Source organism: Biomphalaria glabrata, chromosome 14, assembly GCF_947242115.1.
Source record: "Biomphalaria glabrata chromosome 14, xgBioGlab47.1, whole genome shotgun sequence".
NCBI lineage: Eukaryota > Metazoa > Mollusca > Gastropoda > Planorbidae > Biomphalaria > Biomphalaria glabrata.
In genome coordinates, this window is record NC_074724.1 from 33,061,267 (window position 1) to 33,112,117 (window position 50,851).

At 36.6% G+C, this 50,851-nt stretch overlaps 3 protein-coding genes across 4 annotated transcripts in view; all 3 read left to right on the forward strand.

Annotated features, from left to right (window-relative positions):
- Positions 1-2,550, forward strand: part of LOC129922646 (uncharacterized) — a 17,722-nt gene extending 15,172 nt beyond the window's left edge. For both annotated transcript variants that reach the window (XM_056009315.1, XM_056009316.1), the window contains exon 4: positions 1-2,550. This exon is cut by the window's left edge and continues 732 nt beyond it. The gene's annotated coding sequence lies outside the window, so the exon portion shown is untranslated.
- An 8,049-nt stretch (positions 2,551-10,599) lies between these two features.
- LOC106050983 (uncharacterized) lies at positions 10,600-21,806 on the forward strand. Its single transcript, XM_056009334.1, has 4 exons — positions 10,600-11,240; positions 14,225-14,382; positions 20,089-20,240; positions 20,553-21,806. Exons 1-4 carry the CDS (start codon positions 10,654-10,656, stop codon positions 20,802-20,804), a joined length of 1,149 nt encoding a protein of 382 aa, XP_055865309.1. The 5' UTR covers positions 10,600-10,653; the 3' UTR covers positions 20,805-21,806.
- Positions 21,807-31,417: 9,611 nt separating this feature from the next.
- LOC129922731 (uncharacterized) lies at positions 31,418-39,760 on the forward strand. The gene is made up of 4 exons (XM_056009677.1): positions 31,418-31,980; positions 33,664-33,821; positions 37,491-37,642; positions 39,509-39,760. The coding sequence occupies exons 1-4, from the start codon at positions 31,445-31,447 to the stop codon at positions 39,758-39,760; spliced, it is 1,098 nt and encodes a 365-aa protein (XP_055865652.1). The 5' UTR covers positions 31,418-31,444.
- The last annotated feature ends 11,091 nt before the right edge of the window (positions 39,761-50,851 follow it).

Sequence of the window (50,851 nt, forward strand, 5' to 3'; positions counted from 1 at the left end):
AGTGCGAATGTGGAATGATGCGAATGCATGTTGAAAGAGAGAAGGAAGAATCTAAAGATGGAGTAATGTAAACGAAGAAGTATTTGACCTAATATTGTTTTACTCCAGATTAAAGTCTTCATGAGCTACTATAGATGAGTTTGTTGGTGAATAATTAAGAGTCTCATTTGCTCTTAACAACTCCATACCTGCTCCAGTTGCCTCTGGACTCTGCCACTGGATTTGGCACTTCAATAAATGTTCATTGCAAAAGCCACATTCCACGTTGTATAATTATGATTTTGTAAACATGCGATATTGTATTAATGTAATATTGCAACAATGTGTTGTAATATTCACGTGGTATCGCATACAATACTTGTTATATCGATTTAATGTGTTATCAATATGATGTTGCGAACCTGTTTCATTTTTTTTTTAACAGAAAAGGGTTAGAGTTAGCCTTATTTCAGATTCTCTATCTAGACTTTATCGAGAAATGAAATTGTAGTCTTTCTTTTAATATTTTAGAACAGAAATTGCAGTTTTTATGTATGTCTTTGGTAAAAACGTATATAATTTCACGGTTCCTTAAATGCTACAAAACGAGTTTTTGTGGTAAACAAACTAAGAAAGGGCCTCGGTAGTGTCCCACCCAGGCAGTTACAAAGGCAGGTTTAAATATTCTCATCACGGATATGAGCTACAAACTATACAGAATAGATTCTGAGTAGCCAATGTTTATTAAATTTATTAAATAGTAGAAATTTAACAAGTAGTGCTCCCACTGAAGTACAGCTGTAAAGATGGGCTTGTATTGAAATAAAATAGAAAAGTTAATCAGGAGTTGATGGCCGACCATGTACGCTTTATTTTAGGCTTGCAATCATTTGCTATATAGAGGGAGTGAAATATTCTTGTTGGCCTATTAGTCGTGACGATTTGTTTTCATGTGCACATAATTAGGCCTATAGTAATTATATTTAGTTAAGGCCTAGAATAGGATAAATGTTTTTTTGTTTGTTTTTTTTTCATTGGAGACGAAATCCGTGCCAGTTGTCTTTCGATGTGATAAGTTTTAAAATAACTTTGAACAAGAGTGAAGAGTGCAGTCATCTTATTGAGAGTTTTGACGTCTTGTTGATTGCGGTCGGAGTTAGCGCTCGATAGCAGGTTAAACAAGTGCACCAGGCAGAGGCGGACTGGCTATATGGGCATTCGGGCGAATGCCCGGTGGGCCGGTGCCCGAATGTGCCGGTAGGACGACCTAAGGGGTCTCATGAGAGCAACTATGGCACGTATTTAATTGTTAAAGGTTTTATGATATTCTCTTATAAAAGTGGCCCTCAGAGCGTCATGATTACAAAAAAGCGTTTACATTGTAGGTCCTAAAATACTAATTTAACACATTTTCCGAAATAGTGTCATAGCTTACATCCGTAGACAGTGCTACTGTAGACTTCATCCTTTTAGTGCCTACACACTTAGCGATTTCGTATGAAGCTATAGATCTAGAGCTTGCGTACAGTTATTGATACATTATTAAACTTAACATAATGATTTTGAGGAAAGGTAGGCCTATAATTGGAGGCCCGACGTGTGATATACAATATATGGGCCGGTGTGTATAGAAATGCCTGGGCCGATTTTGACACCCAGTCCGCCCCTGGCACCAGGTTACGATAATAGCGGACATAACAATGTACTTCACCGTCGTCTATAAGCTGACACACTGAAAGGGACTTACCTTTATTTAGATCAGTAAGATCTAGACCTAGTAAATATTTAAATCTTAAATAATAAAATCTTCGCGCGTTAGCGCGAAAAAGCGACACTAGATCTATCTCGTGGTAGATCTAATAGGAATAGTCCATTTCCATGCATATACGCACTGATCTACATATATGATTAGCAAAAACTACTTGTTTTTATTAATTTTTTTTTCTGCTTTAGAGGGGGAAATGCGTATTTTCAGATGATAAACCGTACTCGCGTATTTTCAAGTTCATTTGCGTACAAAATACGCAAGATGCGTACTTGTAGGCAACTCTGAATGGCCATATAAATACGAATCCATTCACTCTTTAAGTCATCACTTTGAAGGGATCTTTGACTGTTTGGCGATCTTAAAATGACGGCTGCGTAAAACCAGTCAAACTGCACACGTGTAATAAGTGCCTGCTCCTTACGTTTTTCGGATTTGTCTTTTCATTGTCGTCAATTATTTATCTGTTCTTTAACTCTTTGTCTCCTAACTGACAATACCAACGTTGATTCCACCAGAATGTGGTAAATATTTACGGCGAGAAAGAGTTAACCAGTTTCTTTGTTGTTGCAGTCTGTCCAACGAAACATTAAAGGCCGCTGAACAGCACATCAGCAAACTGCTGGCAGACAAACTTGTTACTGAGCTGGTGATGCCTAGAATTTGCAGTCGACAGACACACCCAGCAAAACCACATGTTCGGATTTTGGGAGTTATTTCAAAACACGGCTTTACATTCCGTATCTTGATTCGTTGGTTTCTTTATTGAAGTCTCACTTTTCTAGCAATAATAATGCTAATGCCTGTTTGGTCTGCTTCATAAAACAGTGTAAGATCTGGAATTCGAAAAAAAATGTCAGTACTGTGCATGATAAGAGTTCATCTCTACGAGAAGCATTAGTGAAATTTTTTTACAGTTTTAGCAGCTACAGTATATATATATATATATATATATATATATATATATATATATATATATATATATATATATATATATATATATATATATATATATATATATATTCCCAATCCGAGCATTCGCTTCAGTGTATAGATATTTCAATATTTTTTACTGTGCATTTAATATCGCATATAAATGCAGGGGGAGGGGCACCTGTTTTTTTTCCCTCAATATTTTCCGTAACAAAAAAGTTGATACTATTTCTTTGGCCATTCCTAAAAACTTGCACCCCTTTGCGAAAAATTCCTGTGTTCGCCCATGTCTACTTGTTACATTTTTATTTCGTATATTTTATTTGTTATATTTTACTAGTTACATTTTAATTGTTATATTTTACTTGTTACATTTAATTTGCTGTATATTAGCTGTTACATTTAATTTATTACATTTTATTTCTTTCATTTTATTTCTTATATTTTATTTGTTATAATTTTCTTGTCTGCTTGTAAATCATTGTGGTTAGAGCTGTTACTGGCTGTTACATTTTTTTTTTCGGTGACTGGTCATTTTATCCCTTGTCACTTCAGCCCCGGTCATTTCAGCCCCAATCAAATATTTTTTCTTATTTATTGTTTCATTTTGCTGCTAAAGTTTTTATTTTAAGCCCTCATTTCATCTAATATATAAATATGATTCTTTAGAATGCTTTTTGATATTTTTTGACATGTTACTAATGTGTTTATAGTGTTTCCCCTTCCATTTTAAATTCTAGATGCGAAATCTTATAATATATTGTAAATCTGGGTGTTGTTACGGTACGACTAGGAATTAGTAATTTGTTTCGGTAATAGGGGGGAAGTTTTTACTTGGTAACGATGACGTGATAGTTTTGTAAAAAAGCAAGAACGAAATAGGAGTCGACACAAATAAAAAGGTTTTCATAACAACGTAGAAATAAGAAGCATTTTATAAATGGCTAGAAGTAGGTGACATTCGATGGTTCCCTTCATGACTATTAAACGTGCTTGATTGTTCATCAGCTGAATCAACTACCTTTATTGATTGTTTAGTCTTTCGTCGGTGTTATTGGTTTCGTTCAGTGTTACCTCCATTTGGGTTTGTTTGTATATCAAGTACTTGACACCGCAGAGACGCTTAACAGTGTATTTAGCTGTAGAGCTTCTATTGGAAGTGGAGGATGTACTATTCTTATATTACACTGCACATGACATAATGATCTAAGGTCAAGGCGTGGTGCTAATAGTGGAAATCTTTTGAAAGATAAGAACGATTAGAATACATATGACTATGCCCCTGATAACTTATCATCAAAAACCAAGGTGTGGTGGAAGTAGTGGAAATCATTTATCTCTTTCTGTCCTAACTGACGATACCAGCGTTGATTCCACCAGAATGTGTTAAATAATTACAGAGAGAAAGAGTTAAGAGATGAGAACGATTAGAGTACTTATGTTCATCCCGCTGATAACTCCTGACGACCATCTTCATTTTTAGCCTTGAAGTAAGATTTTTTTTTTAAAATAAAGGCTGACTTCACCCATTCTCAGGATATCGTGTCGCCTATATAGTTTTGCGATATTTCCTTTTAAATATTCATGGCGTGAATTGTGTTATGGGACTTTATCGAAATTTCATTTTTTACATTTATATGTAAATTTGTTTATTGATATTCACTTTAGATACTGTTACGTTTCTCTCTCTCTCTCCTAATCAGGCGTTCTGTAAACACTGCTGAACACACAACACATCAAGAACTTGACAACAAGAGCTCTGGTTAATCTGGTACTATAATAATGACGGAATAAGTAGATAACAGCCAATACTAGACTATTGGCAACACATCAACAACTAAAATGTTACATTGTACATCACCGTACACAACTCTACTGTCTCTATCTCTTCCTGGACTCGTACATAACACTTGAGGGCTCAACCAGGACCGACTCCATGGCCGACTCAACAGTCCCGGTCTCCTGTCCTGTCTTGAACTGCACTGCCTTACACACTCTGTCTCTCGTCCACGCAGGCCTATGAACAGATGACCATAACGCGGGTCATATTCACTAGTACTGTCCCTTGCCTTTCCATATAACACGCTAAACTGTATTACTGGCCTGGGTCACATAGGTCAGCTGATAACACACAGTTAACCACCTATCGCGTCGCCAATAGAGTTATAACAATATCAACACTTTCATATTTATGAGGACATAATTACCTGTTTATACTATATTTCCTTCAAGATGAGGTTTCCATAGCCTTTATAATTGATTGAGTGCTCACTGGAAATAATCTTTCATGTATATATAGGTTATGACTCTCTCTCTGCCATTAGGCGTTGAACTGATCTAAATTTTGCCACCCCACTGTGTCTTATTGATGTAGATCAGGGGTTAGCAACCTTTTTCTACCGAGGGCCAGATTAAAAATTGGGGACTGGGGGGCCGCATATATATATATATTATATGTCTACCAAGGGGCTGAGGGCTTTGCACTGGGTTTTTTGAGCCTCCTCATATCCTCTTTGAATGCCCCTTCCCTAATCCACCTTAGGCAGACCCTACTTCCACTACAGCCCAACATAACCAACACCCTGTACGGCAGTCAATCTTTTTTTACAGACCTTCATCCACAGATGCCTGAGAAATATCCTAAAAATACACTGGTACGACAAAGTAATTAAAACACCAAACTGTGGGAGATGAGTGGACAGAAAAATATAGAAGTGCAGATCTTAGAGAGGAAGTGGAGATGGATTGGTCACATCTTTAGAATAGATACCAGCAACAGAGCTAGGCAGGCCTTAGAGTGGAACCCCCAGGGAACAAGACGCAGAGGAAGACCAAAAAGAACATGGCGACGCAGTGTACTTGAAGAAGCAAAGAAGACCGTGAAGAGCTGGGACACCATCAAAAAACTAGCAAGAGACCGTGGAGAGTGGAATGTTTTTGTCGAGGCCCTATGTTCCATGAGGAACTCAAAGGAGTGATGATGATGACGATGAAATGCAGTCAATCAACATCAACCTGTTCTAACACTTGATAATTTTCAAACAAACGAAAAAATAAGTTTGTTTCCAGATGAATGTCATACCGATTTATGTAAAAGTTCAAAGCGCGGATATACAGCTTCTGGCGCCCTTGAAACTTTCGCGAGAGAACTGACTGGAAGTTCTCTTTTAGGTCATAATTAGCTTGAATGTATATCATCTGGAGCTGAATCAGCTTCTGCACTAAATGAAGACCTGAGGGTGTTAAAAACTTGTTCCAAGTTCATGACATCTTAAATTTTTGTTTCTAATTCCAAAATGAAGGAATCCAAAATAAGTTTTGTAATTTTCAACCATTTCACTAGAAATAGTTTCACCTTTCAGCTAAGGAAAATGACAAAATCTGTTTTCACTTATACACATTATATCTAGACTGGACATACATATCTTTTAACACTATAAAAAAATGTCGTGAAAATATTTTCAAAAGTTGAAACAAGGCGTTGTTTTGTAAAGTAGTTATAAGATGTAAAGTTTATTTTTCAACCCTAACCTATGTAACATATAATGTACTCGTCTCATAATTATTTTTTTTTTTTTGAAATTTTTAGATACATAATCTAGAAAGATCTAGGTAATCAATATATTGAAATGTACATAAGATTATTAAAATCAACATTAATTATTTCGATCTAGGATTTTTGAAACATTATCTCAATGGAAACTAACTGGAAATGGCTTTGTTTCATATATTTGTGTGAATAGATAGTTCTATGATAAATAGCAAAGAAAATCCGAGAAATGATTTTGCAATATTTCTAAACTAAAGATCATTACTTTTCTAAGAGAGTTACGCACATAAAAAAAAAATATATTGTAATAACTTAAGGCAGGAGAGCCGCTGGTCGCCCACTTTTACGGTATTCAGTAATCGCGACATGAAGCTATTTAAAATCGACACTAGCAGCTGGGAAAAAGTGGCACCGGATAGATCCACATGGAGAGAGAGCATAAGAGAAGAATCTCGGATTGAAGATGTCATACACAACAGAAGCAGAAAGAAGGCTGAAAATGCAACTGCGCCTGGTGATTTCATATGCCCAACCTGCGATCGCAGCTGTGTATCAAGGATTGGCCTCTTTAGCCACACAATAAGTTGCAAAGGGAAAAGATCGTCACATATACAGAAGGGAGGCAACTCAACGAGGACACGATGTTAATTTAGAGGACATCACAAATACATGTAGAACAACATCAGCCTTGATCACAACATCTTTATTAGCTCTCTCACTTGGGGCGGGACTCGTTCTCCTTCCTTAAGTTGACATCCTTTCCAGTCTGTTCTATAACAGTGCGCACTTTCTGCACTAGGCTGGATGGCGGTGCGCATGGCGGAGTTATTACAATATATAGGTTTGTAAATCGATCAATTGCGGATAAGAATTTGTTTCCGATTTCCATTCTAGATATATTATGTATAAGTTCCCCTGTAAAATGTTTGTAGTAAAATGTTTTACATGTTTCGGATGTTCCTTCAGAGTTGAAGATAATTACTTCCTAGTCCAAGCCTCCCGCAGGACGACGGGGGATGGGAGCGGGCAGGGTTTGAACCCTGGACCATCGATAAATCTGAACGACAGTCCAGCGCGCAAACCGCACGACCAGGCAGCCATGCATGACTAGATACATTGCGTGTAGGATGTAAGTAACGTCTGTATCATGTAAGAATACGAATTCATTAGGGCTGGACTGCTAGCATGAGCACGTAACAGGACGACGGGGATGGGAGCGGGCAGGATTTGAACCCTCGACCATCGATAAATCCGAACGACAGTCCTGCGCGCAAACCGCACGATCAGGCAGCCATCCCGACCAGGCAGCCACCCTGTAATGAAATATGAAATTTTATTTCTGTTTACAATAGTTGTCAATAGAAAACAAAGAAATTAAGTCTTATTAAAATAATGTACATACTATGTCTATGGCACATACATTATCTGAAGTAGGATAGAAGAGCCATCTATGGACAAGGGAATCAACTCTCACTGTTCATTGTTACCTCCTCCTGTTTTGTGGATTCTATAAAAAAAAAAATCAGCATCAACAATATGTGTCCGTCATAAAATGTTCCCATGCTAAATTTAGTGTAGATTTGTTTTCAATATTAAACAGCTGTGAGCCGTATATCTGCCTGTCTGATTACAGTTGGTTATTGCACGTGCTGTAGAATGCTTCGTATATAAGTTGTTTAGCTTACTTTTGAATTCAAGCGTCCACACTTTGCTTGTCGTGGTATCGAGTGTTGATCTTTTTCTGGACTAAAGTTTTTGTAGTGATAAAAAAAATATTTTGGAAAGACTAATGTGCATCCTAGTACTGTTTTAAGGCATCAAGTGCAGGGCCAGCATTAGACATCCGCAAACTAGGCGGCCGCCTAGGGCCTCAAATTGGTGAGGAACTCGCACATGACTCTTAGAATTATTATTTTTTCTTAAATTAGTTAGTGGAACGTATCCTCAGTGTTTACTGATGGAGTACACTAGTTTTATAATAAGTTGCGTAATTTTTTTATTTTTTTTTGCTGTATATTTTGCATTTTTCTTTTTCATTTGGGGTCGACCATATTCACTTGGCCTAGGCCTAGGGCTTCCAGTTATCTAAGGCCGGCCCTGACGATTGACAGAATGTTGCCTATGCCCTAGAGTTATTGAAGTAAGTTAGTATTTTAAAAAAAGCTAAATGCTTTATGAAAGAAAAAAAAAAGCTATTATACGGAAAAGAACTGCACATTTACAGCCATGCAATTAAATACTATCAGATTTATTTCCCATTTTCTTTATCAAAGAAAATTATTTCATTTCAGCTAATGAATTAATTAATTTTTGTTTATTAATGGATCACTCGTCAATTGCCTTGAGAGCTATGAAACCTCACACTTTTTCCAAGAAACTATTGTCAGTTCATTGCTTAAGTTATGATTGGAACCGAATTCATTTATAAATTTAGTGCAACTTCCATATCTAATACGTATAGTTTATTAGTTATCTATTGTTTCTATAGTCTCGACCAAAAACTCTACAAAACTAATAGCGGTTATTCTCCTTTCGGGGAGGGGGGACCTAAGTGGAACGACCAGAATTCGAACTCATGAATCAAGCCTCCTCAAGCTGACATTCTAAGCACTCTGCAAGCGAGGTGCATGTGAAAATATAAGAATTAATTACCAATAGTTAATTAACGAATTGTTTTTTAAATTGATTCTTTTGTTGCCATGTTAAGGAAAAATTTCAGCTTGATCAGAGATTGGGTGTCGAAGAAATCTCATATAGAAATGTTTTACCAGGCAGACAGGAGGACAGACAGACAGATTGAGTTGATATATGCTTTGTAACAATAACACAGTCACACTAAAAAAAAACTTGGTAGTAACACAGCCAAGCACAATTTCTTAAACACATAAAGCAATTTCTTGAACACATAAAGCAATTTCTTGAACACATAAAGCAATGTTTAATTTGTACATATTTCAACGTGTTGAGAAATAAGAGAAAAGAACTAAACATTCATCAAATCTATTCAGATCCATGATTACCAAAAAAAAATATATAAAAAATGACAATATCAATAAATAATACACGACATTTAGTGCTGATTGCACGGAGCAGAGAATATTATTAAATAATACAGGACTTATTTGAATTCTTCGATTGTAGAATTTGAAAACTAATTTTAAGACGTCAAGAACCTTTTCAATACCCTCAGTTCACCATGTAATGCAGTTTACAATTCAGTCCTAGAGGACATACCTCCAAGCAAATTATGAACTAAAAGAAGAAGTTCCATTTAGTTCTTTCACGGGAGTTTTTTATGGGTGCCAGAAGCTATATTTCCACGCTTTAAAAAGACTTTACTGCTAAACTTTCACATTCATTTTGTGCACATTCATTTATGAACAAGCATTATTTTCTGTTTAAAAAAAACAACAAGTGTAGGAATAGGTCGATGCTGACTAAGTGTAATTTGAAAGCAGTCACAAGGATAACAACTAGTAAGCTAGTTTCACAATTCTGGAACATTATGCTCGAGTGTAAACAGTTAAACACTTCAAATGAAATATAACTGTTGATTTGTGGTGAAATGGTCTGATGTAAACAGACTACAACAATGTGTCATGTTTGTTATCGTAAAATTAGTTTCAGAAATCGCTAATATCCTAAACTGGGAGTGTAAAAAATTAAGTCCTGCTAAATCAGAATAAATGTCAATTAAAAGACATTATACACAGTTAACTATTGTATTTTTCTAAGTTGTAAGTACATTATATATATATGCGGCCCCCCATTCCCAAAATTTTTGTAATGCGGCTCTCAGTAGGAAAAGGTTGCCACCCCATGGATTACGGGATAGGTAAAGGTGAAAATATGAAAATCGATAACAAAACAAGCAAAATAAAAAAAAAATCCTTTAAAAAAAACAAAGCTTATGCAAAAGGGAAGAACTCCGTCCTTAAAAACCACATCTACCAATAATGTACTAGTTGTTTCCCGTATTCGATATCAAACAAAACAATTAATTGCCAATAATTAATTGGCTAATTGAGTATTTTTGCTTATTGATTCGTGTTTTGTTGGGTACAGTAAATAATTGTTTAAAGTATCAACTTGATCAGAGAATGTGTGAGGGAGAAATAGCGTTACCAATTATTCAAGGAGACTAAACCCAACAACTTTAGCCATATCTGTGAATACTGAAGTATTGGTTTCCCTTGTTAGTATAGTACAAAATAATGAATTAACAGTAATTAATTGTCTTATTAGTTAAATATTTACACCATTATGAGTAACATGGTGGGATATTGTAATTTTAATATTGTAATATCGGATTGTAATATTCAATTAATATTGCTTAATAAAAGTATTATTTTGACAGAGTTTCTCCAGAATAACTTTTATCGTTTGATTCCTGCTTTGGCTGCTGACACCAAAAGAGTCAAACATCATGCACAAGAGAATAACATTTTTGATCTTGATTGCTTTTAATTCGTTAATTGTGACACTACATTTGATTGTTACGCGCCAAGGTCGCTCATTTCTCTGGTCCAGTCCCTACAGCTATCTCCACGAAAGCAAAGTCAGCTTCGTACGATCCTTAAGAAAAGCCAAGTTTTGGAATCCTAGGAAGAATACAACAGAACACATCGTCACTGAGGTGCCTAAAGAGAGGAGAAATGTTTCATGCAATGTGTTTGACTTCTTGGCGGAGGTGGACGGCAGTTTAAACTCCATTGAGTCTGAACTTATGTGTGATAGCTTCGCGCAGGAATCTGATATTGTCTGCCGGATCTACTTACGTCAAATAGGATTGGAGAGTCTCGAAAAACAAGTCTGCAAGCTGGAGTCTACAACCAAAGTGCCTAAAATAGTTTACTTAATCACTTTTGGAGATTATGAGTTTCATCTGCGTCATTACGTGGCTATTGTTGCAGCACAGCGACATGTCGACCCGTTAGCCCTATATATCATAGGAGACCAGGAGCCTCTGGGTATTTACTGGTCACTAGTTCTGAGAGATGTACCAGGTGTCAGGTAAGTGTAGCTTTTTATTTAACTTTATTTTTACACGCAGAAATTGTTGGTGCATGGCGGCTGGGTGGTAAAGCGCTTGACTTCAATAATGGTAGTGGGTTCGAATCTCGATGAAGACTGATATTTTAAGTTTCGGGATTATTAGGGCACCCCCTGAGTTCACCCAAATCTCTAATGGGAACCTGGTGATAGTTGGAGAAAGTAATGGCTTGATTATGACACTCTATGAACCACCGGCCACAGACAGATGACCTTTACATCCTCTGCTCGGTAGAACACAGATGTCTGAAATGGGAGCTTTTACAGTAATAGCAGATAACTGTTTCGATTGAGTTACGTAGGGCGAAATAGGTAGAATCCTAAGTCATAGCAACATTAAATACTATATTCTTCTTAAAAAATCCCAAGATTAGCGTATTTCTGTTACATTATGACTAAAACTCTGGCATTGGTTTATGACAAGATCGGTTACATTAGTTTATGACTAAATCTTTTGCGTTATTTTATGACAAGATTTGTTGCAATGTTTTATGACAAGATCTGTTGCATTGGTTTATGACAAGATTTGTTACATTGGTTTATGACAGATCTGTTGCTCCGGTTTATGACAAGATTTGTTACATTGGTTTATGACAAGATCTGTTGCATTGGTTTATGACAAGATTTGTTACATTGGTTTATGACAAGATCTGTTGCATTGGTTTATGACAAGATTTGTTACATTGGTTTATGACAAGATCTGTTGCACCGGTTTATGACAAGATTTGTTGCAATGTTTTATGACAAGATCTGTTGCACCGGTTTATGACAAGATTTGTTACATTGGTTTATGACAAGATCTGTTGCATTGGTTTATGACAAGATTTGTTACATTTGTTTATGACAAGATCTGTTGCATTGGTTTATGACAAGATTTGTTACATTTGTTTATGACAAGATCTGTTGCATTGGTTTATGACAAGATTTGTTACATTTGTTTATGACAAGATCTGTTGCACCGGTTTATGACAAGATGTGTTGCATTGGTTTATGACAAGATTTGTTACATTTGTTTATGACAAGATCTGTTGCATTGGTTTATGACAAGATCTGTTACATTGGTTTATGACAAGATCTGTTGCATTGGTTTATGACAAGATCTGTTACATTGGTTTATTACAAGATCTGTTACATTGGTTTAAGACAAGATCTGTTACATTTGTTTATGACAAGATCTGTTGCAATGTTTTATGACAAAATTAGTTGCAATGTTTTATGACAAGATATGTTACATTTGTTTATGATAAGATCTGTTGCACTGGTTTATGACTAAATCCCTTTCATTGGTTTATGACCAGTGATTAAATCATTATGCCCATTACAGTAGTGTAGCAAAAGACATGACGGCTACTTTACGTATGACAAGAACATAGTCTTCATATAAGTATTAGTACATTTTTTTAAAGGCTTTTGTTTGAAGATGCTTCCTTTTAGAAGTTATATTGACACTGCACTCATCACTTATACATAGGCTTTCATATTAACAAAGAAATGTTTTAATATATATATAGTTCCTACAAAGATTTACATTTCAAGAACACTCTATATGTGAGAACTATGGACCAATGACAAAGTCTAGTACAATGGCCACCAATGGACCTCATTCACCAATCGTAAACCAAATAACATTTAGCCTCGTGATTCTCTATCTCTTCTATACAAATTACGTAATAAATGGCTATCACGTGACAGTTTTTTTTTTGTTGTTTTATGAATATTATCACGTGGCTAAATGTTGTTTGTTTACGATTGGTGAATGAGGTCCATTGTTAATCAGTGGAGATTAAAATTATATTTTAACAAAAGAAATAACAGGATAGGAGGGAAAACTTAAAGATGGGGGGGTCAACGCCACCCTTAGATAATTGGAGTCAATATGTGAAGTGTATTAGGTGTAACATTTCCTTACAAAACAATAAAAATTAAAAAAAAATAAAATAAAAATTGACACCATAGAAATGAAATAACCCAATTTCAACTGTTGAAACAACGCATTCTGACGAGTAACGAAATGTAATAAAAACATATCTTTGCATTCTCCGCGTTTAGTTTGTGTTTTGATGCACCAGACTTGAAATAAGCGTTTTTGACATATTCACCAATAGGAAGCAACAAGGTCCTTCTAACATAGCTAGTCTAACAGGTAGACCTAAACATTCGCGAATATAGCAAGAGTTAGGCGATAGAAGAGACATAGAGCTAGGCTTGTAGACACAGATTTCTGCTATATGGGAGAACTGTTCCTGGTTTCGCTTTTTTTTTCTCTTCTGATCCACCTAAGTCAGGGGGTTCTCAACCTGTGGGTCGCGACCCCTTTGGGGGTCGATTGACGATTCGCCAGGGGTCGCCTAAGACCATCAAAAATGTGGATTGTTATTGTCTACTCTTCTATTGCTGTATGTGTGTGTGTGGGGAGGGGGGTCGCGGCAGAGTGGGGGAGTGTAAAAAGGGTCGGCGAGCATAAAAGGTTGAGAACCGCTGACCGAAGTGAATCTAAAGGAACTTTCTTTTCTTCTTAATTTTAGCTCCCCACACCCATCTACCTACCCAGAAAAAAAAAGAACCTATTGCTAAAGCTGTTAAACTGGTAGCACTTAAAGCTGTTAAACTGGTAGCACTTAAAGCTGTTAAACTGGTAGCACTTAAAGCTGTTAAACTGGTAGCACTTAAAGCTGTTAAACTGGTAGCACTTGAAGCTGTTAAACTGGTAGCACTTAAAGCTGTTAAACTGGTAGCACTTGAAGCTGTTAAACTGGTAGCACTTGAAGCTGTTAAACTGGTAGCACTTAAAGCTGTTAAACTGGCAGCACTTAAAGCTGTTAAACTGGTAGCACTTAAAGCTGTTAAACTGGTAGCACTTAAACTGGTAATTGATCTTTTCTCTTCGACGTTTCAATAATTCTGATGAGTAAACTATTTGATGAAATTCTGCTTTTATAAAACAGGTTTGTTTATAGAGAAACTCCTCGACAAATATCTGGCCACCCAATAAATTTCGTACAGCACAAGTCAGATCTAGTTCGTCTGCAGACACTCTACTTCAACGGCGGTATTTATCTGGACACAGACATGGTCATTTTACGTAATATTGACCAATTATTAGGTGACTATTGACTACATAATTATTTTGTAACTTTTGAGATTTATAATCATAGTTTTATCTTTTACTTAATGTTGACAAATATAAATCCTTATCCAGTTACGAAACTTCCAATAGCAGGTAATTAATAAAAATATAATGTCTTAACATTATGTTTTTTTTAAAAAGATTCATTTAAACTGTTGAAGGGAAACAACTTCTACTTGTGAATGTTTTTATTAGCCTGATCAGAAAGAGAATGTAGTGTTAACTATATGACATTGGATTAGGGTTAGGTAATACGGTAAGAAATTAATTTTAAACATGAGCTAAAGAAAATAACATTGGTTGGAATGGTAATAGGGCAACGTACAGGACAAATTTAATCTTGATAGGTCTTGTTACCTTTTTTAGCTGAAAGGTCATCCAAACAAGGTCATGGTCGCTTCCGATGTCAGCTCTAGGGCTATTATTTTTGGAGGTATTGATACTTGAATTGAAACGCTACGCCACCATGATGAAGTCAATCTGGTTGTGGTGTTCTCCATTGGGAACTTGCAATGTGAAACTTTTTCTGGCGTACTAATGTGTTAGCCTGGGCGAGGTGGCGGAGTAGTTAGGAGCTTGGATTCTGAACCTGGGGTCTTGGGTTCGAATCTTGATGAAAACTAATATTTTTTAAATCCGGGATTTTTAGAGTGCTCTGAGTCCACCCTGCCTATAAGGGTACCTGACTTTCATAAGGAAAGGAGAGGCTGTTAGTCGTTGTGCTGGTCACATGACACCCTGCTCGTTAACTGTTGGCCAAAGAAACAGACGACATTAACTAACCCTAACCCTAACTTCATCTGCCCAATAGGTTTCAAGGTCTGAAAGGGGAACTTAAGTGTTAGCCAACCTAGCGAAGTCTAATACATGCAGACCTAGTTCGTTAGATGACATCTTACTGCATCTCACTGGAGATGCCCCTTACCAGGTTTGGTATGAGTCGTTTTCTAACTTGGCATTCTTGGATGTCCTTTTTCGGGACTGTATTGACCACTTCCTGCAATGGTTTATAAAACATTCTATTGGCCCGTCATATTGGACATGCAGGAGTATAAGTTTGTATGATGGTGATATTCAAGGGTGATACCTTTAACCTGATGGAAACTAGGTAACTTAATATCTGGTAATGTGTTGTATACTTGTAGACTGCTTTGTAGTTACTTACTTGTAGTAAGGTCATGGACTGAACTTCTTTACTTTTGGTATCAAGTCCTTAAGTCCTTTTGCTATGACGACTGTTTAAAACTTCTCCAGTTCTCTGCAACATTTCCTTGAAAACACAATGTAATAGTAGGCTAGTGTCGCAGTTATCTGAGTAACTGCATAGTTAATATATAGCGCCGCTTTCATCAACTCTTGATGACGTTATTCGCGCTATTTAGTTATTGTGCAATAGGTGATCTCCCCTTGTTGCTTCGTCATTATTTCTTGTGACGTAGAGTGAGTGCGTGTTATGACTTTCGTCATAGATCGTCTGTTTCCTTCTCTCCATCTTGTGTTTGAAGAGACAAGTCGAATTTGGAATTTCTCCTTGGATCTGATATTGAATAGTCTTATCGTTGTTCCTTGGATATATTTCTTATTGGATTATCTTGCTTGACCCCTGTTTATTGTTGTTTGTAATTGGCGTCGATCGTATTTGTATTTTTATAATTAGACTGGAAGATTAGAAAAATTTGTTCTTTTATCTTTCTATAGGGTCTCTGTGTTAGACTCAGTTTCAGTCAAGTCTCAGTGTTAGACTCAGTTTTAGAGTGAGTGTCAATCTCAGTGTCAGACTCAGTGTCAGTCTCAATGTCAGTCTCAGTGTCAAGTCTCAATGTTAGACTCAGTGTCAAGTCTCAATGTCAGTCTCAGTGTCAAGTCTCAATGTTAGACTCAGTGTCAAGTCTCAGTGTTAGACTCAGTGTCAAGTCTCAGTGTTAGACTCAGAGTCAAGTCTCAGTGTTAGACTCAGTGTCAAGTCTCAGTGTTAGATTCAGTGTCAAGTCTCAGTGTTAGACTCAGTGTCAAGTCTCAATGTTAGACTCAGTGTCAAGTCTCAATGTTAGACTCAGTGTCAAGTCTCAGTGTTAGACTCAGTGTCAAGTCTCAGTGTTAGACTCAGTTTCAAGTCTCAGTGTTAGACTCAGTGTCAAGTCTCAGTGTTAGACTCAGTGTCAAGTCTCAGTGTTAGACTCAGTGTCAAGTCTCAGTGTTAGACTCAGTGTCAAGTCTCAGTGTTAGACTCAGTGTCAAGTCTCAGTGTTAGACTCAGTGTCAAGTCTCAGTGTTAGACTCAGTGTCCAGTCTAAGTAGTTCGCTAAATTAAACAATGAAACCACTATATCAAACACAGAAACTTTTAATAATCTTTACTGCATATCACACAAACTGGACTCTGTCTGACAACTAACACACTTCCGGTCATTTGCGCATTGGTAAAAATAGATTATACATACTAACACACACTCATCCGTGACAATATGCTTTAAAAATGCGTTTTTTTTTTGCTATTTATATTTAATCTTTATAAATAGAATGGGGCCTTTTGTGAGAAGAATGAAAGTAAAATACATTTACTTATCCTATTGCATAGATTACAGACGTTACTTTCTTATAATTACGTATATGCATTTCAATTGACTTCAACTCATTACCTGGCTAATTCCATTCCATTCTCTAATGGCAACAGAAATCTTGCCTTTTTTTTCGTGAACTTGTCAAAACTGTGTCTTTGTGAGCACAAAAAAAGAGTAAAAGAAACCTGTGTACACCATTTGCAACCGAATCCGTACGGCAGTTTATGAGATTTCTTGATACATATATACATAAATCAATGAGTTCATGGTATTTCGCGATTGAATAATAAAGATTATTGTTATTATTATGTTAGAAATGAACGAGTAGTCATTCTCTGGCGCTGCCAGGTCGAGTTTCGCTAAAGAGAAACAAAATTCATCGTAGTCCCTTTAACAGTTTCCACTGAGGAATTTTCTGGTGATGTGGCAGGTCTGCAGCAGTACCGCCCTCTGACAGGCAACGAAGATGTTCCTAGGAATGTTAAGGGCCTTGAAGGTGTCTGTGAGGTCAGTTGTTATTATCCCCTCGGTTGATATAACAATTGGGTATATTGTTATTTTGGACAATTTCCATAGACGCTTAATCTCCAAGCCTAGGTTCCCATATTTTCTTTGTTTTTCTATCTCAGTTTTTCTTAAATTATGAGACAGTGGTACGGCGATATCGATAATGGTAGCGGTTTTTTCTTTTTTATCGATGAACAGCAGATCCGGGCGATTGAAATCTACCGTTTTGTCGGTCAGAATAGGCCTATCCCAGTACAGCAGATGTTCAGTAGACTCGAGAACCTCTTGCGGAGAGTATTTATAATAAGGGGGAGTGTCCTTACCGATCAATTTGTACGTCAAAGCCAAGTGTTGGTGTATTAACTTTGCAACTTGGTTATGGCGACCCAGGTAGGCTGATTCTGATAGGGCTGGACATCCTGCCATAATGTGTTCAATCGACTCGCCCACATTTCCACATTTTCGGCATTTGTCGACAACATTGAGTTTCAGGATATGCTTCTCGTAATTTTTTGTCCTGATTACTCTGTCCTGTATTGCTGTAACAAAGCCTTCTGTTTCAGGGTAGAGATGACCTGCTTTGAGCCATGTTAAGGAAGCAGCCTTGTCGATGTTGTCCCCATGTAATGAAGCCGGAAATTTTCCGTGGAGTGTTTTTTCTTCCCATTGGCGAATCTCATGCCCTACGTCGTCCAAACCGACATTGACATCAGCATTGTGTAGGTTCAGAGGGGTTGCATCGGAGTCGTATTTCCGTAGGAAGGAAACTAATTTGTTGCTGGAGGCGAGCAGTTTTGATCGTATTTTTAAAACTTGCATCTTACACAATTTGAAGATGTTCTGCAATCCACGACCCCCATCCTTCCTGGGCAGGTATAACCTTATGGTGGAGGACTTGGGGTGTAGGCATTGAAACTTGGTTAGTAATTTTCTAGTGAGTCTGTCAATGTCATGTAGGTCGGTGTCAGTCCATTTGATCACACCGAACGTGTAAAGGAGCACAGGGACGGCCCAGCTGTTTATTGCAGTGATGAGATTACTGCCAGACAGTTTGGTGTTGAGGATTTTATTAACTCTTTGCCTATATTTGCCAAGAAAGTCCTCTTTTAATTTCTTATGGTTTATCTTGGCATTCTGGTTTATTCCAAGATATTTATAAATAGAGGCGGAGTTCAATTCCTCGATGCCTTCAAATTCAATGTTGGTGTTCGTTGCCTTGCCCTTTTTAATGCTTATGATGCCACACTTATCCAGGCCAAAAGACATACAGATATCGTCACTAAAGCATTTTACCGTTTTGATTAAGGTGTGTAATTTTTGCTCGGTTTCTGCATATAGCTTTAGATCATCCATGTATAATAAGTGGGACACACATTTTGTACATTTAGTGTCAACCCTAAAACCGTTTGTAGAGTCTTGGAGTAATGTAGATAGAGGATTAATCGCTAGGCAGAACCAGAGTGGAGATAGTGAGTCACCCTGGTATATACCTCTTCTTATGTGCACAGAACCTAGTTTATCACGATTTAGGTGCAGGTTTATCTTCCAATTATTCATACAGACTTTCAATAGTTGTTTTATTCTTGGGTTGATTCTATGGATGTCCAGGGTTTTTAATAGCCAATCATGCGGAACTGAATCGAAAGCTTTTTTGTAGTCAATGTAACACATGTGTAAATTTCTCTTTCTTCTATTAGCTTGATGCAATATAATACCATCTATAGTTAGCTGTACTTTACAGCCCATCGACTCTTCAATGCAACCTTGTTGTTCATTATGGGTAGAACAAAATTTATACATTTTACTTTTTAAAAGTGAAGTTAATAGTTTATACACCACTGACAGACAAGTGATAGGGCGATAGTTTGATGGTTGGTTCGGATCACCTTTTTTGGGGAGGAGAGATGTTCTCCCTTCAGTGAGTTCTAACAGCATTGAAGACGGTTCTGATATTAGCTCGTTAAAACTTGATGTTAGTGGTGCATGTACGGCTGTAAGTTTTTTCAGCCAAAAGTTGTGTATATTGTCCGGTCCAGGAGCAGTCCAGTTTTGGGTTTTTGAAATAGCTGCGGAGACTTCCTCAGCTGTGAAATCCTCATCAGACATTTCTGGTATTAGGTTGTTTTTAGTTTGGATTTCCTCTATCCAGTCAGCCTGCACATTGTAATGTAGCGGGTCGGACCAAAGCGCCGCCCAGTAGTCGGTAAAGGAGCCGTGTTTAGTGCTATCAATGGTTTGAATTTTGTCAGCACCATTATCAGCTAGTTTACGGAAGAACTGTTTTCTCGTGTGCTGAAATAAAGTGTTATGCTCCTTTCTTTTGGTGGTTTCGTTGTAGCGCTTTAACCTAGCTCCCTTTAGTTTAGCTTTCTGTCTCAGAGTATCTTTCAAACATAAGAGTCGTGCGTGGCTATCACAGTCCGTCAATTTGATTCCAGTTGTTCTTAGTATTGTCTTCATTTTGTTAAGTATTTTCGCGGAATGATTGTTTCCCAGATATTGTCCAATTGTATCCATAATTATATAACATAAAGGGACATTATACCATTTAACTAATGAAGCATTATTTATTTCATAATTGTATTTCTTGCGATGTGATTTTTTTTTAAAACAGATAACGAGCTTAGTGCAGGAATCATAGACGCTAACGTCAATATGGGCAATGGATTCATCCTGAGTCAAAGGGGAAACAACTTCATCAAAGAATGGTACCAACGGTATAAAACTGAATATAAACAGAATAGCTGGGGCTATAACTCCATGGAGGTATGATGGGCACGGTTTAACTTTACATATTTTAAAGTCTAATTTTAGATTTCAAGCGCACTACGAATGTGTTCACATAAAGTAGTAAGAACACGCGTTTATTAAATACATAAATACAAAAAGTTTTTTGAAAACAACAATTTCTTCCTATATAAAGCTGATATAAACTAAATATCTGTACTGCCAAGCACACCGATGCGTATATATATATATATATATATATATATATATATATATATATATATGTATTCACCATTGTGCGGATACATATAAATATATATATATATATTATATGTAAAATTTTAATTTCAGGTGTCAATGAAGCTATATCAAAACGACACAAGCCGACTATTGGAGATCGGAAATAAAATATATCGCCCCAACTGGCATGAAAGGGCATTACTCACCAACGGCACGTATGACTGGTCGAAAAACTATGCCATGCACATTTGGCGCTCCGCTAAACCACACCCTGAGAGCACAGAAGAAATCAACTCTGCCAACACCACCATCTGTGAAGTTTTACGCTATATTCTGTACGGGAATCCAGCGCCAATCACTTGAACTGAATATAATTGATAAACAATGTACCTAAAAGCATATTTCTAATGTCTTTTCCAGGATTAAATCATATTTACAATACCTCTATTCAAGTCCCACATATGGAGTGGGCAAAATCTGGGGCAAATTCTTCAGGGTCAACACGGTTCTCGAAAACGGCTCTAAAGATTTTCCTATAAATTTGACAGTTAATGCATATTGTTGGAAAAGAATGACTACCTCGTTAGCTTCTCTGGGAAAACTTTCATTTGATCGATATATTTTTTAAGATAAGATAAGATAAGAAAATTTGTATTCATCCAATCAAATGGAAATTCACTTTGACTACCATTGACAACCTCAGCGTAACTACTGTACAATAACAATATAGATGACAAATTCGAACCAGCGCTTTATGAGTTTGACTTCTATGTACTTCTCGATGAGGACAGCTGATCTTGTAACACTCTGGCCGATACTGGGATAAAGGAGTTTTTAAATCTTTCTGTTTTAGTTCTAATGGAAAGGAGACGACCACTTCGTTCAGATCTTAAGTGGTTTAATGGGTGCAGGTTATCTTTAAGAATCGTGAGTGTTTTGGAAATGCATCTCTCTTGAAAAAGCTCTTCAAGAGATGGTAGTGATATATACGATGCTTTTTTAATTAGTCTATTTAGTCTACGTCTTTGTGCCAGTGAATTGAGGTATAAAAAATATATAAAAAAGTAATTAATTTCAATTTGACCTAGAGAACTAGAAAAATATGTCTCTTGAAAAGGCTACATCTCTGATGTTATGTTCGCATGTAGGCCCTATTTATTGCTGAGTTCAAGAGCATTTTGAGCACAATTATCTAAGCCTAGATCTAAAGGCATCTATATGGTACATTTGCTTAACCAGGATATTTTTCTCGGCCGGGGGGAGGGAGGGGGAAGCTTGAAAACGGGACGGGTAATTATGTTTTTTTTTTTTTTTTATTTTGTTTTTTGTGTGCTTGTTATTTAGTTGGTGACATTGATGTTCAATTTATCGGCCTGATATTGTTATATATATATATATATATATATATATATATATATATATATATATATATATATATATATATATATACACATTATATCTAGACTGAACAACGGAAACAAAGTCTTATCCACGATAGATCAACTCACTGACCTATATACAGATTGTTTTGTATTAATCACATAATAAAGAACAGATCTATTCACTATTCACCTTGTGAGTTATGTCTCAAAGCCAACAAACATCTTGTTACAATTTTAGCCCACAATTTCATTCCTATTTGAATCTCATTATACAAAAAAATGTAAATAAAATACAAACCAATGTTAATCAGTTAATCTTTCAACAGTTTTTTGTGAAACAAATGATGTGCAACATGTTAAACTCATGTTTTAATCTGAAGTTCGCTGGATTTCGAAAAAGGGGGGGGGGGAAATAGACTGGATGTAGCCACTAGAGGAGATTTTAGCCTTTGCTTAATTTAAAGCTTGACATTTGCTAATGTGACAGACTGCAGGAGGCACAATGTTCCCAATAGATTAATTTCATTTTGTAGTGGTTTGATGTCTAGTATGCAAGCAAAAGAATTTTGAAATTTGATTTTACAGTTCACGCATGTTATGGTTTGTTTAACTACGTCGTTTAACAATACTTTTGTATTTCGTACGCCGGATACACCAGAAACTTATTTTTTGGACTGGCATTCATATGTGAAAATCTCAAATGGTTTAACGACAAGATTTTGACGTGGACTTCTGCGATTACCTGTCAGGATTTTCAAGTTAATGTGCACAGTTCTATGGTGAGTGTCACAGTGCTATTGTTTGGTGTTGATTGCCTTGAATATATAACAAGTTTTCTTTACTTGAAGTAGTCAGCTGATAAGATGATCTAAATATTTACTAGTAGATTCAATGAAGAAGATTCTTTTTTAAATTCAAATACAGAACTTTAATTACTAACTAGGAAACACAAATGTACAGTATTTACAAAGTAAACTGTTATCTCATATAAAAACATTTAAAAGACAACTACTGGATTCTAATTCAAAATAATACATCTATGCTCTTCAAATTTCATTTCACGACTTCTCTCTAGCAAGTTCGCTCCACCTGAAGAATTCATATTAATAATGGTACGTTACTACAGCTACTAATTTTCAACCCGTTTTACGAATCTCCACCCACAAAGCACACGATTGACAATGATAATAATCTATCCCAGCGGTTCTCAACCTTTTAAGCTCGGCGACCCCTTTTTACAATCTGCCACTCTGCCGCGAACCCCCCCCCCCAGACACACACAGCAATAGAAGAATAGACAATAACAATCCTTATTTTCGATGGTCTTAGGCGACCCCTGGGAAATCGTCAATCGACCCCCAAGGGGGTCGCGACCCACAGGTTGAGAACCCGTGATCTATCCGGTCATTTAATGTGAACGCCCTATTTATTCTGTATTCACGAAATAATATGCGTCATTAACCGATTTCAATATTTTGCTTTAATTATTTAAAATATGTAAATTTTATGATAACATATTTTTGAATTACATGTATCAAAATAAATAGGCGATATTTTCAGCTTAAAGATGCTCACAGCTGCAGTTCTGCTCTGGCTGCTGTTACCTTTGTCTGGTAATTAGAAAATACCATGAACGAGGGGGGAAAGTGCTGTAAATGATTGCATTGGACTCGTTTTTTTTCTTACACTACATATATATATATATATATATATATATATATATATATATATATATATATATATATATATATATATATATATATATATATATATATATATAGTTCGTCCATCGTGGTTCGATGATGACCACTTTGTCATCCAGGGGGCTGAGGGCTTTGCACTGGGGTTTTGTGCCTCCTCATGTGGCTGGTGAGACCTATGTGAGCTCGGAATGTTCGGCTGCACACTGGGCAGCTTATTCCAGCTGGAGCTAGTGTCGTTTGCCTTGCTTTTCTTCTCTGGCGTTTTTCTTCTGCTAGCGTTGTTCTCTTTTCCTCAGCAATCTGTGCGCCAGTTTTCACAGCGCGACGCCAAGATGCTCTGTCATGTGACTGTCTCCCAGGTGGCTGGGTCTATGCTGAATGCCTTCAGAGAAGCTTTGAGGGTGTCCCTGAAGCGCTTTCTTTGACCGCCTTGAGAGCGCTTTCCTTCGCTTAGTTGGTCATACAAGAGTTGTTTAGGGATGCGGCGGTCTTCCACAGACGTGTCCTGCCCTTCGCAGATGGGACTGCATCTGGATTGTGTGGATGCTTTGCAGACCCACTCCTCTTACACTACAGTTGAGCATTAACTCTTTTTCTCCGTAATTATTTACCACATTCTGGTGGAATCAACGTTTGTATCGTCGGTTAGGAGAGAAAGAGTTAAAAATCCGTTCTTTTCACTCTTCCAGCCACTTCAACTATTGCTGAGAAAAGAAAGACAGTTTTGTTCGATCATTAATAAAAAGCCAAGTTTTGAAATCCTAAAAAGAATAAAAAAAACGGAACAAATTGTCACAGAAGTGCCTCAAGACAGGAGTATCTTTTTTTGTGCATTGTGTTTGACTTCTAGACGGCAGTGTAAACTCTATTTGAGTCTGAACTTCTTTGTGATAGCCTCGCGCATGAATCTTATTTTTCTCTGTCGGAACTACTTACGTCAAATAGGTTTGGAGAGGCTCGATCGACGGGTCTGCGCGATATGGATCACTAGCCAAGTGCCTAAGATCGTCTGCTTCAGGGGTTCTTGACCTTTGGGTCGCGTCCCTCTCCTGGGGGTCAAATGAGCATTTGCTAGGGTCGCTTAAGACCTTTGGATTTTTTTTTCTCGTATGTATTGAAAATGTGTTTTTTTTTCAATGAATTATTTTTACTATAGACAATATATAGTACACTATGTTTATGTTCGAGAAAGATAACTTAGATTACATTATTATAAAACAAATTGTGAAACAACCGTCTGGTATCAATGAATGCAAATAATACAATAAAAAGTGGGGGTAACAAATATAGATCTAAGAACACGGGCATAAACCAGGGAGATATAATTGGTACTTTTAGTCAATGAGACATCATTATTTGAAAGTATACATGATTTTTATTGGTAGTTACTCCTTTGTTTATACAAAGCTTTTATCAACTCACTCTGTGTACACGTTATTACTCCCACAACCATTCTTGGATCAAGCTTAAATTTCGGATAATTATTCATTGACATAGACAAGACATTACTCAATAAATAAAAAGTAACCAATTAGACAATTAATTACTGGTGATTCATTATTTTGTTTAATAGCAACAAGGCAAACTATTATATTGGTTTCCTTCAGTCGTAGAACGACTATGGTTCATCTCGAACACTTTTTCATATGGCTGTGGAGCCCTATTTTGGAGAGACACTTCAGTCCACATATATTGCAGGTCAAGGTGGCTTTCGCTTTGGTGGTAGAGGAGTTGTGTAACACGCTTTTCTCCAAGAGCTTAGGCCCATGTTTTCTCGCTGTCCATAGCTTTCTTGGTCACCGTCTCTCTCAAACTAGTGCAGCCTAGGGCTATGTCTTCCCAATGGTCAGTATCAATGTTCACTGATTTTAAATCCCATTTTATCACATCAACTTAACGGAGGTGGGGGTGATCAGTTTTTCTTGAGACAGACGCAAGTTGCACGTACAAAATGATTTTCGGGGACGCGATTGTCCTCCACCCGGCGAACATGTGTCCGAGCCAGCGCAGGCGGCGTTGCCTGTGGCTTGTAAAGATGCTGGGAAGGCCAATTATCGCGAGGATCTTATTACACACTCTTTCTTTCCATGTTATTTTCAAGATCCTTCGGAGGCAGCGAAAGTAGAGTGAGTTTAGTTTTCTCTCTTGCTTTGTGTAGATAGTCCAAGACTCACTACCGTACAGTAGCGCGCTAAGAACGCATTTCTTGTAGACCTCCATTTTGGTCGCTGTGGTGAGCTTCTGGTTTTGCCAAACTCTTGGTCAGAGTCTATGCGGTCTTCCCTATGCGTTTTTTTCATCTCCTCTTCTAGAGACAGGTCATCTTGAATTGTAGATCCAAGGTAGCAGAATTCATTTGCATGATTTGATTTGATTTTGATTTTAGGCACATCGGCACAATTTAGGCCATGTCGTGCCTGCAGTCCTTAAGGACTACTCTCTCTCTCTCTACATAACAAGGGCTAAATTCTATACAGTTAAATCATTAAAATCAAGGTCTATTCACAGTTAAAATAGTAAAGGTAGTAAAAAATTTAATAATTTGGTAAAAATCTAATGTAAATAGTACATGTTCACAAATTCATAAATCAGATCTTCGTAGACAACCCCACTTCCCGGATAAAGCCCAGTACCTTCCCAGGGTCGACATTATCGAATCGTGTTTTTAAGTTAGTGGCTCTAAAATATTTCTCCCTCACATCCTGGTATCTGGGGCAATCATCGAGGATATGTTCCACGGTGAGGCGAGAGTCACAGTACTCACAAAGTGGGGGCTCATCTCTCTTCAGCAAATTCATTTGCAGTATCTAGCGTTATCGTCAATAAGGATGGATGGTGGTGCTGTAGCATGTGGTCCCATAACTTTATAAATTGAGTGCAATTTGTGTATCTAATATTTATAGTTATCTATTGTTTCTATAGTCTCGACCTATTTTCAAGTCTGTTTTCACTAAGTATCACTTCAGTCAATTACAACTTCTTTCCCTTGTTCGAGATACAAAAAAAAAATTATTAGCAGTTTTATGTGTTTGTAGTAATTTTTTTTTCTTGTGTTGTCAGGTAAAAGAAATAATTGTGCAAAAATTCAACTTGATCCGAGATTGGGTGAGGAAGAAATAACGTGTACAAACTTTTTTTTTACCAGAAAGAGTTGATATAAGCTTTGTAAAAATGATTAACTAATTAGTTAATTATTTCTTGGTAATTAATTATATAATTTGGTACGTACCAGTAAATGTAATTTTACTTGACAGATGTGGCGGTATAAGTTGAATTAGTCCCCTTTAAACTGTGTAGAGAATCAGGTCATCGCTTCAAAGTCTCAAAAACTAAGAATGGATAACTAGGAAATCTTATTTTAATAAGCACTTCGCTGGAACAATGGTTATTATGTTGGCCGGAGAACATTTGAGCTTTCTAGTTCGCATTCAATTCGTACAACTTTAAAAAAAAATCATTATAAAGCTATCACGGCAACCTTCATCCAGATACCCTCTCCTTTCTTCCCGTACTTCCTAACTACTCAAGACAAGTGATAGGATAATAGAGCATTGAGAAAGCTGAAATCACAAGTGATAGGATAATAGAGCCTTGAGAAAGCTGAAATCACAAGTGATAGGATAATAGAGCCTTGAGAAAGCTGAAATTATAAGTGATAGGATAATAGAGCATTGAGAAAGCTGAAATTATAAGTGATAGGATAATAGAGCATTGAGAAAGCTGAAATTATAAGTGATAGGATAATAGAGCCTTGAGAAAGCTGAAATCACAAGTGATAGGATAATAGAGCCTTGAGAAAGCTGAAATCACAAGTTATAGGATAATAGAGCATTGAGAAAGCTGAAATCACAAGTGATAGGATAATAGAGCCTTGAGAAAGCTGAAATCACAAGTTATAGGATAATAGAGTATTGAGAAAGCTGAAATCGCGCTAAACATAATAATTGGTAAAAATAATATCCAGTTTTCTCAAATTTGGAGGGATATGGGAAGAAAGAAAGGAATATCAGGATGAATTTTACCGTAATTGTTTTAAAAAAGAATTTATAACAAGGTTACATAATAGTTTCTGTGGTAACACAAACTCAAAATCTTCCCCCCGAAGTGGTCCGCACTGGCAGGTAAAAGGGCAGGTTTCAATATTTTCAGAAAGAACATCAGAAACTATGAACTACAAACTATCAACTATAAACCTATCTCCGTCGATACAAATAGAAGAGAAATGCAATTGATATTAGCACTACCCACGACTTTATACCACAGAAAACGGAGATTTATTACTATTATTATTATGTTAGAAATGAACGAGTAGTCATTCTCTGGCGCTGCCAGGTCGAGTTTCGCTAAAGAGAAACAAAATTCATCGTAGTCCCTTTAACAGTTTCCACTGAGGAATTTTCTGGTGATGTGGCAGGTCTGCAGCAGTACCGCCCTCTGACAGGCAACGAAGATGTTCCTAGGAATGTTAAGGGCCTTGAAGGTGTCTGTGAGGTCAGTTGTTATTATCCCCTTGGTTGATATAACAATGGGGTATATTGTTATTTTGGACAATTTCCATAGACGCTTAATCTCCAAGCCTAGGTTCCCATATATTCTTTGTTTTTCTATCTCAGTTTTTCTTAAATTATGAGACAGTGGTAAGGCGATATCGATAATGGTAGCGGTTTTTTCTTTTTTATCGATGAACAGCAGATCCGGGCGATTGAAATCTACCCTTTTGTCGGTCAGAATAGGCCTATCCCAGTACAGCAGATGATGTTCAGTAGACTCGAGAACCTCTTGCGGAGAGTATTTATAATAAGGGGGAGTGTCCTTACCGATCAATTTGTACGTCAAAGCCAGGTGTTGGTGTATTAACTTTGCAACTTGGTTATGGCGACCCAGGTAGGCTGATTCTGATAGGGCTGGACATCCTGCCATAATGTGTTCAATCGACTCGCCCACATTTCCACATTTTCGGCATTTGTCGACAACATTGAGTTTCAGGATATGCTTCTCGTAATTTTTTGTCCTGATTACTCTGTCCTGTATTGCTGTAACAAAGCCTTCTGTTTCAGGGTAGAGATGACCTGCTTTGAGCCATGTTAAGGAAGCAGCCTTGTCGATGTTGTCCCCATGTAATGAAGCCGGAAATTTTCCTTGGAGTGTTTTTTCCTCCCATTGGCGAATCTCATGCCCTACGTCATCCAAACCGACATTGACATCAGCATTGTGTAGGTTCAGAGAGGTTGCATCGGAGTCGTATTTCCGTAGGAAGGAAACTAATTTGTTGCTGGAGGCGAGCAGTTTTGATCGTATTTTTAAAACTTGCATCTTACACAATTTGAAGATGTTCTGCAATCCACGACCCCCATCCTTCCTGGGCAGGTATAACCTTATGGTGGAGGACTTGGGGTGTAGGCATCGAAACTTGGTTAGTAATTTTCTAGTGAGTCTGTCAATGTCATGTAGGTCGGTGTCAGTCCATTTGATTCAATGAAATAATAGTTAAAAAATATAGTTAAATCATAGGTGTCACTTACAAACACTGCATCACGAATGAAGAGATTAGAAACAAGATTAATGCAGCAGTCGGACCCCACAATGACCTGCTGACCACTGTCAACAACTCAAACTATATGACCACATCACAAGGTCCTCAGGGTTCGCAAAGACCTTCCTTCAGGGAAAAGTACCAGGAAGAAGATAAAGAGGAAGACAGAGAAAGAGATGGGAAGACTAGATCAAAGTGTCACGAGTCGAGTCTGTGACCTACTTCGACCAGTTTCTAGAAGCAAGTTCAAACCAGTGCAAGTGTCCAGCGTAAACAAGTTAATTTTAGATATTCAATCAAAGAAAGAGGTTAAGGGAAAAAAATAGCACACGTCAGCTTCTAGAAGGTCAAAGTTACTAAAATAATTATCTGAGAAGTTTCCATGATTCTGGAATGTACGATTAAGAAAAGTATAGATTAAGGGAAAGTCAGTTAGACGGGGTCCTCGCGTAGTAGTAGTTCTTGTAGAGCGATGGTCCTCGCTTAGTCCTCGATTAGTAATGGCTATAAGTTTTGATATATTAGCGGGTCCATTTAATTAAAGTTTTATAAGTTGAAGTTGAAGTTATACTAAGTGAAGTTTTATGTATCTTTAAGTTTTATTTATGAAGTATCAAGTCAAGTTGTTATTGAATTGAGAAGTTAATTTGATGTGAAAGTTGAAGAAGTATTATTAAAGAAGTTTTAAGAAAATACAGAGAGATGTTTCTTTCTTCATTTCATTGAATTGTCAAGTTTGATAATATAATCCCCGGCAAATCTGTTCGTCACACAAAGAATGAACAGGCCTGTAAGTGAACGAAATTCTATGAAGGGCTAAGGACAGGGAAGAACGGAGAAGGACGGTTGACAGATCTTGTGTGGTGCCCCAACAGAACAACAGACTAAAGGATAGGTGAAGCTAAAATTAAATGTGAACCGGGCCTAACTGATGTTATTGGATGTGTATATATTAGAGTTGTTTTTGTAAAGGTCCAACCTCTCGTTCATATAGTGAGTATTTGTACAAATAGTGTATTTCTATTATTTTAAAAATTAAATTTTTCGCTTCAGAAAAGAAAAAAAGTAGCCGTTGCATCAGAACTCTGAAAAGTCTAAAATATCATGATATCGGATTTTCAATGCCTTTTCTAGTTTAGGAGATCTAAACGGATGGACGGATTGACAGACAGACCACACAAAATTAATAGCAGCTATTCCCCTCTCGGGGGCCGCTAAAAAATAACAGTGGAACGACCAGAATTCGAACTCATGAATCAAGCCTCCTCAAGCCAACACTCTAAACACTCTGCTAGTGAGGTGCGTATGAAAATATAAGAATTAGTTACCGATAATTAAATAATTAATTTGTTTGTTTTTTTAATTGATTCTTGTGTAGCCTGGTAAAGGGAAAAAAATGTGCACAATTTCTTGATCGGAGATTGGGTGTCGAAAAAATAAAATGTACATACTTTTTTACCAGACAGACAGAAGGACAGACAGACTGTCAGAGTGAGTTGATATATGCTTTGTAAAAATAACTCAGCCACACTAAAACACTTGGTAGTGCAATGTTTTTATTTGTGCAAATTGCAACGTGTTCAAATACTAGACAAAAAAACTAAACATGCATCAAATCTATTCAGATCCATGATTACCAACAAATAATACATGACAATATCAATAATAATGACTTATTACTAACAAGTATACCCGAGCGACCAGACAGGACAATACCAACATGTAGTATATGATAATATCAAAAAGCAATATAGGAAAATCTAAATCAAAACACGCATGTAAAGGGGAAGAACTCTGTCCTTAAAACTATATCTACAAATAATGAACAAGTTATTTTCCTTATTCGATATCAAACAAAATTATTACTTACCAAAAATGAATTGACTAATTGGGTACTTTTGTTAATTGATTCATGTTTTGTTAGGTTCAGTAAATAATTGTTTACAGTATCAACTTCATCGCAGAATGAGGGAGAAAAAGCGTTACCAATTATTCAACGAAACAAAATTTAAAAAAAGCCGTATCTGTGAATATCTAGTAGTTTTCTGTATTACTATTTAATAAACAAAAGATGCCAGTAATTAATTCTCTAATTTGTTACTTGTATTATCGATTCATGTCTTGTTTAAGTCAATTAATTGTGCAAAAATTCAGCTTGATCCGAGAATAGGTGTGGGAGAAATAACCTGTATACACACTTTTTACCAGACAGACAGAGTGAGTTGATAAGCCTTGTAATACATGTATTATTCTGACAGACTTTTGTTTTTCCATAGAATAACCCTTATCGTTTGGTTCCTGCTTTGGCTGCTGACACCAAAAGAGTCAAATATCATGAACAATAGAATAATATTTTTGATCTTGATTGCATTTAGTTCTTTATTTATGACACTACTTTTGAACGTCAAGCGCCAAGGTCGCTCATTTCTCTGGCCCAGTCCCTACAGTTATCTCCACGAAAGCAAAGTCAGCTTCGTACGATCCTTAAGAAAAGCCAAGTTTTGGAATCCTAGGAAGAATACGACAGAACACATCGTCACTGAGGTTCCTAAGAACAGGAGAAATTTGTCGTGCCCTGTCTTTGACTTCTTGGCGGAGGCAGACGACAGTGTAAACTCCATTGACTCTGAACTTATGTGTGATAGCTTCGCCCAGGAATCTGATATTGTCTGCCGGATCTACTTACGTCAAATAGGATTGGAGAGTCTCGAGCGACTAGTCTGCAAGCTGGAGTCTACAACCAAAGTGCCTAAAATTGTTTACTTCCTCACTTTTGGAGATTATGAGTTTCATCTGCGTCATTACGTGGCTATAGTTGCAGCACAGCGACATGTCGACCCGTTAGCCCTATATATCATAGGAGACCAGGAGCCTCTGGGTATTTACTGGTCACTAGTTCTGAGAGATGTTCCAGGTGTCAGGTATGTGAATCTTTTAATTAAACATTTTTCTCTCAAACTAGCAGAAAATGTGAATATATGGTGGCTGAGTGGTAAAGCGCTTGGCTTCGGTAAGGGTCGCGGGCACGAATCTTGGTGAAGACTGGTATTTTGAGTTTCGGTATATTTAGGGCACCTCCTGAGTTCACCCAGCTCTAATGGGAGCTTGATGATAGTTGGAGAAAGTAAAGGTTGATGATGACACCCTATGAACCGCCACCACAGAAACATATGATCTTTACATCCTCTGCTCGGTAGAACACAATGTCTGAAATTGGTGCTTTTGCAGTAATATCAGATAACGGCTTTGATTGAGTTACGTAGGGCGAAATATTTAGAATCATATGTCATATCAACATTTAATACTGTCTTCTTCTTTAAATTTCTTAAGATTAGCGTATTTCTGTTACATTAGTTTATGTCAAGATCTGTAACAATGGTTTATGACAAGATCTGTGACATTGGTTTATGACAAAATGTCTTACATTGCTTTATGACAAGATCTGTTCACTACAGTACGGTTCAATATGACTTGGTTCAGTGTGATTCTGTACGGCGCATTACAACGGTTCGCTAAAGAGCATTGTCCAGTACAGTCAACACACCACGCGAGTACCAGACGACATCTTGATCTTGATCTGCGATCGAGTCCGACACTACGAGCCCAGTGTTAGAAGTTAGCCCTGAACAGTTGCACCCAGTGCAAGTCGGAGACGAAGAGGCCAGTGCAAGAGTTTCTACGGCGGTACGGCTATTAACGGAGAAATATTTGTAGCGTCTTGTGTTACGTGTTGCCAATTGTACAGCATTGGCTGTGATTTATTAGAAATTAAAGTGTTACGTTACTTTGTAGATATCAAGCTCTTTGAGTGGGTAGTTTCCTGTTGAGCAGTTTACAGAGAGCCTGAATAGTGAGAAACATAACAATATATTTGTCTTCTGTGACGCATACTTTCTACCCAAACGGTAATAATAATAATAATCTTTATTATCCGTAAGGAAATTTGTCTTACAATTTGTGCATTACACCAAACAAAAAACATTATAACTATAAGAAACCAAAGTGTACATTCACACCAGACTCACTTATAATTTACATGTGACAAAGTTTATACCAGATTGTTCTTATTTAATGATTTGATTGCCAGGGGAACAAAAGTGTGTCTGCGTCTGTTTGTCTTTGCTATCTGTGTCTTGTATCTCTTTTGTGATGGTAAAATCACAAAATCCTGACACAAAGGGTGATTCTTTATTTCGAGGATCTTGTTAGCTTTTTTATAGATGTTTGTCTCAAACAACTGCCCAAATGGGGTAATGATTTTAACATAACAAGTAAACTCGTAAACCAATGAATCAATGATAGGATTAAAATGATAAGTTTTGGGCTATTATCATAATATTTTGGGACGGCTTTTTTTACGAGGATTTTTGATGTCATTAATTTTCTTGCAGTCTTGTAGTCCTTTTTTTTTCCGGGTCTGCCTATGTGAACCTAAAGCAACTTTCTTTTATTCTCAATTTTTAACCTCCCCCCCCCTCCCCCAAAAAAGAGCCTACTTTTAAAGCTGTTGTATCACTTAAACAGGTTATTGATCCTTTCTCTGGAGATATTTCAATAATTCTGATGAGTAAACTATTTGATGAAATTCTGCTTTTATAAAATAGGTTTGTTTATAGAGAAACTCCTCGACAAATATCTGGCCACCGAATACGTTTCGTACAGCACAAGTCAGATCTAGTTCGTCTGCAAACACTCTACTTCAACGGCGGTATTTATCTGGACACAGACATGGTCATTTTACGTAATATTGACCAATTATTAGGTGACTATTGACTACATAATTATTTTGTGACTTTTGAAATTTAGATTCATAGTTTTATTTTATACTTAATGTCGACATATACACATCATTATCCAGTTAACTTAAGAAGCTTTTAATAGCAGGTAATCAATACAAAATATTAACAAGTGCTCCTTCTTCCGCAGTGCTATTAGAGCATGGAATGGGTTGCTTGAGTCAGCCAGGAAAATCATTGACTTGTCATTGATTAACATGCATGACTGGATTGACCTAGGAACACGCGAAGGACGTTTTTGAAGTAACGTCTGTATTTCAGAAGACAAGATTAAGATAAGATAACTCAACTCAAGAAAACATTAAGAAACTAGAACAGACACAAAATAGAGCAGTGAGATTCATAACAAATGAATATTCACACTTGACCAGAATAACACCTTTAGTAAAATCACTAAATTTAGAAAGCCTTCAGAACAGAAGGCTCAAAAGTAAAGTAGCAATTATACATAAAACACTGAACCATAATCTTTAAATACAAAAGCAAAATTTAATAAAATACTCAGAAAGACACAAAGATAAAGGCACATTCCTCATCCAATATGCTAGGACAAATTTGTACAAATGCTCCTTCTTCCCTAGTGCTATTAGAGCATGGAATGGGTTGCCTGAGCTAGCCAGGAAAACCAGTGACTTGGCAGAATTTAAGTCATTGGTTAATATGCATGACTAAATGCATGACGCGTAGGACGTAATCATGGTCTTTTTTTGAAGTAACGTCTGTATTATATTAGATAAGATAAGATAACATTATGTTTCTAAGACAGTTCTAATAAAACGATCCAAGGGAAACAACTTTTATTTATGAAAATGTTTATTAGCCTGATCAGAGAGAGGGTGTAATTTTAAACATATGACATTGATATATAAGGTAACAAATTAATTTTAATCATGAACTAAAAAATAATAACATTAGTAAGACGGTAATATGGTAATACCCAGGTCATATTTTTATCTTGATCGGTCTTGTTACCTTTTTTTAGCTGAAGGTAATCCTAACAAGGTCATAGTTGGTTCCGATGTCAACTCCACGTAGCCATGGCTGTTTTGGACGTATCGATACTTGACTTCAACCGCTGCGGCACAATGATGTAGTCGATCTGGTTGTGGTATACTCTGTTGGGAAGCGTGGTCGTTTGAATTTGGCTTGGCATGGCTGCCTATGCATGGGGCTCGAGGTTCGACACACGACTCGAGCAGAGTTGTGTTTACTGAACGCCTAAAGGCAGCACGGAGAAACCTTTTCCCAGATACCCCCCTTCCCCTCTTAGTTGTCAACAAATAAGATTGGCTCTGAGCAAGCTATAAGCATGAAAGTAGCGCTACATAAACGCTGCATGAAAGTGTCGCTACATAAAAGCTGCATGAAAGTAGCGCTACATAAACGCTGCATGAAAGTAGCGCTACATAAAAGCTGCATGAAAGTAGCGCTACATAAACGCTGCATGAAAGTAGCGCTACATAAAAGCTGCATGAAAGTAGCGCTACATAAAAGCTGCATGAAAGTAGCGCTACATAATCGCTGCATGAAAGTAGCGCTACATAAAAGCTATAAATTTAATTTAATAATTTTGTTTTGTGAACTTACCATGTGGTTATTAGAGACTTTTTTGATGTCCTAGTGTGTTGGCCGGGGCGAGGTGGCTAATGGGATATAGAACCTAAGGTACCGGGTTCGAATCTAGGTGAAGACTGGTATTTTGAAATCCTGGATTTTTAGGGAGCCCCTGAGTCCACCCAGCTCTAATGGATACATGACTTTAGTTAGAAAAGGAAAAGCGGTTGGTCGTTGTGCTGGCCACATGACACCCTGCTCGTTAACCGTTGGCTAAAGAAACAGATAATCTTAACATTATCTGCCCAATAGATCCCAAGATATGAAAAGGGAATTTTAGTGTTTTCCAACTTCACGAATTCTAATACATACAGACCTCGTTCGTTAGATGGGAGATAACTGAATCTCCCTGGAGATGTGCCTTTCCAGGTTTGAAATGAGTCGCTTTTAAACTCTTTCTCTACTAACTGGCGATACCATCGTTGATTTGACCCCATTAAATTAAATAAAATTTTGGTTTATATAGGTGTAATTTTGTTATATAAAAAGAGCATGCATTCTCCTATAATTCTATACCAAAACTAACATTTTCTGATTTCTGATTTTTTGTACAAAAAAAAAATGTTATTGAAGTTTAAAATCATAACAGGGTAGAATGTACAAATGTGAAAAATGAAAAAATTCTGTCACAACATGGAAAATAATTACGGAGACATAGAGTTAAATTGGTATTCCAGTCTCCTTGGGTGTCTTTTTTTCGGGACTTTATTGACCACTTCCTGCAATGGCTTATAAAACATTCTGCTGGCGCATCATCCTAGGCTGACGTAGGAGTATCTGCTTATATGATGGTGATATTCAAGGGTGATACCTTTAACCTGATGAAGAAGAGTCAACTTAATATCTAGTAACAATTCACAAGACAGTTGATATAGCTCTTATTGACAAGAAACTCGACTCCTTGTTGGTGAGCATCTGTATTAAAATGTATGGCCCTATTCGGTTTACCAGCGTGTTTCAGAGTCCAATTATGTTGAAACTGAGTCAGCTCAGCTCGTGTATGAGGTCCTCTAGAATGTATTACGTGGAGAGAGATGGTGACCATGAAAACTATGGAATGTAACAAAAAAAAAACAAGCATGGGCCTTGTAAAGAACTTAGGGTAGTTCTTGGAGGGGTGTCACTTAGTGCCCCAACTGTAGATCATTAGAAGCGTAGAAGTATTGTAGATTTGACACCCCAATGTATGCGCCGACACTGAATATTTGCTGGTCATTTTAAAGTATAACGAGCGCTGTTGGGTTTGGGTTTAACACCCACGGCTAAGGGTATGATTCCTCTATTCGTATTCACCATGAAGGAGACGCCACAGTCCGATATTACTTAGTGCTTATTATTGGTTACGATAGATTACACTCAATAAAGGAGTAGATCTTAGTATTTATTTACAGCATACAATGGGTTACACATATAATATAGAAAATCACAATCATCAATATTAAAAAGTATTAAATGTGCCCAAAATTAAATATTCAAGGGCACTTGGACTAGATTCAATAATAGATTACTTAAGGGTATCATGACACAACATAGCAGTACCCAAACATTCAGTACTTCCACCTAGAAAGAATAATATCTCCATACTCTAAACATAATAACCGAAAACACTCACCAACACCCCACTCAGACCAGGTCAGCTCTCCAACTGACTAGATTGACCACATGAAACCTTATTAACCCCCTTAAAAACCCCGTCTATAAAAGTTCACAGCTCATCTAATAAAATAAACAAACACACAAACAATCTCACATCTTACACACCCCTGCTCTTGACGGGCATCAACTGTAGAAGAAAAGCGAGCCATACGAAAATGGCCGGATCCTCCAAAACTTAACTTAAAAGGTAAAAGAAACCGCTGTACGAAATTTCTTGCGAATCCGTACGGTAGTTTATAAGATTTCTTGATACATATTTACCTAGGTCAGTGGTATTTGGCGATTGAATATAACATAAAGGGATATTATAACATTTAATAAATGAAGCATCTACGATTTCTTGTGATTAATTTTTGTTTAAACAGATAACGAGCTAACTGCCGGAATGATCGACGCTAACGTTCATATGGGCAATGGATTCATCATGAGTCAGAAGGGAAACAACTTCATCAAAGAATGGTATCAACTGTATAAAACTGAATATAAACAGAATAGCTGGGGCTATAACTCCATGAAGGTATGATGGGCACGGTTTAACTTTTAAAGCCCTATTTTAGATTTCAAATGCACTTCGACCGTATTGTGTTGTGTAAGAACAAGCGTTTATGTTATACATACCATTAAAAAGTTTTTTAAAAACAACAATTTCCTCCGTTATATGGCTTTATAATGTTTTTAAAAAAGAGCAAAGTCAATGCATTCTATCACGGGTAAAATTTTAATTCCAAGTAACACACACCAAACACATTTCCAGATGACGCCTAAATTTAAATCTACTCAAGCACAGAAGATTCTAGTTTCAGATTATAGATCCAGACTTTCAAATATTAAAAGACAGTAGTCTAGAATATTTACGCTATTTTGATTGTGATTTGAACAATTGTGTAAGTGTCCTATACATATTTCCATTGTTACGTACTCATGCTAGCAGTCCAGCCCTAATGAATTCGTATTCTTACATAATACAGGCGTTACTTACATCCTACACGCAATGTATCTAGTCATGCATGGCTGCCTGGTCGTGCGGTTTGCGCGCTGGACTGTCGTTCAGATTTATCGATGGTCCACGGTTCAAACCCTGCCCGCTCCCATTCCCCGTCGTCCTGCGGGAGGCTTGGACTAGGAAGTAATTATCTTCAACTCTGAAGAAACATCCGAAACATGTAAAACATTTTACAAGTTTTGCATGATAACCAATGACTTAAATGATCTCTACATAAGATGGTGCACAAAATGTTCGTGGACGTTTATTTATTTACTAGCAGTACGCACCGGCTACGCCCATTGATTTTTTCCCAGGATTCATATTCTTTATTATGGCCGGAACATCTTTGAAAGGGGAAAAGACGCTATTAGTTTTGTGTTAAATGTCCGTCCGTCCCGTTTAGATTTCGTAAACTAGAAAAGATTGTGAAAATCCGACATCATAATATTTTAGACCATTCATTCTGATGCAACGACTACTTTTTTTCTTTTCTGAAAGCGAAAAATTTTTTTTTTTTAATCACTTATGCAAACAGTTTTTTCCATAAAAATACACCATTTTTACAACTATTCACTATTAATAGTAACATACATAGGAGGCTATTTGGTAAGGGAGGTAACCATTAATCATATTTTTTAAGACATTTATGTAAACGGTTTTTTATTTTTGAAAAAAAAATTTTTTTTACAAATGTATTGCTAAGTTATGTAAGTTCTGTCATAATAAATACTACATTTACTAAAACAATGGTTACTATTTTTTTTCAAATAGAAAAAAAATCTATTTACTGTGTATATAATCTGAACATAATTTAAAACAACTATTAGTAGGCCCTAAGTAGTTTTTCATATTATCACATTTACTGCTGTTGTTAATTCTGGAATAAAACACTTGACTAAAGGAATTTCTTTTTTCGGAAATGTTTTTTCCTTGAGGAAAAAGAGATTGAGCCTTTACAAAACAATAAGATCAATTAGATATTCATTATAAGACATCAGTTAGACCAGCTTCATATTTAACTTCACATTCACTTTCACCTATCCTTTGGTCTGCTTGACAGCTGGGGCACCACACAAGATATGTTAACCATCTATTCCCATTCTAAACACTCTCAGTGACTAAATAGCAAGTGATACGCCAATGAAGACCCGCTGGCCGCGGGTAACATATGGCTAGTATATATATATATATATATATATATATATATATATATATATATATATATATTTATTTATTTATTTATATTTATTTATTTATTTATAAAGATCGGTGAAACGGTTTTGATTTCTATGCGGGGACATACATACATACATACATACATACATACATATATATGTCAGGCTAGTATATATATATATATATATGTATAATTTATGCATTTTATAATTTTAATTTCAGGTACCCATGATGCTGCATCGAAACGACACCAGCCGACTAGTAGAGATCGGAAATAAAATCTATCGCCCCAACTGGCATGAAAGGGCATTACTCGCCAACGGCACGTACGACTGGTCAAAGAACTACGCCATGCACATTTGGCGCTCCGCTAAACCACACCCTGAGAGCACAGAAGAAATCAAATCTGCCAACACCACCATCTGCGAAGTTTTACGCTATATTCTGTACGGGAATCCAGCGCCAATCACTTAAACTGAATATAATTGATAAGCTCTGTACTTTAAAACATATTTATAATCTCTTTCGTTGGCAGGATTAAATTCAATTCACAAAACCTCTTTTCAAGTACAGGTATGGAGTGGGCCAAACCTGGGTGAAACCTTTAGGATCTCGAAAACGGCTCTAATGATTTTCGTAGAAATTTCTCAGTTAATGTATATTGTTGGGAAAAGAATTACTACCTCGTTAGCCACTCTGGAAAAAATTTTATTTGATCGATATATATTTTTAAAAGTATAAAAAGAAATTAATTCAAATTTGGCTAGAGAACTAGAAAATATGTATCTTGAAAAGACTAATACGTCTGCTGTTATTGTCGCATGTAGGCCCTGTTTATTGAAGAGTTCATGAACATTTTGAGCACAATCTACTAAGGTCTAGATATAGGCCTAAAGGTCTATCATTAGAATAAAGACTAGTAGATTGATACATTTGCTTAACCAAGATTTTTTTCTCGGCCGGGGTTGGGGGGTGGCGGTGGGGGGGGGGGTAGGGAAATGGTACGGAGTAATAATATTGTTTTTTTTTTAATTTTTTCTTATTTGCTATTTATTTAGGGACAATGTTTATTTATCTCTTTTTTTTTTTTTTTTTTGGGGGGGGGGGGGGTTGTTGTTTTGTTTTAACCACAGACCTATATATATATTATATCTAGACTGGAAAACTAAAACGGACTGATCCAACTCAATGACCTATATATATTTCAAGCCATTCTTCAATGTTTTTCCCAATGAAAACTATTACTATTAATAAGATCAACATTTATTATACAGCATACATAGGAAACAACTCAAATACCGTAGGCACCAGTAGTTAAAGTTACGCCAATCTTATGATACACTTAGTCCCACATATTTAAAAGCCTGTGACTAGAACTATGAATGATAATGATATACTAAATATAAATGGCGGGGGCCCCTGCCCAGTTTGGAGCAATCGGCCAAAGGCCGGCCCTGGCTCCAAGGACTCAACACTGAGGTTGATCATTTGTATATTGTTATTGTTATATTGTTATTTATAACTTTGAATTTCTTTGTAGCACTTGCGCTTTGTGGCAAAACAAATACAATTGTTATATGTGTTATTATTTGTAACTTTGACTGCCTTTATAGCACTTGCGATTTGTGGCAAAACAAATACAATTGTTGGATTGTTTTTATTTGTAACTTTGACTGCCTTTGTAGTACTTGTACTTTTTTGGGAAAACATAAAAATTGTCAAATTTGTATTACTTCTAGTCATGTCAAGTTTCTCCCACTAAAGTTACGAGGTTTGCGGGCTGTTTTAGTCAAGAAACAAAGGTTTGGAACTCTCTCTCCATTAAACACAGACAGGTAACATATTCCCAATAGTCAGGAAAAACAAGAAGACCGATCTGTTCAAAAACTTTTTCGATTAGTTTGTCCTTGTAACTCTCGTGTTTACGTTTCTTAAGATATCATAGCACTGTAAAAATTAAACTATTTATTAATATTAATCTTGTGAAAATCATAAATAGATTTAAGCCTTTATTTTAATTATAAAAAGAATAAAAACCTTTTTTTTACACACTTTTATTTCATGATTGTTGTATATGCTCTTTCTTCTGTCTGTTTAGGCAATCCGCGTCTTTAGAAATTTATATTATATTTTATATAATATATATATTGTTGTGGGCTAATCTAATCTGACTTCGACTATGTATCAATTATTACTTGACATTATCCACAGAACATTACAAGTTGAATATAGTTGATAACAACATTCAGTTCTATAAAATGATACTTTATTAACCACTGGGAAATCCGCCCAGTCTTCCTAAAACGTCGCTATATCTAATTACTACTCAACTGCTATTCAAAACACAGCCTACTTCTAACATAACGCCATGTTGGTCTCTCGTTCGCCTAAGTCTACTACGTCATTAGTCTGTCTTACTACGTCACTACTTTTACCGTCGCTAAAACTATACACAATATATTTAACTAACAAAACTAACCTACTCTCTAAACTAGTACATTACAATATATAAAGTGTTAGCCAGCAGTAAGACTGAAAGAGGTTCTATCCAAGGCAAAAGAGATGAATGGAGAAAAGACGGTCGACTATTCTTGCGTGGCGCCCTAACGGTCCAACAGACTAAGGGATAGGGGACGGTGAAGGTGAAGATTGGAACCCACGCCGTAGTTCATAAAACCATGCTTCCATTGCAGTGAACCATGAACAAACAGACCAATAAATCTGAAGACAATTATATTCAATAAATTTTTATTGCACTATAAAAAATTTTTTTACAATATATTTTGATTTATTTTTTACCCCCAGGCCCCCTTTGCTGGCAAAGGCGGAGAGTCTACAATTTTTCCAATAACTCCAGGAAGAACATATTCTAGGATACAATAAACGTCTTCCGAAAGAATGAAGGTTATATATTTGGCGAGGGGGGAGGGAGAAAAAAAATACCCCCCCCCCACTAAAAAACCTGGCTATGCCCATGCCACACAGATTACATGTCGCTTCACGTGCGGAGCACTTATTACGAAGATGTCTTCCACTGCTGCAGAAGTAACAGTAGCTAGATATAGCGTTTACCTCTTGTTTTGCTTGAGCCGAAGTAACTACAGTTGAACTGGGGAGCGACAGAATCAGCAGAGTGTTCTCTTATAGCATTTGTATTAGCCCCACAAGTGGTTTCGGGCTGTGACTCGTACAACGAATGTTGATAGGCGTGTTCAAGTACTCTGGCTTCCTTGCATCCTTCAACTTTAAATAGTCGTACTTTAACATAACAAAAACCATGCTACATCTAAAGCTTTATTACAACACAAGAATCAATAAAAACGAATTAGTCAATCAACTTTTGGTAATAAATTATTTTGTTTTGTATCTAGAACAAGGGAAAGAAACTGTAATTGACTGAAGTGGTGGTATAAGCTGATTTAGTCCCCTTTATAGGAATATTGACCAGAGTGAGTTGATATAATCTTTTGTTAAAAAATCAACAGTTCTTGCAAGTTATAAACAACTAAGAGGACCTAATAAGGTCACATTGAAAGGTCTCAGTCCTCACTCCACGTTTACTATTGTTAAGCGTCTAATCTGTTAGCTATTTCTTTTTTATAATCGTTATCCCATCTCTCTTTCGTTACGACATCTCTGAAAGAGATTTGATGTCAATGATCTGGCTGTAAAAAAAAATAATAAATCCCACATCAATACGAACGTCATAAAGCCGATTTATTTCTATTTTAAAAAATGTTTCATTCGTATTCTGTCACTAAGTAACGCTGTCTCTGAAAGGTCAGATAGATATAACAATATACGTACTTCAAACTTCTATAAGGGCGAGCTCAGAAAGCTATCTGTGGTCCATGACACATTCCTCGAGGATACAATCTCGTATGGGTGTCGTTCGATATTTTTTTAATTTTTTTTTTGGGAGGGTAGAGGTTTGGAGGGGTGTTTTTATCCTTTGTAGACACACACACACCAACATATATATTTAATCCTTCATTTTTTTCTGAAGACTTTTGTATCATACTATAGGTTGTATCTGGAGATAGTGTAATGACAGTAGACTTTAATCCTTAACCAACAACTGGCAGAAAAACTCAATTTCTAGGCTAAAATGGTAGTTATACTTTTGCTTTAGTTTATATATATATATATATATATATATATAAAAGGGGGGTTGGCTTAACAACTAAACCCCCCCCCCCCCCCATGAGCTATGCTCATGGAATTTGTTGACAGTAGTTTTCATCTAGTTTTTTTGTTATTAGATCCTATTTTAACCTCAAAACTCTTTTAGCTACGCTCATAGAATGTAGTGGCTTTAGCTAGATCTATATTTATTTTATTGGAATGGGAATTTTAACTCTCCCCCCCCCCCCCCCAAGTGTGATAATGAAAAAAAAAAGGGGGAGGGGTAAGCTCAAAATCCTTTTTAGTTTCTTCTATATAATATAATGAATGTAGCTTTGTTTTTCTTACTGGAACAAGGTTTAACATTAAAGCACTCCTTGGCTACATCTATGGAATCCATAGATTGTAGTTTTCCTTTAGCTTCTTGTTTGTACTTCAACAATAATACTGGGAACTGGTTCAAAACCACAGTTGGAGTAAGACAAGGCTGTCTACTTTCACCAACACTTTTCAATATCTTCCTTGAAAGGATAATGGAAGATGCTCTCGAGGGCTATGAAGGTACTGTTAGCATTGGAGGAAGAAGAATTACTAACTTGCGCTTCGCAGATGACATTGATGGTCTAGCAGGGACAGAAGAAGAACGAGCTGACCTGGTGATGCGCATTGACAAGACTTCCGCAACATATGTCATGCAAATAAATGTCGTAAAAACCCAAATTATGGCTAACAGGGCTTTAAAAGAGGCATCGGTATTGGAGGTGAAAAGCTAACTAGTGTTAACAGCTTCAAATACCTCGGAGCTATTGTCCTAGATGAGGGAACAAAACCCGAACTACAGGCCCGAATAGCACAGTCCAAAAAAAAAGCTTTTGGGCAAAAGCTTCTGGACATGTCCAAAACAAAAGCTTCTGAGCAAAGCTTCTGGACAAGTCCAAAACAAAAGCTTCTGAGCAAAAGCTTCTGGGCAAGTCCAAAACAAAAGCTTCTGGGCAAGTCCAAAACAAAAGCTTCTGGGCAAGTCCAAAACAAAAGCTTCTGGGCAAGTCCAAAACAAAAGCTTCTGAGCAAAAGCTTCTGGGCAAGTCCAAAACAAAAGCTTCAGGGCAAAGTCTCCTAGGTGGTGGACACGGTTCTATAGAACAGCTCCACCGATTTAATTGAAATTTGACAGTTGATTGATATCGTTGGGAAAAGAATTACTAGCTCGTTGTTCTTACTGGAAAAACTATAATTTAACCGTTATAATTTTCAAAGTATTAAAAAAAATTCAATTCGGCTAGAGGTTAAAGTAATATTTATACATCCTCAGGCATTTCCGCCTGTGGGTTCTATTCATTAAAGATTTTTTTACAAATTAAAGTTCAGGAACATTTTTCTACCGTCTTCTAAGTGTAAATCTAAAAGCCTATTATTAGAGTCATTTTAAAGTATAGTAGATTTATACGAGAGGGGGGGGGCTGGATGGGGAAAGGTAAAAAAATTGTTTATTTGTAACAATTAAATCTAACATTCATTAATTATTATTTTATATATTACATATGTATGCAGGAGATTTTGACTCTTTTTGTTTTTTGGTATTATTAAACATTAGTATTATTTATTTATATATAAGCAGTGGCCTTATGGAAAAATACCGAAACTTAAATACAAAGCTTTGATAGAAAGCTTGCGATTATTCGCGAATACTGGGCGTTCAGACTCCGAATTATCAAAACCGTTTCTTAGCCTGCACCGTAGAGGTAAAAGGGACGTTTTTCCGAGATTTCATGTTCAACATATCATCTCTTGATAAATCAGTCAGTGAATACGTGATTTTTGGGAAATATATTATTGAACAATTATTGAAATTTTATATTAGAGATGGAAGAGGGTGACAAAATATATAAGAATATGTGAAATATAAAAAAAAAGACAAATAATTTAAGGAAGTAATTAGTTCTTTTACGCAGATTTCGTATTATTTTACCACACAAAAAAATATGACTGCTCTCCGGATTCGCCATAAGTCATTGGTTTGCCTGGCTGATTCAGGCAACCAGTTTCACGTTCTAATAGCACTAAACAAGAAGGAGCACTTCCATATTCTTTTTATTCACGGTGAAAAAAAAGGAGAGGAGGGGGGGGGGCTGTCGAACGGAAGCTCTATAAGAATACGCCTCCACCTCCCCATATAGGAGGGGGGGGGTCGATTCAAGACCAATAGCTTTGGAAGGCCTGAAGACTGGCCTGCAACTTTACAACATGTGGGCTGTTTAGACCAGTAATAGCTCGTTGACCCGTCACAAGCCTGTACGACGTGACAGCCAGCTATTGGTCTAAACAGCCCACATGTTGTTACTTGCAAGTCAGTGTTCAGGTCTTATATAACGAATATTCTCTGTCGATTTGTGGGGGGGGGGGGAGGAAATCCCCCACTACAACCCCCTCTCCAATGCGCCCCAATTTCCACATCCCAAATCCGCCAGTTATTGTTACAATTTACTGTTCTATGAACATTCACCCTAAAGTCAAAACGTCATTTTAAAAGACAAAACAAACAAACAACAGCTATTCGCATGGGCGTAGCCAGGATTTTTTTTTCGGGGGGGGGGGGGAACCCCTAAACCCCCACCCTGGCTACGCCCATGAGCTATTGTCATTACATTTTTTTTGGTTGATTCTACTATACCGTCTGCCTGTCACAGCTGAGAGCTCTGTGAATGTTTAGTCGATTTCATGGCGTTGCGTATTTAAGTTGACAAACTTTCTGCACCTATGTTTAAGAGGGAGTCAGTACTTTGCCTGCTGTGTTCACTCTTTTTTTTTTGGGACTTAAACTCACTTTTGTGTAAAAAGTTGGATCACCAAGTATACATCCTAGATCTGTTTAAGTGCATGTTGTTGCTACTGCCATAAGATACCTATATAGAGTTTATAGATACCGAAATTTGATGGTTAAGATTTGTATGCCTGATGATGTAAAGATTTACCACACAATTACCTGTCATTTTTAGCGGTTCCCTAAAGGGAAATAGACGCCATTAGTTTTGTGTCTTCCGTCCGTCTGTTGTAGCTGTTGATAGTTTCCAGTTCATAGTTTCTGATATTTTGATGGTTAAGATTTGTATGCCTGATGATGTAAAGATTTACCACACAATTTACCTGTCATTTTTAGCGGCTCCCTAAAGGGAAATAGACGTCATTAGTTTTGTGTCTTCCGTCCGTCTGTTGTAGCTGTTGATAGTTTCCAGTTCATAGTTTCTGATATTTTGATGGTTAAGATTTGTATGCCTGATGATGTAAAGATTTACCACACAATTACCTGTCATTTTTAGCGGCTCCCTAAAGGGAAATAGACGCCATTAGTTTTGTGTCTTCCGTCCGTCTGTTGTAGCTGTTGATAGTTTCCAGTTCATAGTTTCTGATATTTTGATGGTTAAGATTTGTATGCCTGATGATGTAAAGATTTACCACACAATTACCTGTCATTTTTAGCGGCTCCCTAAAGGGAAATAGACAGCATTAGTTTTGTGTCTTCCGTCCTTCCGTTGTAGCTGTTGATAGTTTCTAGTTCATAGTTTCTGATATTTTGATGGTTAAGATTTGTATGCCTGATGATGTAAAGATTTACCACACAATTACCTGTCATTTTTGGCGGATCCCTAAAGGGAAATAGACGCCATTAGTTTTGTGCCTTCCGTCCGTCCGTTGTAGCTGTTGATAGTTTCTAGTTCATAGTTTCTGATATTTTGATGGTTAAGATTTGTATGCCTGACGATGTAAAGATTTACCACACAATTACCTGTCATTTTTAGCGGCTCCCTACAGGGAAATAGACGCCATTAGTTTTGTGTCTTCCGTCCGTCTGTTGTAGCTGTTGATAGTTTCTAGTTCATAGTTTCTGATATTTTGATGGTTAAGATTTGTATGCCTGATGATGTAAAGATTTACCACACAATTACACAATTAGCGGCTCCCTAAAAGGGAAATAGACGCCATTAGTTTTGTCCCTTCCGTCCTTCCGTTGAAGCTGTTGATAGTTTCTAGTTCATAGTTTCTGATATTTTTTTTCTGAAAATATTGAAACCTGCCTTTTATCTGGCTGAGAGGACAACTTCTTTGTAACTTTTTATTGTATGTCATTGCAGTCCGTGTTTTTTAAACTGTGGGAAAGGCAGATTTGGGGGCCGCGCGACGTGCCTGAACAATGGGAAGGGGGCAAAAGTCTTTACATTATTTTTTGAATGCTAAACATATTCTCATTGCAGTCTTATGGAGCTCCACACTGCTAGGGGAGCTTAAAGCCATCCCCGAGAACCCCTCGATGTCTACGGGAAGCATGCCAGAAAGCCTCGCAATAAAAAGATTGAGATATACTAAACTAAATTTTCTCTGTGTGTGTGTGGGGGGGGATCTCTTTTGGGTTTGAATTTTAATTTGATCACATCGAGGCGCGATCGTTTCGGTCCCAAAAGCTAACTGGCCCGAAGGACGGAATTTCTCGTTCTCTCTCTTTCTCTCTGGATGTTTTTTTTTTAAATAGCCCCACCTCAGTCCCTCTCTAATTCGCTGACTCAGCATTCATTATCACACTAAAGTTATGAACATTTAACTTACCGTGCAGAAAGAAGAATTAAGCTCTTTTCATTTCCATTTTAAGCGGACACCGAAAGGGGGGATAAACGCTATTAGTTTTGTGTGGTCTGTCCGTCCGTCCGTTCCGTTTAGATCTCGTAAACTAGATAAGATATAGATAATCCCACATCATGATATTTTAGACCATTCAAAGTTCTGATACAACGGCTACTTTTTTTTTTCTGAAAACTAAAAATGTAATTTTTATAATTAACTATGCAAGAAGTTTTTTCATAAAAATACACCACTTTTACAACTATTCACTATTAATAGTAACAAACACAGGAGGATAATTAGTAAGGGAAACAACAGCACACCGTATATTCAACACATTTATTGAAATGGTTTTAGATTTTTGTCACAAAATTTCTTATTTGTTTCTAAAATTGTATTGCTAAGTTTTGTAAGTTCTGTCATATTAGCTACTAAATTTACAAAAAAAAAAATGAACTTTTTAGTTTTAAAGAGAAAAACATATTTAGAATGCATAAAAGTGGAACATAATTTAGAACAACAATTAGAAAGTAGTTTTTCATATCCACGCGTGAATATAAAGGCGCAGAGGTGGACACCAGCTGTACTAGACACAAGTTAGGGAGGTATTGTTTTTTTTTTACAGAATGTTTTTTTTTTCTTAAGGCTTTGAATAAGATATTGACCCATTACAGAACAATTAGATCAATTAGATAATAATTATAAGACATTAGTTAGGCCAAGTTCATATCTTACTTCTCCTTCACTTTGACCTATCTCTTGCTCTGCTGGACCGTTGGGGCACCACACAAGATCTGTCAGCATTCTTTCTCCATTCCTCTATGTCTTATCTTATCTTACATAATACAGACGTTACTTCAAAAAAGAAGATGATTACGTCCTACGCGTCACGCATTTAGTCATGCATATTAACCAATGACTTAAATTCTGCCAAGTCACAGGTTTTCTTGGCTAGTTCAGACAACCCATTCCATGCTCTAATAGCACTAGGGAAGAAGGAGAATTTGTACAAATTTGTCCTAGCATATGGGACGGAGAATGTGCCTTTATCTTTGTGTCTTTATGAGTATTTTATAAAAAAAAAATTATTTGAAGATTATGGTTCAGTGTTTATGTATAATTGCTACTTTACTTTTGAGTCTTCTGTCCTGAAGGCTTTCTAAATTTAGTGAATTTTACTAAAGGTGTTACTTGAGTCAAATGTGAATATTCGTTTGTTATGAATCTCACTGCTCTATTTTGTGTCTGTTCCAGTTTCTTAATGTTTTCTTGAGTTGAGGGGTCCCAAATGGAGGATGCATATTCTATTATTGGCCTAACCAAGGTTAAATAACATTTTAATTTTATGTTCTTATTTGATTTACAGAAATTTCTTTTAATAAACCCTAATGCTTTTTTAAAATTTGTTATAGTTTCATCAATATGTGGATTCCATGACAGTTTTTCATTTATTATAACACCTAAGTATTTAGCGTTTTTAGTCTGTGTTACTGGTTTGCCATGAATAAGGTAAGTGGAATTAATTTGTTTTAGTTTTTTTGTTACTCTTAACAACTGACATTTTTCTGGTTGGAAAGATATGCTCCAATTTGATTCCCATTTCTGTAATTCATCTAATTCTCTTTGTAAAATATCTGTGTCTTGTGTTGTTTTTATTGTTCGATATATTATGCAATCGTCTGCAAATTGGTTTTTGTTCCTGAAGTATTGCAAATTGGTAAATCATTTATGTAAATAAAAATAGTAGTGGACCTAAGACTGTTACATTAGGTACACCTGAGTTTACCAGACAGACAGACAATAATACAGACAGTCAGAGTGGGTTGATATATGCTTTGTAAAAATAACACAGCCACACTTGGTGGTAACACAGCTATGCAAAAATTTCTTGAACACACAAAGCAATGTTTTCAATTTGTACATATTACAAGGTGTTGGAAAACTAGACGCAAGAGCTAAACATGCAGCAAATCTATTCAGATCCATGATCACCATAAAATAATACAAGACAATAGCAATAACTAATACAAGACTTAACTAACAAGTACAGCGACACTACCTACATAAACAATACAGGACAATACCAACACGTAGTACATGATTTAAAAAAGGGAGGAAAATCTGATCCGGGGAACTACAGAAAAGTGTCACTCACCAGCATTACAAATACTAAATACTAGAACACATATAGAACGAAGATGTACAATGTAAATTACTTAGATAAACATAATGTCCTCACTCATTACCAACAAGGCTTCAGGAAATATAGGTTATGTGAAACTCAACTTATAGTATTAATTGGTGATTTTTCAAAGGGATTAGATAATTAAGAGCAAATAGATACAATTTTATTCGACTTTTCTAAGGCATTCGACAAAGTTCACCACCATAGCCTGCTTAAAAAGCTAAAAAAACATTTTGGCAAAATGGTTCATTACATCAATAAATTCAGGATTTTCCATTAGGGAGAGAACAAACTGTAATAATAAATAGCTCCAAATCAACGCCAATAACAGTCAGCTCAGGTGTACCTCAAGGAACAGTCTTAGACCCACTACTGTTTTTAATTTACATAAATGATCTACCAAATTGTATTAGTTTAGGAACAAAAGAAGTCAGATTATTTGCAGACGATTGCATAATAGCGTGGGAAGCGTAGTCGAGAGGCCAAGTACGCTTGAACTTGGCTTGGCTACCTATGAAGGGGGCCCGACGTTCAACAACAGACTCGAGCAGAGTTGTTCTTTTTTTTTTAGCGCCTACAGGCAGCACGGAAAACCTTCTCCCAGATACCCCGTCCACCCACTGGTCCACAAATGAGATTGGACC

What these genes read in the sequence shown, in the direction of transcription:
- LOC106050983 (XM_056009334.1), top strand. Translation starts at nt 10,654, where the DNA reads ATGCACAAGAGAATAACATTTTTGATCTTGATTGCTTTTAATTCGTTA. An exon ending in AGAGATGTACCAGGTGTCAG is followed by an intron (nt 11,241 to 14,224) that starts GTAAGTGTAGCT and finishes TTTATAAAACAG; the next exon opens with GTTTGTTTATAGAGAAACTC. An exon ending in TAATATTGACCAATTATTAG is followed by an intron (nt 14,383 to 20,088) that starts GTGACTATTGAC and finishes TTTTTAAAACAG; the next exon opens with ATAACGAGCTTAGTGCAGGA.
- LOC129922731 (XM_056009677.1), top strand. Translation starts at nt 31,445, where the DNA reads ATGACACTACTTTTGAACGTCAAGCGCCAAGGTCGCTCATTTCTCTGG. An exon ending in AGAGATGTTCCAGGTGTCAG is followed by an intron (nt 31,981 to 33,663) that starts GTATGTGAATCT and finishes TTTATAAAATAG; the next exon opens with GTTTGTTTATAGAGAAACTC. An exon ending in GGGGCTATAACTCCATGAAG is followed by an intron (nt 37,643 to 39,508) that starts GTATGATGGGCA and finishes TTTTAATTTCAG; the next exon opens with GTACCCATGATGCTGCATCG.